Source organism: Neopsephotus bourkii, unplaced genomic scaffold, assembly GCF_033783945.1.
Source record: "Neopsephotus bourkii isolate Nb327-2 ecotype Australia unplaced genomic scaffold, CSIRO-AGI_Nbou_v1 NB_13, whole genome shotgun sequence".
Lineage (NCBI taxonomy): Eukaryota > Metazoa > Chordata > Aves > Psittaciformes > Psittacidae > Neopsephotus > Neopsephotus bourkii.
This window is the reverse complement of record NW_026900530.1, coordinates 149903-221622: the sequence shown is the minus strand read 5'-3', so window position 1 is coordinate 221622 and position 71720 is coordinate 149903. Positions and strand designations below refer to the sequence as shown.

At 39.5% G+C, this 71720-nt stretch overlaps 2 protein-coding genes and 1 long non-coding RNA gene across 7 annotated transcripts in view; 2 read left to right on the top strand and 1 right to left on the bottom strand.

The window, feature by feature from the left end:
- Positions 1 to 513, top strand: part of LOC133220454 (uncharacterized) — a 3117-nt gene extending 2604 nt beyond the window's left edge. Inside the window, exon 2 of the long non-coding RNA XR_009727738.1 lies at positions 240 to 513. This is a non-coding gene — a long non-coding RNA (uncharacterized LOC133220454). The remainder of the gene's footprint in view (positions 1 to 239) is intronic.
- A 12497-nt stretch (positions 514 to 13010) lies between these two features.
- SNX20 (sorting nexin 20) lies at positions 13011 to 21403 on the bottom strand. The gene is made up of 4 exons (XM_061369821.1): positions 21105 to 21403; positions 19014 to 19191; positions 17244 to 17395; positions 13011 to 14023 (listed from the first exon to the last, which is right to left on the bottom strand). The coding sequence occupies exons 2-4, from the start codon at positions 19177 to 19179 to the stop codon at positions 13355 to 13357; spliced, it is 987 nt and encodes a 328-aa protein (XP_061225805.1). The 5' UTR covers positions 19180 to 19191; positions 21105 to 21403; the 3' UTR covers positions 13011 to 13354.
- A 10863-nt stretch (positions 21404 to 32266) lies between these two features.
- Positions 32267 to 55877, top strand: CYLD (CYLD lysine 63 deubiquitinase). 5 transcript variants are annotated; one of them, XM_061369501.1, is made up of 16 exons: positions 32267 to 32927; positions 33967 to 34134; positions 35120 to 35225; positions 36232 to 36330; positions 37493 to 37609; positions 40196 to 40584; positions 42016 to 42181; positions 43012 to 43153; positions 43716 to 43838; positions 45060 to 45151; positions 46179 to 46245; positions 50305 to 50437; positions 51109 to 51217; positions 52372 to 52490; positions 53750 to 53966; positions 55430 to 55877. In XM_061369501.1, exons 1-16 carry the CDS (start codon positions 32421 to 32423, stop codon positions 55612 to 55614), a joined length of 2739 nt encoding a protein of 912 aa, XP_061225485.1. In that variant the 5' UTR covers positions 32267 to 32420; the 3' UTR covers positions 55615 to 55877. The 5 variants fall into 5 exon arrangements, with proteins under 5 accessions (XP_061225485.1, XP_061225318.1, XP_061225247.1 ...); XM_061369334.1 differs by having other exon boundaries at positions 33967 to 34269; positions 36232 to 36312; XM_061369263.1 differs by having other exon boundaries at positions 33967 to 34269.
- Positions 55878 to 71720: the final 15843 nt, after the last annotated feature.

Below are 71720 nucleotides of genomic sequence, written 5' to 3'. Positions count from 1 at the left end.
AATGATCTCCACATTTGCATATGCAGTTGTTTCAGGATTTACCCCATTTCAGATTATTGAGGGGACTAATATTTCTGTTTACTCATCAATACCCTCTTTTGTTTCTTTTGTAAAAGCTTTTTTCCCCTCCTCTTCCCCCACTCCTATCCCCCTGTTGTCTTTGTGCCTAGTATTTTTCCACACTTTATTTCCTAAAAGACTAGCGGGTTTGACGATGCATTGTGATTTCTTTTCTACAGGGCTTTATGAAGGAAGCTAGAGGCAGTTCTCATTAGTCTCACTGACATCTTTTATCACTTATCAGAGGAACAAGCAAACGGAGAGCAATTCCTTTGATCATGGCAAAAGTAGGAAGAGTATTAAAAACCCTATGAAGATTCACTAAGTAGAAAGTAGAAAAGACAGTCTGTGGTGTGTTTCAAAGAGGTAACATGATTTAAAGTTGCCAGATTTACTTGTATATATTAAAGAATTGTTAATGATGTTACATTTTACATGCATCCTTACGTCCTTGGTTGGGTTTTTTTGTTGCTCTGTTTTGTTTAAAAAAAAAAAAAAGAACAGGCAAAGATGTTCTTAGGTAGAATGGACAGATTAGATCAATTGGAAAATATCTCTAAAAGGTGAGCTGTGTCAGAAAGAAATTCTGTGATTCAATGAAAATTCTTGAAAATAAAAATAAGGCTGTAACAGTGGCATAATGGATTGAAAAAAGAAACCTATTCTCATGGGAAAATGTTAAGAAATCTGAAGAATTCCTTTTCTTTTGGAAGCATTCTGTGGTGAATCAATGTATGTTTGTGAAGACTGCATGTAGGAACTGCAGTGCTTGCAATTATCCAGGTATACCTGGCTGCCTAACTCTGACCTTAGAGTGCCACTGCTTCCTCGTTCTATGGAAAAATAAGATTTTTCTTGGTGGTTCTGAATATTGATTCAGTTAGCAAGATGTCCTGGTTTCATGCCTTGCATCATTACCAACAGGGCAGGGAGAAAAAGGGAAGCAAAGATATCCTTCTGCCTACAACTACTGAGCATTACACAGCCTAGATTCACCAGTGCTTTTCTGTATGGCTACAGCTCAGTTATCCACTGTTTATAAATCCCTTTCCAATTTCCGCATGTGATCAGCTCATATCTCAAAGCCCCAGATTTAAATTGCTCTTGAAGTCCCTTGTCTTAACCTGTGAAAATACAGAGATCACAATTATTTAAGCATTTTCTGTCAGCATAGACTCTGTGCCAGCTTTGTCCCTGTAGTGTTTTTTATTGCCATAGCTAGTTTTCAACTATGTTGAATTTGATTTGGAAAAGGTTGCAATGTAGTACATTTCTACCACACCTTTTATGCAAGCAAACCCAGAGCACTTTCTGATCAAGCTAAAATTAGCTCTGAACTACATACAAATTCCTAAAATAGTAATTTTAAAAAATGGTAAAAAGAAGGGTGAAATGTATGCACTCAGTTCAAAGTCAAAATAGGCAGAGGGGTAAGTTTTCTCTTACTCCAGAGTAAGAGAGGAGGACCTAATTCAGTGTATTGCTTTGTAACAGAGTTGGAGTGTGATACTCCAAGCAGTGCAGTGCACTGCTGTAACAGTACTGAGCAGAACTAATTGCATGACTGCTGTAAATGACCTGGAGGTTGCAGGTGAAGCAATATATAAGTGCGTTGTCAGAACTCCATCTATGTGCACATTGTTCTAACATTTGCTCCTTCTGATAAGAAGTGAGGAAGCCACGCAATTCTTTGTGATACAGGCCTCAGTCATCCTTGAGGAAGACAGTGAGAGGAATAAACAAATAGCTTTGAGGGATGTGACTCATGGATCCAAAATGATACAGATCTTCTTGCCAGAGCAAGGGCTTGGAGATAAAGCAAACTCCAGTTGGTTTCTCAGGATTAAAGAAGATTGTCGCCAGAAGTTGCAGGGAGGGACAGGCTGACAACAGGGTGACATGCTGAAGAAGGCTGAGAATTAGATCTCTTCCTAGACCTAGAGATCTTGATGAAAATCAGACTAGCATATGATTTATTTCATTGTTGTAAAACTTTCTTTTGAAAGTCTTTTCATTTAAATAGATGTTTCTTTAAGGCAGTAATTTGATCACTGGTGCTGCTCCTTCATGGAAGAGATCTATAGGGCCTGAAAATGCATTGAACCTGCTGAGAAAATTAGAAGAGAAACTGCTGCCTGGTGCTGGTCTGAACTAGCAAGGGAACTGAACATACTTAGCTCTGTGCATGCCTGTTAATTGCTCTGCCTGTACCAAAGGTGGTAGTCAGGCTGGTGAAAGTCCAGCTCTATGGCTTGTCCCTGCAGCTTGCAAAGTACTGAGACAAAGGGCATCAGTGGCAACCTGAAATCATGGCAACTGTGTGACCAGTGCATATGCTTTGAGGGTCAGCTGCAACAGGCAGGCAATCCTTCAATGGCAGGGAAAAAAAAAGGAAGAAAACTTTTATACCCACATGACTAGGAAAGACAGCAGTTGAAGTCTGGTATTTGTTACAAAGAAAATGAAATAAAAATCGTCAAAGTCAGATTTTTAAATGCAACTGTACAAGGAGACACTAACTCTTGTAACCATGGCTAATGCATTAACCAAGTCACACATTTTGTAGAGATTTGTTTTCTAACACCTCATGGCCCCCAGACTGTAGCTGAAAACTTACTATAGAGTGCAGCTAAGCTGTACTATACAACATGGCAGGAAGGGCTGGAAGTGTGTATGTCTGAAAACTTCAGTTTAGGCTGAGATTTTTAGGTGTCTTTGGCTATAAGTGCTCCTGTGAAATTATCAACTTTACTAAAACAGAAAGGCAACCTGTGGTGAGTATGTACATACAGGATACAGCATTCAGTGAATAAATCCCATTTGGGTGTGAGGAAAGAGCAACAGTGTAGCTCAATTAGGAAGTTAAGGGCACCTCTGGAGCCTGTCCTGCCTCAGCCAGTCTTTTATGCTGTGGTGAATCAATTGTCAAATATGGCAATAAAGATGATGTCTTAAGCACATTATTTATAATTTAGAGACCTTTCCATAGCTAATAAACTGACCTAATTTGCTTCAAATGTAATTGCAGAGAGAAGGTTTGTGGAGCCACATAGTGACATTGTGAAGCAGATGCAAAGTAGTAGCTATCAATACACCCGATGGAAAGACTGAAACTCTGGACTGACATGCAAATAATCTGCCCAGCTCTTCCGTGTGCTTCCTCTGACTGCAATTGCCTATGTAATTGTTCTTTGTCTCGGCATTCCACTTGTTTCTGTTTGTTGTGTTTACTGCTCCCTTACCCTCTTTGTTGTGAGCATCAGTGGCATGCTACAGTGTGGCAGCAATAGGGAAAACATGCTGAGATTAGATGAAGTGTCTCCCTCGCGCTGTCTTCATGCACTGCCTCGTGAGTATTGAAGAGCTTTGGGGTAGCAGCAGCAAACAAAGGCTGTTTCAGGGTGTTTTGCCTTCCCAAAGGGAAATGAATTCCTTTCCTATACAGGAGATTTATATTGCGAATTAAGTCAGTTATCATTAAGCTACTGCACAGCAGGACAAATCATAATTTTAAATACATTTAAAATATATCCTAATGCAGCACAAATCAAGCCTCTTACAGCTGCTATGTGGACCAGTCAGAGAAACATGGAGCATAATAATCGAGGAATAAGTGAGTTGGGTTTACTGCTGCTTGTCAAGATCATATAATTTATACCATTGTTTACTTGCAACCAAGTATCCTCACTGCTGTCTCCTCAGGATAATAAAAATATAAATGCATAAACCAAAATGAGTTCTTCCTGTCAGTCTGAGTTACTTTTTTTTACCTTAAAAATCTGCATGTCTCTTTGTTCTCCAGAGGAGATGAAATGAATGGAAACTTATAGCCAGAGTTTCCCAACATCAGCCCTAAAAATGCAGACATCTGTTATGCAATTAACCAACCGTTTCTTTGCTTCTTCCAAGATTTCTTCTGTCTCTTCAAAGAAATAGCAAACTCTTCTTCCTGGCTCTGCCTTTTTTGAGTCTTCTTTTTTTGATCATCACAATTTGGTTTCATGTCAGATTTAATAATCTCATGGGCACCAGAGCTCTATGCCAAGGTTTATGCAGATTTAAAGCCTGGATTAATCTGGCCTGGTATTTGTAAAATGTTCTGAACATGTAAAGCACTATAAAAGCACTGTATATTATTACCAAGTCCATGGAAGTCTGGCCTGCTAACTCAGCACACATATAAGCTGCTGTTCCTGGAGGTGAGGTGCAGTGACAGAAACAACTAAGTCCATGTCTCGTCTTCTAAGATTGTATCACTTTTCTTTCTTTTTGTCTCATTTTAATTTTCCTTACAGGATTTCTGGAAAAAGAATTAATAGGAAGCAGGGAGACCTTCAAAGATTTCATCTCCTGAGACTATTCTCTCAAAGACTTTAGCATAGTCGTCTTTGTTTTGCTGCCACTGGACTGCTCAGTTCCTGCATCCTGTTTCCTAAGCACTTAAAAGCTAGCAGTTTCTGCAGAAACCTTTTGGGGAAAAAAAAAAAAAAAAAAAAAAAACCCAAACCCCCCAAAACAAACTCACCCCATTTCCCCCCCCCCCAAAAAAAAACAAAACAAAGAAAAAAAAACCACCAAAACCAAAAACAAAACAAAGCAACAACAACAACAAAACAACAAAAAGAAACAAACAACCAAAAAAACCCAAACCAAAAAAACCCCAAAATTTCCATGCAGGAAAGCTGCTTTCAAACTCTGGGCTGCAGATAGCATGCAGTGGGGGAGAAGTGAGTCTTCAGATCTTGGCCATCCCAGCACCCTGATAAAAGTCACTAGCACAGCTCAGGGAACTGTAAGCCAATGTTAGCCAGACCTGCTGTGTTTTACAGGGCTGCTTCAAAAAACATTTCCATGTTTTGTTGCTTAAAGCACAGATGAAGGAGATGACTGACAGCTACAGTCCAGATTTAGCCATCATGTCTTCTTCTTCCATGTTATCAACAAGGGGACAAAGCTAAAAATCAATGTGTATATGTACGGTGTTTGCAGTATATTTGTACCTTTATATAATTAAGGTAATGGAGCTTTAGAATATTTTATAGTAGTTGGATTCAAAACAGGATCAGCCCTCGTTTTCACACTTGGGAGTGCCACTATCTAAAATGGAGTCCCTGGCACTGTTCAGAAGGCATTACGGGTCCATTTATTTTTACTTCCCTCCCCCCATTATTTGATAGTTCTTTTAAGAGTTGTGAGTTTACTTGGTTCCTTTTGATCAGAAGGAAAAGGTACTGCAGGAACTGAGACGTTGCAGTGACTCTGGCTTTGAACTCACCAGGTCTAAAAGCCTGCAAGAACATTTTCAGCTTTCTAGCCAGCTCAGAGAGCTGGCTGATAAAGGGCTATGTTAAATTGTACTGAAGGACAGCTGGAAATCCAGGCACTGCAGTTTGAACTAAAAATGGAACTTATATATATATATATATATATATATATATATATAAACATATATATATAAACCATATTAAAATTTAAGTATCAGACTTTGGAGTAATTTTTTTTTTTTTAATCAAGTCGTTAAAAATAAACAACTTTATGTTCCATTTATTCCAGCTTGCAGGGGTCCCGAGGTCCTGCAAGTGCTGCAGCTCCATCTAGTGACACTGCAACCAGTTGTCAAGGGGGAGGCAAGTGTTCTACGAACACTAACCAAAAAAAAAACATTGGGCTTTAAATTTTCTATTTTCCGTAAAATTCTTCAGGATTTTCTTTTGGATAGCTCAGTTAGAGTCTACACTAGTGCTGTATGGAATGAAACAATATTTAAATGTCACTAGTTTAGAGAGATTAGTATATCACAGTCCAACCAGTCTATTTCTCTTCAGTATTTTTCTTGGCTGAATAATTACAAACTTACAGATGTATTCCTATTTCTAATAAAAGAAGGTAGTATGTTTAAAACTATGTATGTATACAAAGCCATGTGGTATTTGTAAAAGTAGCTTTGATCAAAATTTCTTAAAATGCTTGGCAAACATTTATTAAGCATCAAACCATTCAAATTTCTTTGTTCTATCCACTCATCAGTCCATCTGTCCATCCACCCATCCATCACGTACAGAGATAGTGCACGTTTATACAGACAGTAGACCTTATTCTGCTCTTGATTACATTATAACTTAATTTATTTCAGTGTAATTGCCCTCAAGTCTCAGTGGTCTGACATGAAAATTAGTTTCTTGTTTATCTGTATGTGGAGCAAATATATACTCGGCAAAGTGTGATGAACATATGTTGTAATGTGATCTTAGTGTAAATTAGTTGGTTCTTTGGGGTTCTCACCTCATCCAGATGGGTATTGACATTCAGTATTTTACACAATTATAGCTGTGTTTAGTTTTTCAACACATCTTGCTCCTGCCTTTGATCTAATCAGAAGATAAACATTCTTCATTTGATTTGCTCAGCTGCTGTCTGAGCCACACAACCTAGGTTTCATCTTGTGCCCTGAACTCGACTCCCATGCTGCTTGTACAAATCTGTTGAATTCAATAAATGTATTTAGCCTTATTAAGATTCAGGAAAGCAAATATTATCCTCCAGTGATACGGCAGACAACAGGAGTTAATAACAAGTATGTGATAAAGATCACAGGATTCCCTGTAAACAAGATGCTGCATTGCACAGAGCACATCTTGTCTGCATATGTTTCATAAGTAACTAGGCATTCTCATGGGCTTCTTTAGTTATTTTAGAGAGTTGTGTAAACAGTATTATCTACTTAATGCCCCAAATGATATAATAATTGATATGGAAATGGGGCAAAGCTCAATAAATCATAATACAACTCTCTATGGAATCTTGGAGATGATTCTGACCAGATTTCATTTAAATTTTCTTCTAGCTTGTATGCATACAGACTGTGGTTTGTTAAGATATGCTAGGCAGCTGTTGGTTTGACAGTGTTTTCTTTTTTTGACATTTTTTTTCTGCAAAAATAATTAAATGTGAATTTATACTTGGCTTATTATCTGTTGTAAGTATACTTTAGAGATGTCAATATGAAGAGTAAGATGGAAAAGCTCTGTTGGATTGTGTGCTATTGTTCAGAAAACTGGATACTACCAGGTTGCTAACATATATGGTACTTTGTAGTGGGTGTGTAACTCTCCTTGTATAGGCTACAGGAGCAGTGAAAAGAAATACCAGAGCTCCAAGACATTATTAAAACTGAAAAATTGTATTTGAAAATATTTTTGTGTTCCTTCTTGTGGAAAATGATATTGAAGCCTGGAGGGTTTTTTTAAACATATTCTAAAAATCTCTTACACAAGACTTTCTGCTTGCTTTGGTTGTTTGTTTTTTGGATTATTATCTTTTTTTTCTTATAAGGTAGTGGTTAGTATATTTTCTCTCTTCAACCACTTACTAGGTATTCAAATTAGTCAGACTTACTAAATTGTTTTCTCTACCATATACAGGCTATAGTCTCAGGTGTATGATACCAGGCAAAATTAAGCTGTGCTGCGTTTCTCCATGCAAGATGTACTTAAGAACATGCAGCAGTGACATGTCTCTGTTTTCAAAGCTGTGATGCCAGTTGTGCTGAAATATTTCTTCACACAATTAGTGTGGTCTCCAGACCACTGTATTTGACTTTGTGAAAAATCACTTCTCTTGTTTGTACAATTCCCAATAATATTGGCATTTGAAAGAAATCTGAGATTTGATTAGACTTAATCAAGGTCACTCAGTGGGCTTGTGAGGTTGCCAGGAGCAGAGCTTGGGTAACCAGACACTGTTGACTTCAGCTGCTTTCCAGGTATGGAGAATGGCGGATGAATGTTAATAATGCACAGGACAAATGCCAGCAACTGCTTATTTCCATTTATTTTATTAAACTGAAGAAAATTTTTGTAAAAAGCACACATTGTTTTGGGAGACAGGAAAAGGATTTATTTATAAAACAGGTTTTTATCACTCAAATACTGTATGGCAATGAAGAGTGGAAGTAAAACAGCTGTCTGGAACAGGAACCACCTGCTTAATTTATGTTCTGTTCTTGCAGATGTGGTAGTGCTGGAGCTTTCTTCTTCCAAAATAGCTTCACTGCTGCAGTGCTATCCGCTTTTGCTGGCCCAGCATGTGCAGAGGTGGGATGTGTGCTCTGGAGACAGCATGCAAGCCCCATGGAGAGTGCACAAGGTTTTTAGTCATTGTTTCTCCAGTGACTTCTTAACACGAGTTAAGAGCAATGTTAGATAAGCAAGACAGGTAGATGTGGATGAAAATATCCATTTCCTTTTTAAGCCATTCTTAGAACATTATTCAGAGGAAAACCAAGACACAGTCATAGGTGGAATGCACCCATTTAACTTTTATACATTTTATGAAAAAGCCAGGACAGATTCAATTCATGGATGCAGGCTCTGCAGCCACTACTGTATTCCTGCACCAGGCAGTGTTAATAGGGAAAGAAACTAATCTCTGGTTCTCTGCAGAAAATCTCCCTTACCTGGCTATATGTTTTGAACTGTAAAAGGTAAAGTTGCATGTACAGGCAGAAGGAACTCATTCTTTGAAGGCTGTCATTCCAAGTGGAATATAGGAGTGTCAGTATGGGAGCAGGAATTCCATTACCTTTTATTTTAGTAACTGATTATTACTCACATTGCTGTACAAATTAAGTGAAAAAGAATTTGCCAAAGTTGACTTCTGAAATGTGAGTAAATGGAGGCAGAATTCTTCTGGCAGGTCCAATCAGCCTCTGAGAGAACACAGGTAAGAAATCAGAACTGGCCGATGGCTCATGGGGCTGATGAGCCAGCATGGTCTCACTACAGTCCTATGCAATAAATAGATAAATTTTGTAACTTCTCTGGTATGTGAGGAAAGTAAAGTCTGAGTCTAAAATAAAGACTGCATTAGTAAGAAACTATGCACACAGATTTGGCAACTTACTGCCTCTAAATTCTCTTCTATGTCAGGATACATTGAAGAAATGAAATAGGTTTGTATAAAATAAAATTGCTTCCATCTCAGTTCACATTTCTATGTTAAACATGGAGTTAACTTACTGGGTCAAGTTTCACAATTTTTCTGTTTAGTGACCACTGAAAACCTGAGTGAGGAAACTTTACTGAGGAAATACTGGATGAGGAAATAGGGCACAGAAGCTGTTATTTCTGCAAAGTTCAGACCAACTCTGGCAGAGCTTCAGGCAAAATCCAGGCCCATTGGTCCCCATTCAGTGCCATCACCATCCTAGCTTTCTCTTTCCAAGGATTTTCAATATCACCTCTGAAAAAAATAATAAATCCAAAGGTCATAGACTCTGAATTTGTAGGAAAGGAATGCATGCATGATTTGCTGGAGGGATCTTGAATTGTTGGGGATTTTAATTTTGTTGTATTCTAATAGTAATAAAATCACAAGCTGATTTTATGAACATTACGTTTGACCCTTTGATGACATGTGCTTTGGCTGTGCAGATTCCTACATGAAGTGGCTTGACTGGATGCTTCAATGCAACAGAAATTGAAATCAGCCCTCTGAGTGATGTAGATGATATGATATGCTCTTCCTGGGTACCTCTGAGATGTTGTGTCTGACTGACGGCCACAGATATCCCACTGAAACGGCTTTCCATTAAAGAAGTTCACTGTGGTGGAATTAGCCAAGAGACACATTGGTCTTTCTTCACAGCATTCCAGTATTTATCTATTTCCATTTCTCCCATAATACAAGGAAACTGACCTCTGCCTTCTAGTGATAAAGTGATTCTAGAGCTATTTTGCTGACAAAATTCTGCTATACGGAAAAGCACTCTCAGAAATTTGACTTATGCCAGCAAAACGGTAGGGGGTTTTGGCATTGCTTATTTTAGTGCCTTTTGAATTATGTCAATTTTTCTCTTAGCCAAATTGCATCTCCTCATATTCCCAATGTGTGCTGCCATGCCAACAAAAATTGGTTAGTTTTGGATCAGTTAATCCTTTGGAGATGAAAAATTATAGAATTACCACAAGTAGAGGTTAGGTAAGATCTCTGAGGTGCCATTTTCCAGGTATTTGTCTTTGCTAGACAGCATATAGACCCTCTAATCTTGTAGTCAGCTGTAAGGTGAGAGACTGTGGACACAATTAGCTTTCATGTACAGTCCCATACGAAGCTGAGGAGAACCCAATGCATTTCTTTGGTGTTTCACCACAAACTACAGTGGAAACACAGCAGTGTGATGGCCATGCTTCCCTTCTGCCTTAACTTCAAGTTGCCTGAATGTAACGCAGACCCCAGACATACTTTCTTTTTTGTCACGTTACTGATTCAGACATCCTCTAAGAAGGTGATACTTTTAATCCCTTTTAACTGACCTGCAATATGGTAGAATCATAGAATAGTTGGGGTTGGAAAGGACCTTAAGATCATCAAGACCCAAACCCCCTGCCATGGGCAGGGACACCACACACTACACCATGCCACTCAAGGCTTCGTCCAACCTGCCCTTGAACACTGCCAGGAATGGAGCATTCACAACCTCCCTGGGCAACCCATTCCAGTGCCTCACCACCCTAACATTGAAGAATTTCCTCCTTATATCCAATCTAAACTTCCCCTGTTTAAGTTTTAACTCATTCCCCCTTGTCCTGTCACTACAGTCCCTAATGAAGAGTCCCTCCGCAGCATCCCTATACGCCTGCTTCGGATACTGGAAGGCTGCTATGACATCTCCATGCAGCCTTTTTTTCTCCAGGCTGAACAGCCCCAACCTTCTCAGCCTGTCTTCATATGAGAGGTGCTCCAGTCCCCTGATCATCCTCATGGCCTCCTCTGGATTTGTTCCAACAGTTCCATGTCCTTTTTATGTTGAGGACACCAGAACTGCACACAATACTCCAGGTGAGGTCTCATGAGAGCAGAGTAGAGGGGCAGGATCACCTCCTTCGACCTGCTGGTCACGCTCCTTTTGACGCAGCCCAGGATACGGCTGGCTTTCTGGGTTGCAAGTGCACACTGAAGCTGGCTCATGTTTATTTTCTCATCGACCAACACCCCCAAGTCCTTCTCCACAGGGTTGCTCTAAATCTCTTCTCTGCCCAACCTGTAGCTGTGCCTGGGATTGCTCTCACCCAGGTGGAGGACCTTGCACTTGGCATGGTTACACTTCATAAGGTTGGCATCAGCCCACCTCACAAGCGTGTCAAGGTCTCTCTGGATGGCATTCCTTCCCTCCAGCGTATCAACCGAACCACACAGCTTGGTGTCATCGGCAAACTTGCTGAGGGCGCACTCAATCCCACTGTCCATGTCAGCGACGAAGATGTTGAACAAGACCGGTCCCAACACCGATCCCTGAGGGACACCACTTGTTACTGGTCTCCAGCTGGACATTGAGCCACTGACCACAACTCTTTGTGTGTGGCCATCCAGCCAGTTCTTTATCCACCGAGTAGTCCATCCATCAAATTGATGTCTCTCCAATTTAGAGACAATGATGTCATTTGGGACAGTGTCGAACACCTTGCACATGTCCAGGTAGATGACATCAACTGCTCTACCCCTGTCCATCGGTTCCGTAGCCCCATCATAGAAGGCCACCAAATTGGTCAGGCAGGATTTCCCCTTTTTGAAGCCATGCTGGCTGTCACCAAGCACCTTGTTGATTTTCATGTGCCTTAGCATGCCTTCCAGGAGAATCCACTCCAAGATTTTGCCAGGCACGGAGGTGAGACTGACTGGTCTGTAATTCCCCGGGTCATGGTATGTTGTGGGAAGATTAGTCCATAAGTTTCTTGGTTAATTACTCTTACTTCTCTAACTTCCAACTGGAAAAAATAATAATTGTCAAATAACAAATAATCTGTAATAACAAATAAACCATGACCAGTGTTTTGACACTTAGCTGTTAATAGCTACTTAAAATGTTAACTTTCCAACCTAGATACTCTCATCATTCTGTGTTTTTTCCACGCCATCCTTTTTGTAACAATGTAAAGCAATGTTTCTGAGGCTCAGCGCATTTTCAATTAACTGATTCTTTCATGTCTGGGAGATAAGTTAATACAGTTATTCCTAACTTATAGACAGTGTCCTTGTGGTGTGTGTGTACCATCTGTACCTGAGGTACAGGCCTGAAAGTACTCAGTGGACTACATTCAGCAGGGAATAATGACCCATGATAGCATGACATTTAATTACAATATTTATGAGAATTAATTTACCAGATTACTGAAAAAAAAGTATATGGGAGAGACAATAGACCTGAGGGAAAATACAGAAGCAGGTATAAGAGATATTTTTTCAGCTCTTAGGAAGCTTTCACAGGAGCGTTAGGTCTAAGACAAGCTTAGAATTTGTACATGTGGTTTGGATCTCTGAAAGAATTAGCTATGATATTGCAGTGCCACCAAGATGATACTTGCATGGTGTACCAGTCTGTAAAACTAAGGCAATACACCCAGTTTACATAAACCTCTGAAATGCAACAGGGAAGCACATGCTTAACACAGACTGCCTTACAGTACAATTAAATGCTAACATTATATTAGCTAGATGCTTTCCCCAACAGCACTCCTCTGTGGTTTTTTTGCATTATGTATATAGCACACGTGGCAGGAATTTTCTATCCTGGACAGATAGAAAATCTTACTTAAAGATCACCCCAAACAATAATGTGCCTTCAATGAAAGTTATAAAACTGCATTAGCTACAAAAGGGAAATGAAGCATACTCCCTCATCTCTTACAGAATGATTGTTGCTTGTATATCATGCTCCTATCAAATTTGATTGTAAACCTTACCCCTAGGTCCTCCTGCCCTCAGCAATTGACTTCAGTGGGAACAGGACCAATCCCAACATTCTCAGAAAAGGCAAAGTGCTGTTTGACAAGGCTTCAGCTGGAGGACTAAAAAACCAGTGTATTGAAGATGGATCCTCTAGATTGCATTGCCTGAGAAGGTGTTTGTTTCTCTTCTTGAAAAGTTTCCACATAAGCAAGAAATGCCTCTGATTCTGCAGATTCTTAAGGGCTTTCTTAATTTTATTTCCCTATTCTGACTTTTCACATGAAATAGGCTACTTTCAAAATAAGCAAATCATAAATGATTTTTTGTTGCAAATTTGTTTCCAAAAACCTTAATAAGCTCAAGTGCTCTTCATATTTGTAGAGTAAGTATACTACTTTCCAACATACCTGTAAATGTCCCTTCTGAACATGAAAAATATATATTTTTTTTCTATTAATGCAATATTATGTTACCCAAACAGGTAATTTCCAGTTCTTATTCTTTCAAAAGCTTGTGTTCAGGAAAAGAAGTTGACAGCTTTGCTCTTTAAAGAAATTGTTTCGTGTGTTCATTGTACATACTCGCGAACTGCAAGTTCTTTCAGGGTAAAAATACGAATAGGATCCTTTTTTGCCTTCCATTCTTCCAGTTTTTCTTGAAAAGACAGAAAATCCTTGCCAAGTTCATATGCCAGAGTGATCATTGTTTCTAACAATGGAATGTAATACCTGTGGCTAGTATGTACACAAAGGTGCGACAGAGCTTTTTCTCCATATTCAAAGGCACTTGCTGGGTTTTCCAGGTCCTTATGGCACACCACTATGGCACAGAGAGTAGGGACAATTGAGACAGGGTTGCCTCTTGTCAGCCTTGCCTGCAGACCAATGACTTCTAACAGGATTTCCAAAGCTTTGGTGTACTGGCCACCCCGCAGGCACCCATATGCTTCCTGAAGCTCTGGCCTTGTTAAAAAATCAATAAATTTTTTTGATCTTCTGATATATTTCATAGAATATAGAAGTCTCAGGTAGTCCTTGAAGGCTAATTTTCTCTCATTGATTATTTCTTCTGTGAAGTTCCCTGTCAGAGCTTTTTTGGGAAAGGTCACATCTTCCATTTCTTCACTAAACTCGTTCAGCAGATTTCTGTGTAGTTTCTCGAAATCTGAGTAACGGCGTTCAATTACAGACTTGTTGTTGTCAAAACTCCCTGTTTGCAGAATGATGATTTTATACATCTAAACGCAATGAAACAGAAAAACAAGCATAAGAAGGACCACTCTTGCCTAAGTGCACTCAGATTTTGTCTGCTTTAAAATCTGCAGCCATCAAATTAATAATTCCCACCTCCTGTTGTGCTATACTTTTGTCACCAAATTTAGCCTTAGCATGTAAGTAAGTTGTAATGCACTAACAGATCCCATCTGGCAAGGTGCTGGGAACGGTAAATTAGCAGCAGGCTGACACAAGTAAAGCCACTTACAAAGCATTTCTGTAGCTGAATTTTGTTTATAACAGCCATAGCTGCTGCAATCAATCATCTACAGTGGACTGAATGTATTTCCCAGACTTAAAATTGAATATAATCTATTTTACATTGGTTGTAATACTCAGAAATGCAGTTTGTATCAGACATTTCTAGGGATCTGGGGTTATTATTAATTCTGTGGAAGAAGAGGGAGTATTTGGCAGTAATGTTTGGTGTGTGCAAAAATAAGATGGAGCAACTCCAAAGCCTTTTCTCCCTTTTAAATCATTGTCCTGTTATTCAAAACTTACTTGGCATATAAATAATGAAAAAGAGTGACATTTCTACAGCAATCTGTTTGCCATCCAAAACCCTTCACTAACAGAAAAGCTGTCCCACATTAACAGTACTCAATAGTATGTCTCCTCAGCTCTTCACTACCCTCAAAATGACAATAATAAATGTGATATTAGAAAAATTGATGCAAAATAAATTTGTGTGTTATGTGATGTACAAATAGAGTCTCTTCTGGTTCTGATGCAAGTACAATGATGCTGAGGATTTGCCAAATCCATGATGTGTGTAAACCAGTGGAGCTCCACTGAGGGCCACTTAACTGCATCACTGCACACCAGCTAAGGACATGGACAGTTGACCTTGCTAGCTTCAACACAATGACCAGGTTCATATTCAACTCAACCCTTTTCTCATTAAATTATACAAAAACTGGAGCCATTGTACTCATGCCAGTTGTTTCCTTTGCTGCTGTTGAAGAGTGCAAACCAATATCAACATTATTCTCTGTCTGATTCCCTTCCTTGTTTTTCCTTAAAAAGAAATTATCTCTTTTAATCTTCATAAATGATCTTTACAGGTGCTCTTTGAAAGGTTTCTAAATTTGAGCTGACTTCCCTGAGCTCTTTTAACTTGTAAGCACTGTGACATTTTCCTATACTTTTTTCCTACTCCCTGCTGAAAAGTATATATATGCCTGATGCGTATCCAAAACAATGATAAGAGCAATTTTTTAAGCTATCATTTTATCAAGGGCAGCTAAGTGAATAATTTACAAGTACTTGTTCTTTGTGGAGTATGCATGAAAGAGGGCTGAAATACCATTTAGTTAGATAATCATTCAAATTGGCTCAATTTTGTTGTAATGTACATATCTTTGCCTAGGCATGTAACTTATGGCTAAGCCTAACTACTTGCACATATACTGAATCATACTCTTGTTCTCATACAGTTATACTAAAATAATTTTTAACTAATCACCAAACTAGATACTACTGAGTGTATGCAAGTATGGCAGCACCTAAACAGGTGTGTATAGCATGCAACAAGGTCATAGGACAGTCTCCCAAACTTTTACCTGCTCCATATTCTACCAAGCTGCACCACCCCGTATCAGGAACTAGTATGATTCTTAGCATTTTTCATCTACAGATCTCAGGGGTCCTTGCAAACAAGGAAAACATCTCTATTTCACAAGAATACTGAAAGAGACTTGCTGTAGTCTCTTCAGTCCCCCTGAAGGACAGAAGCAGAACCAGAAATAAAAAACAAGTGTCAGTACTGTGAGTAAAGATACAAAAATCCAGCTTGTTCTGTCCCTCATACTCATGCTTCACCTTAAAAATATGACAGAAATGTGCCATCTAATGGAGCTCTATATAGGTAAGGGGACTGATCCCAAGCAACCTAGCTGGAGGGTGTCTTAGACTTTGTCAACATCAAAGAATTTTGCACTTGTGCTAACATAAATCTCTGATGATGAAATTATACAAATGCAATACAGCTGCTACGGCAGGCTAGCTCAGTGGAAGTCCAACAATATAGAGAGTGACCTTGACAACCTTGTGAGGTGGGCTGATGCCAGCCTCATGAAGCTTAACCATGACAAGTGCAAGGTCCTACACCTGGGTCAGAGCAATCCCAGACACAGCTACAGGCTGGGCAGAGAAGAGATTCAGAGCAGCCCTGCGGAGAAGGACTTGGGGGTGTTGGTCGATGAGAAAATGAGCATGAGCCGGTTTCAGTGTGTGCTTGCAGCCCAGAAAGCCAACCGTATCCTGGGATGCATCAAAAGCAGCGTGACCAGCAGGTCGAAGGAGGTGATCCTGCCCCTCTACTCTGCTCTCGTGAGACCTCACCTGGAGTATTGTGTGCAGTTCTGGTGTCCTCAACATAAAAAGGACGTGGAACTGTTGGAACAAGTCCAGAGGAGGCCACGAGGATGATCAGGGGACTTGAGCTCCTCCCATATGAAGATAGGCTAAGAAAGTTGGGGCTGTTCAGCCTGGAGAAGGATGCGTGGAGACCTCATAGAAGCCTTCCATTATCTGAAGGGGGCCTACAGGGATGCTGCGGAGGGACTCTTCATTAGGGACTGTAGTGATAAGACAAGGGGTAATGGGTTAAAACTTAAACAGGGGAAGTTTAGGTTGGATATAAGGACGAAATTCTTTCCTGTTAGGGTGGTGAGGCACTGGAATGGGTTGTCCAGGGAGGTTGTGAATGCTCCATCCCTTGCAGTGTTCAAAGCCAGGTTGGACGAAGCCTTGGGTGATATGGTTTAGTGCGAAGTGTCCCTGCCCATGGCAGGGGGGTTGGAGCTAGATGACCTTAAGGTCCTTTCCAACCCTAACTATTCTATGATTCTATGATATTTTTATACTAGTGTGAATTTCCTCTAGGTTGGCAAGCCTCCAGGTGTTAAGGACACTCAAGTGACTAATTCACATGATATCATGTTTCCATTGCTGCAGATGTTGTGAACTGATTGTCAGAGGGGTATTTTAGAGGTAGATTCCATCAGTTATGCCCATAAGATCAGTGATAACAAGTTCTTTCTACTCAGTATGATCACAGCTTGCAAAACTTGGCCCTCAGTAAGGCTTTCATGTAGTGAAGCATGCTGTGTGCTGCACAGACCCCTGTGGAGTGAATAAAAACTAATGATCTTCTTACATATTCATTTTTTAGCTTACCACATATTTAGATAAGTGATGCTCTACAGTTCTGGTTGATGGGATTTCAAAAACAAGTTTGACTTGTTTGCACTGGCGTTTTTCATTCCTCCAATATTCCTGAAGCTCCTTAGTGGTCATTGAAGAGTTGGGACTTAGGGATGCACTGGAATCTAAAAACAATAAATTTAGTATTTCAGATTATAACATTTGCATTTGGAAACAAAACTTATGCATTTATTGTGAAAGGAAACGCTAGAATTTCTGCTGCTGCAAGACCTAAAGACATAAAATAAGTGATTTCACTGCTAATAAAGGCAGGTCCAGATTCTTTGAGGAAAGCTATTGTGGTCTGACATTTTGAAAGACACCAAATAGTCTGCATAACACAAAGTAATAGAAAAATTACTGACAAAAATTATTGAATGCCTAGGTTTCAAGCTTGGGCACAGTCTGAGCAGGAGGTAGGCTTCACCTTCCCAGAAGTAGCCTTAAGAAATGCTGACTCAGTCTTCTGAATCAGATGTTTCTCCGGGATACTTTGCTGCTAAAAGCAGGAGATAATACAGTGCATACATTCAGACACTGAGTGAGTCTATTCAAATATTGGGCTTGTGCAGTAACGGGTGAAAGCTGAGAACACACAAATGTCCTAACCTGACAGGAGAAACTTGGGTATCCAGCTCAGCCAAAGGAAGAATTATCATTTCTTCTTATTTTGTAGCTAAGCTGATGCCACAGTTCAGCCGCAAATATTTTATATACCTCCTTTCCTTCCTCTCTCTCTCCCCTCACAGACACACACACAAACATATAGACACATGCACATATAAAAATGTAGGACAGCTGGTTGGAGACTTTGCTTACGGGGGAATTTGTTGCAGTTTTTCAAAAGGGTGATTTTCTGTCTTTGAAATCTACTGACAACAGTTTTCAACAGGCGGTGTATGGGCTAGGAAAGTGGATAAAAAAATGGAATGTTCGTATTTCAGTGGGTACACCAGTCCCAATTTCAAATTAATAATGTCTCTGTCAATGCAGTCAGCTGAAGTCACTCTGGAATATATTTAACATTCAGTCAATGGATCTGAATGACCACAAATGAATGGGAAGATAACAGTTTGATGCAGCAACAGAACTGTAAAGGCACCACAGTATTCCTTTACTGGCCCCAACTTTACATGTTCTTAATCATTTGGTCATACAGTTTCAATTATCAAGGCCTTTGGGGTTTGGCTCAATCTCTATGAAACATATATTTTCCTGAAGAAGGGGGTGTTTATGACATCTTTGCAGGCTGAAAATCTTGATGATATATATTTTGGATTATACATAATATTTTATTTAATAACAGATGTCTGCAATCTTAGGCATAGTGAATGTTCAATGCTGCCTCTCCATGGGGTATGTGAGAGACTACTGCTTGAGATTAGCTTCAGTCTTGGTATCCTTGCTCATACTGTCAAGAAGTTCAGATTTTGTGATATGAAGAAAGTTCACTCCTGAGACACACCATCTGATAATAACCATTTTGATCCCTGGTATGTAAATTAAATCTGGTATACATTTTACATGTAAGAGATAGAAAAGGAAAGTTCTGTGTGTGTATATATACACCAGGATGTGCATCTGTTTCACTACTGCCACATTATTAGTCCAAGTTTAATTAAGGCTTATTTTCAATGAAGTATAGCAGTGTAAATCTGGACTACAGATAAATAAAGCAAAGGTTTTAATAGAAAAGATTAATGGCATAAATAGCTACATGAAAAATAAAAGGGTAGCATCAACCTTGCAGGTCATCTTTTTCTGGGTTTTCTTTTTTCACTTGACATGAAATTTCAGCTTGGGGTTGATTTTGCTCTTTATCAGGTGGACTTGTGGTAGAAAACATAGTAATCCTGTTTACAGCTTCCAACAGCTCCCTTTCTGCTGCGCAGTGCGAACCTTGGTCCATCGCAAGCAATCACTGAAAGATTACAAAAATGACATTTCTCAGTAGCCTGCCTTTAGAGCATCCAGACTGGTAATCTTTTTTACTGACTTACTCACCGGTCTCTGTGAACTTGTAGGAGGGCAACTGCACTTTCATAAAAACTAAAGTAATAAATAGAAATATCTAGATAGGTACCATTGAAAGTGTTTAGATATCTTCTTGACAGATTAAAATTAAACATGAAAACCATAAGAAGTTATGTTGAATAAGATAAGGTGTGGAACTCCATTCTTATCTATGAGAATTCTGGCATACCCTTCAGTGGGGGCTGATTTTTTCCTACCTGTATTTTGCCCTTAAGCTTGCAAGTATGAGTTCAGATGAACTAAAATCTTGGAGATAATTAGTATAGCTAGCAGCCTGGTCCCTTTACACTGCTAGGATTCACTGTTTTTAAACACTCCAAAACTTGCCATCTGTTCTTAATCACAACTTGTAGGACAAAAAAGGCAATATCTACTACAGGATATTTTTTTTTTCATATTTCACAGCTTCAAGTTCTCTCCAGAGTTTTGTCTCTGTGCTATGAGAACAAAACAACTGAATCTGACAATGGCTATAGATGGAAGGAGAACTGAGTTTTCTAATCATTGTACAGAAGCATTTTCCCATTACTTGACCTTTTAACTTATATACTGTGCTTGTAATAAATCTATATTCCTGTTCTGATATGATAGGACTACTATTTTACCACATGCTGATATAATACTTAACACAGTATACTCTTTCCTGGGGTACTGTTTTCCATTAGCATGTTGCTCACAATTCAGCCAAGGGGTGAAAATCAAATGACAAAACAAACTACTTTTTTAAAAAACAAGTCTCCCTGCTATAGATGTAAAATTAATGCCCAAGCAGAGGCTATTGAGTAATGAGAGGGTTTAGTACAGGGATGTTGCTACATAGCATTTTGCCTGCGCTTTTCTACCACACAGTTATGCAATGCTGGATACAAAGGTGAGGAAACCTCTTCAGCAAGCATATTGATTTCTGGCAAACTGCAAGGCCATACGATGAAAAGCAATTACTTTCCCTACTGGAAATAACGGAAATGCAAACCACTTTCCTCTAACAGAAACCCTTCTTCCTTTGCCCAACTTGGATAAGCAAGTACAGACATGTCATCCTCGTTAAGAGCATCATGAAAGCCCTTAATTTTGGACTTTATACTAGAAGGTAAAAGTTCTCACTGTTCTTCTAGTCCTTCTTAAGATCTTCTTTCTGAACATGAAGAGTAGCACTTATTGTCTAACTGCTTAGCCTTTGGAAAACCATGACAGTTTATCCCAAGAGCATAAACTTGCAAATATTCATATTTTATGTAAAGATAATATTAGATATAGTAGATTAAATAAGAATTCTGAAAATGGTCAATTTTAAATGACAACGCTTTGTCTGAAGGTGGTATAACCTCATAAGCACAATAGTATTTATTCTGAAAATAAGTATCATTTTATATATGCATAACTTTATATACATAAAATATGTATTCATGTCTCTCTATATAAACACCTCTTTAAAACATGATTTACCAGAGAAACACAACACACTTGTAAACAGAAGAATGCAGAAGTGAACATTACGATATACAAGTCTTCTACCTTGAATATGTCTTGAAAACTACCTGTACTTCATAGAAACACTCCCAGTTTTACAACTAAAAATCACTGTAATCTCTTTTAACTAAGTTGCAATTTATTTTTACGTATATATATATATATATATACACTAAAAAAAAAGTTGAAACAATTTAAAACCCCTGCAACAAATTACACAGTTTTACTCTGAACAGAAACTCATCCTGTTCCGTTTCAGGGTAGATGCCAGTCCAACTGCTCCATTGAGTCATAGGTAACACCAGAAACCAAAGTGCACAGTGTACCCACCTGAATACTGCTGAAGACCTTTCAGTTGTGGTGCCTGCATAATGTGTCCAAAGTCACAACAAGCCTGCTTTGCGTTTTCAAAGCGCAGAAAAATATGTCTGTGCTTTCTTCTAACAGGCACATTCTGTGTTTCACAAAAAGGAAGGAAGAAGCCTTGATTAAATCAGACTTCCTCATCCAATTGGCTCACTGGTTCAGTGCTGACTGATTACGCATGAGGTTTCCTATTTGCGTCGGACAGCTCCTGCGCTGTCTGTGAATGAGGCACGGCCTGTTGCCCACAGTGCAGCTCCAGCAGCAAGGGCAGGTTTGCAAACCCAAGCCTCAGGACTACACCTGCAAACACAAGGTCTGGCAGAGGAAAGAGTTTTAACAGTAAACACAAGTACGAAATCAGTAAGAACTTCTCTGCCTGGATTTCTGAAACCAGAAAAGCACACTTAACAAAAGAGAGGTTAGAAAAAAAGAGCCAAATGCGTGAATGTACTTATGCGGAAAAAATATGCCCCTTGGGACATCTTTAAACTACAGACTTAGCATCCAGTTCAGAATAGAAAATGCAGATGGGACCACAATAAATAGCCTCACTCTATCTAAACTTGCAGTTCTGACAGAAATCCTGACTCTGCACAGTGATTAAAAATTATTAATTTCAAATATCTCCTTAATTAAAGTTCAAAAAGAAGCATTATCATAGAATCACAGAATCATAGAATAGTTAGGGTTGGAAAGGACCTTAAGATCATCAAGTTCCAACAACCCTGCCATGGGCAGGGATACCTCACACTAAACCACCTCACTCAAGGCTTCGTCCAACCTGGCTTTGAACACTGCCAGGGATGGAGCATTCACAACCTCCCTGGGCAACCCATTCCAGTGCCTCACCACCCTAACAGAAAAGAATTTCGTCCTTACATCCAACCTAAACTTCCCCTGTTTAAGTTTGAACCCTTTACCCCTTGTCCTATCACTACAGTCCCTAATGAAGAGTCCCTCCGCAGCATCCCTGTAGGCCCCCTTCAGATAATAGAAGGTTGCTATGAGGTCTCCATGCAGCTTTCTCTTCTCCAGGCTGAGCAGCCTCAACTTTCTCAGTCTATCTTCATATGGGAGGTGCTCCAGTCCCCTGATCATTCTCGTGGCCCTCCTCTGGACTTGTTCCAACACATCCATGTCCTTTTTATGTTGAGGACACCAGAACTGCACTCAATACTCCAGGTGAGGTCTCACAAGAGCAGAGTAGAGGGCCAGGATCACCTCCTTCGACCTGCTGGTCACGCTTCTTTTGATGCATCCCAGGATACGGTTGGCTTTCTGGGCTCAAAATCATACCTGACATGACTACTGAATTTGAATGGGCTTATGTGTGTGCCTAAAATGAATCCTATGCTTAAACTCTGTGTTGAAGTGGGCAAAATGAAGAAGAATGATGCATTAATCCACGGGTCCTTTACCCCAGATGCTTCTTTTTGCCGTTCACTTTGGAATTTTGCTATGAAACATTGGAATAGCTATTTCTGGGGTGAATAATACAGACACTATCTTGTTTTAGTAATGTAAGTTTCCCATTGCCAAAGCTTACTCATTGAAAAACTAAGTGATTTTAATGCAACACAAATGTGGGAGGCAAACATCCAAAGGACCACATGGATCCTGCCCTACACATTCCTTCAGAACAAACAATTTAAAATAATGTAAAACCAGGGCCATAAACTGGTAATGCTTCTCTTCTGCTTTATTTGCAATGTAAAACAATGCCAACTTTAACTTGGATACAGTCTGAATATAGAAGTTTTGCCAAAATAGCTGTCAGAAGGATGAAAAATCACTCCCATGCAGCTACAGCCACACTGGCAAAAGCCCTAGTGTAGATGCTGTTGTATTGGCAGAGTCCTTTATCCAGTTTAGTGTGTTCCATGCAGAAAATGATTTAAGTTAGACCAGAAAAGAAATCTGTGCTTGCCAATAGAGCTCTAAGGTGTAGCTATACCAGCCAGCCCTTTTAAGTGTAGACAAAGCATGGGTTTCTGGCTTAAGGCTCACTCCTTTAAAGTTAGATTTATGGGTTTGGTTACAATTGTAAGCAAAAACTAAGGGGGATTTCAGTGCGTTTTCCACTTATGCTGACAGTTCACAGATGTATCTGAACTTTGAATTCTGAATCTGTTGATTTATGTGTTGCCAAAAAGCAATGTATTATTTTGTGATGCTTAGTGCTATTGTCCTGCCTTTGATAAAGCTAAAAGAGGATTGTATATTTTTGAGTACATCAAGTGTGATCTCTAAATTATTTCAGAATGAGCAAGTCCTAGTCAAATGAACCTGGATAATTAAAAAAAAAAAAAAAAAAGGTGAAAGCCGTTATTATGAGCATGGCTGACTAATATGAAATAACTTACAAATTAGCGGTGTTCTGCAAGAATTCTGCCTGCCTAAATCAAGCCAGTTGTTATGGTCACAGGTGGTTCCTGACTGTGTTTTTCATGCCCAGTAGCTATGACATCCACAGGTTGCTCCTCCTCACCCTGCTCCCACAAGCTTGGGTTTGGTCCAAACAGCTGTTCACTGGGACCCAGTGCCTGTAGTCCGGCAGCATTTTACTTCCTAAATGTCTACTTGATTAGCACATTCAAAAAACCTATACAGTATACAATGGTGTTTGCTAGCAGTATGTTTGCTAGCAGTATGAGTAACTAGTACCTTTTTAATATTCTCAGTTCCACTTCCAATAGTCAAACACCATGTAAAGAGCTAAGAAGTGGAAAAGGGGAATTTTCACAATGGCAGCATACCCTTCTGGGAAATGGGCAAGTGCACTGACACCATCAAGTTATCTGACTATTCATAAAACTGTGGTAAATTTTAGTGCAAAACCATGTCATAGTGATGAAAAAGGGATCCTCATGCACTGACTTACTAAGAGTGGTTATTCTGTGAAAGTACTGATTTTGGCATACATAAAGAACAGTGCTAAAATGAATCTGGCAAAGAATATGGAAAAAGAGGGCTCTGCAATAACATCGGAGCAAGGCAAGGTCAAGATCTTAATGCTTGATACATAGAAGTTGTTGTCATAGAAGTTAAGTCCTACCCACCGATTTAAGATGAAAGTACCCATTTTAGGAAGACTAACCTTAAAGTCTGTGTCCGAAACTTGTTAAGCAGCCACCAGATGAGATAGCCTTGCAATGCCGTGTATTGAAAACCCATGTTTGTGCTTAGACTGTTAAAGAATCAGCTGCAGTAGTGTAAAACTGCCTTGAGTTATATCCTGATTTGGGCAGTTCCATGTTCCCAGTCAGACAGATTACATAAATGCAGACAGGAACGATATTTAACCATATAAAACAAAGCTGGTATCAGCTTGAAAAATTGTGAGATAAACCAATGTTACACACAAACTGCAGTTTACTGCCAGATTTTACTGGCATTTTATTATAGGCACAGCAGGGTCTTATTCTTGTTCAAGAATGTGGCTATAATACCCCTATTACAAAATACTCTTCAGCTTCTGTCCTCAGAAATACAGCTTCGGGCAGCTTCAGAGTTTGTGCTGCTCTTCCCTCTCAGGCCCCAAACTATGTCAGTAAGCCTTATTTCTTTTACCACATCATTCATTAGTGCTGTAGGTGATGAGAAACAACAGGAGACAGAAATACCTAATGTATTTACTCAAGTCCCATTTTATCACATAACTAATATTTAGAAAGTGCTGTAATGTTGTCTTTGATGCTTCTACAAGAACCTTTCTTCTCTTCTATTAATGCAGCTGGATAAATACCTACCATTTCCATATTTGAAGCAGCAGAGAAATTTGGCTGTTCTGCATGAATAGTCTGCACTTTTGGGGTGATGCTGTGATAAATGAATACCATATTTCTATCCTGGCATAGTACAAAAATCTGCTCCATGCTATTTATATACTCTTTAATTGTATAGTGTCATTTGAAGTGAAACTTGTTTACCAAACTTTATTATTACAAAACATGTCTCCTTTAACCCGAGTGTGGTTTGAACTAGTTCACTGTTTAATGCAAGTATCTCAAGCTGGTGTTACTGACAGGGTTTTCAACATGAAAGAACTATTAGCAAGCCATTTTATGCTGCCAAAGCCCTGTTATCACTCTAAAACTCCTTTATACTTCTACAGGAGTACGAAGGAGCTTTAGAGTAAACAAAAGTCTTGGCCAGGCTTTCAGCTGGGGTCTGCTGGTGACATAGAGCTGTCACACGAGCCTTATGAGTCAGTGGGGTATGAACTTGGTCTGTGTTTCACAAGCACTTTCTAAATGGTCTGTGATAATTTTCCTGTTGAAATCCTAGAGAGTTAAGTACATAATCACGTGGACTAGAGAAATGTTTTTAAATAGTTGGTTTTGAATAATTAGGTATTCCACATAGCCATTCCTATCTAGTATTTTGATATTTTAGTCTTCTAAAGTCTCTGTCCCCTTTTCTTCTCAAATGTAATTACGGTGTACTCAGGCTTAGAGTTGCATTCTATGTAATTTATTTATACCCCAAATGTAAACATAATGATAGGACAAGGGGTAGCAGGTTAAAACTTAAACAGGGGAAGTTTAGATTGGATATAAGGAAGAAGTTCTTTACTGTAAGGGTGGTAAGGCACTGGGATGGATTGCCCAGGGAAGTTCTCAATGCTCCATCCCTGGCAAGTGTTCAAGGCCCCGTTGGACAGAGCCTTGGGGGACATAGCTTAGTGTGAGGTGTCCCTGCCCATGGCAGGGCTGCTGGAACTGGATGATCTTAAGGTCCTTTCCAACCCTAAAGATTCTATGATTCAGGATTTACAGCAGACATGCTAATGCATTCTGCAGTAGGATAAAAGGCAGCGCTACGAGGAGCGGGAAATGCAGCTGCTATGTGTAGACAGCCACCTCGAGGATCATCAGAGCATAGCCGCGGATAACTCGGTGCCCTTCTGCAGAGAGAAGAAACGCCACGTTCTTACCTTACTGGCTTTCCACTACTCCTTATTCTTCAAAACCAAAATGAGCCTTTAAAACTCACTCCCGCTTTAAGTGACTAAACAAAATGAGTAGTGTCAGTACTGACTCCATAACAGATAGTATCTCAGTTTCCTCAGGAGTTTCCAAAGAACTCCCACTGGTTCCTGACACTCAGGCCACATCCTTTCCATCCTGCTCATGTCTGCACCAGCCAAAGTCTGTGTTGTGCCTTCCCAGCTGCCTGCCAAGACCTGTGGCAGTGATACACATTGCTTCCCAGCCCAGAGAGGGGCATCCAGACCTGAGCTGGGGTGCGTTGGACCTGTTTACCAACTGCCTCTAGATCCTGGGTATCTGTAAGGAATAGCATTGACTGGAACACTTTTCATTTTGGGATGTTGAACTGCACATATTCCTAAATCACACAGAAACGCATATTAAGGGAATGTTAAAGATACTAAGAAATGATGGAAGTGTTTATTCGTATGTCAGCATTATAGTAGCCACCTTAGGTACACGGGGTAGCTTTCCCAAGGATGGTTCTTTGAAGGAAGCCCACTTCTAGCAGCACATCATTTCAGAGTGTATTTAAAATAGAATGGTGCTTTAAAAGCACCAATTTAGAAGACTGCGTGTTGAAAAAAATCATCTCTAAAAATAAACGTTATCTTTTGGAAATGCTGCAAGCATGAACAGAGCACTTAAACATAGCCGTCCTGCTGAACAACACTCTGTTCCAGCGTTTGTCCTCTCATTCGTCGCTCAGGAAGAGCTCTCCACGCGTAAACGCCACCGCTGCCAACCGCTTAAACGACGAGCGCTCCCACTCCCCCCACCGCCGCTGGCCGCTGGCCGCACAGAACCAGCCTCAGCAGCACGGAGACCAGACATGCGCAGGCGCTGTCGCAGTCAAATCAGGCCCGCCATAGCTCCCGACGTCCCGCCCTCGCTCTCTGGTTGACCAATCAGCGCCCTGACAGGGAAGCGTTCCGCCAACCGTGCCTTGCAGACCCCCTTCCTCCCTCCCCCTTCCTCCCTCCCCTCTCCCGCCCTCCCCCCCCCCTCTCCCCCCCTCCCACCGCGGCTCATACAATCCTGATGCGGTGGAAATCCCCGAATCGCCCTGTAACCTGGCACCACTCTTAGCCAATAGTGCTACGACGCCGCGGCGGCAGCGCGCTTTGATTGGTTCTGAGAGAGGCCGAGGGGGCGCGGGGGAGGGTCCTCTGAGGTTGCAGGGGGCGTTCGTTGGGTGTTGAGGATAGGTATACGAGGCGGGGGACGGATCGGTGTGGGGCTGTGAGCCGGCGGCGGGAGAGGCTCGTGGGCTGGCGTATGCGTGTGGAGCTGGGATGAAAAGGTGAGTGACGGACGGAACACGGGGCCGGGCGCTGCTCAGGGACGCTGCTCGGCGCGCCAGGTGTGAGGCCTCGCCGTGCCAGGCCGCTCTCCCTCCTGTTCCTGTGCCCGTTGACCCCCCGCCTAACGTGCGGCAGTCGCTGCGGGTCAGGGGCGCGGTGACGCCCAGCGGCGGGGCCAGGCTGGGCGCGCTAGGCGGTGGCGTGGGTAGTCGGGCCTGGCCCCGCTGTGCGTTCTCGATAGCTCTTCGCTAAGGGCCCGATCGCTTTCTGCTCCGACTTAATAAGTGCTTCGGGGCTGTCCGGTTCTCTCTGCTCATCGCCGCCCAGAGAGGCGTGGAAAATCATCTAGATAGGGGGTGGGGAATAATTACTCTCAAAAAAATTAGCTTTGCGTTGAGCCTTGTGACTTGCACGTTATATATCGCATCTTGTCTTGCTAGGCTATAAACGGGTATATCAGTCTTGCCATTAAGTGTTCCATTACTGAGCAAATGTAAATGTCATTTGGTTTTAAGTTCAAAACCTGAGCACAGGTCTTTCATTTTATTGAGGGTACTTGCGTATCACGTTGCCAGAGGGGTTGCCTGCACAACAGTGAGGATTGGGCGTTGGTGTGTATTTGCCCAATAGAGTAATGCCAGAGGATGCCGATGGTTGATAGTGACTTTTGTTCTTCCTCTGAAGTGGTATATTTGTATCAAATTTAGAACAGCAAACAGTAGAGTTTTCCAGTTGCATTTCTTTTAGTAATCATCTTGCCAGTATGAACTTATTTGTATCGGGCAATATCTCACCTCCTATTTTGAAGAAACAGTTTCTGTTTTTTCCACTCGTGGCTTGTATTGCAGTTACGTAATTTTATGCACATTAAGCTGCAGCTAAATTTATTGACTCCTAGTTTTAACCTTCCCTTGAAAATTAATTTTGGACTGTGAAGAAGATAACTTTGTGTCTCGGCTTTTTAAAGCTTGGTATTTAAAGTTCTGTAAGAAACTACAACTTATTTTAGCCTCCTCATTTTATATTCTGAATCAGAGCTACAGAATTGTGTGTTCATGCTGAAACCTGATAGCAGATTCAGACATGTCTGTGTAGTAGTTCATCTAAGGTTACTCCAGGGTAGACGCAAAGTTCTCATTTCACTGCAAACTGTTTTTATGATGAGATGACTGTAGTGACAGCAGTGACTCAAGACTAGAAAGAAAGGAAGTTAGGGAAGCTTTGCAGTTAGGTGGGTTATTATGCCTAGTTCTGACATTTTTAAAATATCTTTTTTTCCTGAAGTATGTAGTGTTGCAGTCATAACTGTGTTTTTTCTGTTGCTCCCTAAAATCCTTGTGCACGAAAATAATTCAGGTAGTAGGTGGAGTTAAACACAATTGAACGGGCTCTGACACTTAGACAGTCGTGGTGATGATGAAGTACTCTCTGGTATGCACAAAAATCTATGGTTGCTGGTATGTTATGGAGTGTAAAGATGACTTATTGCTAAGCATAATTTGGTTCCCAAGTTAATTTATACTGAGGTCTAATAGTTCATTCTGGTCTTAACTTGGTACAGGTGTGGTGTTTGTTCAGCCAGTATATTTTTCTTGCAGGATAATCAATTCCATGGAAAATGGCTGTAAAAGAAAAAAAAAAAATCTTAAAATTAGTGGCTTATGGGCATATATTTCTGGTCTTTGCCAGAACTTAATATCCTTTTTAGCAAGCTTTTCTATGCTAAATACTAATTTAGCACTTTCGTTATTCTAAAAGAGGATTTGGGGTTTAGTGCTGTATATTTTCTTTGGTAGGGGATAGTGGTGTTAGATAAGTTTCTAACGGAAGACATTTTCTGTAGTGATGATGAACTTCTTCATACTGGAAGACCTTTTGGTACTGTAGTCAGTAGCTTAATAACATTTGTGTGGATGACTAGAACTTTGAAAGGCTGCCCATGCCATGTGAAGTTATCATTGTGTAATCTAAACGCAGCTGTTAACATATTTTCACACAAAATTCTTCTAAACGTGAAGATTGTGTGATATTGAAGCAGTTGACTTTCAAGCAGAGTATGCTTATTAAAAAATAGATAAAATAATATCTTTTTAATAAAATAAAATTTATTATTTAAGCTCTTGAACAGACTTCTATTAGTATTTTGTTTCCGTACATACTTATTAAAATGAATTATTTCTGTAAGTGAAATAGGAAAGATCATGAACCTTATAATGTCAGAGATTCTTGTTTGCAGTGGATTGGAGGTTGATTAACTTTGTGGAGTAACTCACAAAGAGGAAGGTTAAGTAAGTGCACCAGTCTTTGCAAGCTCAGAACGTAAAATGGAGCTGTGAAGAGCAAGACAGTATCTATTTTTTCCCAGTGCCTGGAAAAAGTAAGGGGAGGAAACAGGACAGGACTTGGATAGAACTCTATTTTACTATCTGAGTAGACTTACAAAAACTAGTGGTCATTTAATTTTGTTTCCTTTGTCTGGGGGGTGGGGGTGGAGAGATCTGTTCCTTATCAATATCTACATAAAACATTGCTATTTCAATCCAATATTGATATCAGACTTTCTTGTTAATCACCAACAAGCATTAAAGCCCATTTATGTGAATGAAAGGAAAACGAAATATTTCTTAACTTGAAAACAGATTGACAGTCTGCCAGACTTCATCTCAGTGAGGCCTGAAACTGTCCAGGTTTTGTCCCTTAGATGTTAATTACTTTGCAGATGGAAACATTATAAACAACATAATTACTGTGAGCTGCTGCAGCAGCAGTGTCCAAATATGGTGATGACACTGACCGCCCCGTAGCACCTGTGAGAAGTGGCCTGTCTCCAATTTGAATGGCTATGGGGTTTCAATGGCCTCACAGGAGGCTTGGCAAGTCGGCACAGATGAGTAGATTCCTAGCGAAAGATGCTACTTTGCGTATATTTCAGGTCCTCTCTGGTTGTCGCTGCTTTTCTTTGGGGGAAGGAGTTTTGTTAAATACTCTTTTGTTTAAAAACAGATGATGAATACAATTACAGTACTACTAAATTCCATTGTTTTCTGTTAGTTTCTGAAGCTCAGATCAAACTGAGTAGGATGCATAGCAATAGATATTGTGATATTTGAATTCCATCAGAGAAAAGATACGGAGGAACAGGGTAGAAAGAGGAGGCAGGAGGACAAAAAGTATATGCTTTTTATTTACTGAAGTTAAATGCATAAATAATTGAGAATCTCCTTTAACTGAATGCGAACTCTGATGTCACGGGTTACTAACAGAAAAAAATCACATGACAAATATATTCTTAACTTGTATGCTACCCTTTTCTGTCATCTTTAGAAGTAAACAAGTCCTGTTAAGGTACTGTGGATCTTCTTCATTTGTCCAGAAGGATCTAAACTATAGACATACATAGAATCATAGAATAGTTAGGGTTGGAAAGGACCTTAAGATCATCTAGTTCCACCCCCCTGCCATGGGCAGGGACACTTCACACTAAATCATCACACCCAAGGCTTCGTCCAACCTGGCCTTGAACACTGCCAGGGATGGAGCATTCACAACCTCCCTGGGCAGCCCATTCCAGTGCCTCACCACCCTAACAGGAAAGAATTTCCTCCTTATATCCAATCTAAACTTCCCCTGTTTAAGTTTTAACCCATTCCCCCTTGTCCTATCACTACAGTCCCTAATGAAGAGTCCCTCCCCATCATCCCTGTAGGCCCCCTTCAGATACTGGAAAGCTGCTATGAGGTCTCCACGCAGCCTTCTCTTCTCCAGGCTGAACAGCCTTGACTTTCTCAGCCTGTCTTCATACGAGAGGTGCTCCAGTCCCCTGATCATCCTCGTGGCTCTTCTCTGGACTTGTTCCAACAGTTCCATGTCCTTTTTATGTTGAGGACACCAGAACTGCACACAATACTCCAGGTGAGGTCTCACGAGAGCAGAGTAGAGGGGCAGGATCACCTCCTTCGACCTGCTGGTCACTCTTCTTTTGATGCAGCCCAGGATACAGTTGGCTTTCTGGGCTGCGAGTGCACGCTGAATCCAGCTCATGTTCATTTTCTCATCAACCAGCACATATTTTATTAACTGATATATTTCCTTCTACTTCGTTAAAGCGACTTATCATTCTAAAATGACCTAAAGAAAAGTCTTCAGGTTTTTCTTCAAAATTACATGTTGCAATACTGGTGCAATTTTTTATTGTCATACTTTTTTTTATTACTTTATTGCTTATTGGAACACTCAATTTATTTTATCTAAAGAAATGGCTGTTATGGAGTACTGAAGTGTCCATTTTCTGTTGTTCTGCTACATTGACACAATTTTGTACTTTACTGAATCAAAATTTTACCTGTGATGACAGATGCAGTACACTTTGTCAAAAAAAGGTTGTCAGTAATCACTGGAAAAGATCTTCATAGAAGAAAGCTTCCATAAAGTATTGTTTGTAAACTCAAGCAGGCTATTTCTTCCTGCTCATCTGAAATTAAGTTTTCATTTCCCTTTTACTTACATGTGTTCTCTACGTCTCATTATGCTTTTCCTCTAGTTTGAGGAACTAAAGGAGGAAAGGAAATACACAGCAATTACAAGTAGAAATGTGTCTGTGATCAAAAGTGCTATGGCTGTTTCGAGGCTGTTCAGTGTCTTTAAGATTTTGCTGAACTATTTTTATCTGTAGAGTGAGTGGGGGCTGGTCATAGATTTAAGGGCTTTTCTGATTGGTGGTGGTTTTTTGTTGGTTTGTTTGTTTTTTTTTTCCTTCTTTTTCTTTTACTTAAGAGTATGTAGTTCCTCAGTTTCATGTTGCCTTTTTTCTTTTACTTTTTTTCCTCTCTAGGCTTTCTGCTCTGAATTTCGTTCCTTGCAAAATGAATATTGCATTATTTCACAAAGGCTGGACCCTCCAGTAGGATTTGTGAAGATACGTGCACGTAAATCAACAGCTTATTTTTCTTGAAGACTTCTATGCAGCTTACAAAGTTTTAATCACAATGAATTCTGGCTTATGGAGTCAAGAAAAAGGCAGTTCATCCTATTGGGAAGAGCGGATCTTTTACTTGCTTCTCCAGGAATGCAGTGTCTTGGACAAGCAGACGCAGAAGCTCTTGAAAGTACCCAAAGGTAGCATTGGGCAGTTTTTTCAAGACCGTTCTTCTGTGGGACACTCCAGAAATATTCCTTGTAAAGGCAAGAAACTGCAGATTGGATTAAAGATTCTGGAACAACCTCATGCAGTCCTGTTTGTGGACGAGAAAGATATTATAGAAATAAATGAAAAACTAGCTGAGTTGCTTTTGGCTATTACTAACTGTGAGGAAAGATACAGTCTGTTTAAAAGCAAAAGCAGGTTAACTAAAGGCATCCAAATAGATATTGGCTCACCTGTTAGAGTACAGCTGAGATCGGGAGATGAGAAATTCCCTGGAGTTGTTCGTTTCAGAGGACCCTTGATGCAAGAAAGGTCCCTAACGGGGATATACTTTGGAGTAGAATTACTGGTAAGTTCCTTACTAAGGGGAAGCATCATACATATTTTATAAGATGAGCTAAAACTCTTCTATTTAAAGAGGCAGTAATAACAATTTTCTTTCTGGAAGCATCACTACCCCTAAAAATTCTGTAATCTTCAGTCTTTTCATAAGTATTGTTATTAAATACCTGTGAACACACCCTGTCACACCTGCTGTGTATTCCACACTTTAAGTAAATCTTGATGAAGTGCATGGGCTGGCAAAAAGAATGCACTCAGATTCTTCCAGCCTAGGAAAATTAAATTACTTACATCCCTACTGTGGCAAATATCTGTCAGATTTCTCTTGAGTACTTTGTTTTTCCCTGCGCATGGCAGGATACAGTCCATAAATGCAGGCTTGGATTTCAGGGTTGCCAGTTCTGTAGAGCTCTAAAAGTCAAATGGCAGCTAGTTAAGATAGAGGATGTTGCTGTTGTGTGCCTAGTGAGATAAATCTACAAAATTGATGTTGGCCAAAAGCTTTTGAAGGGTTAGATTCAAGAGGGTGCCCTTCTGGCATTAGAAGTATGTTTTTCAAAGTCCTCTTTAAACTTCCCGCAGATTCTTTGCATTTCCCACTAAACCTGTGGGAATATCAGGGCCAAGTGCCTCTGAAAATTATCTCTCTTTATTTGGCGTCTAAGTAGAACTTTTGAATGCTTAGCATTATGTCAAATGCAAATTAGTCTTGTCTTGATGTGGCAAAAATTTGAAGATGGAAGCAAGATTTGCACCTGAAGAAAACATGCTTCTCCAAATAAAAAGGCTTTGCTGGCAGCTACTCTCCAGTCAAACATCTTACTGTTTATTCTCCTAAGGTAGAGCATATGTTTGCCACAAATTCCAGCAACACATTTCTCCGAATATAATGGTAGTTCACCAGGCCAATTCTAATTGCAGTTTCTTCAGAGCACTGCATTATATTACAGCTTTTGTAGTAATCTGTTTCTGCACAAAATACACTGCCTTTTTTTTTTTTTTTTCTGCCTTCCTTTCCCATCCCTATCTCCTCCTCTAACACTTAGGAAGAAGGTCGTGGTCAGGGTTTTACTGATGGACAATACCAAGGCAAGCAACTTTTCAGATGCGATGAGGATTGTGGGGTTTTTGTTGCTTTGGACAAACTGGAGCTGGTGGAAGATGATGACAATGAACTGGAAAGTGACTATGCAGCTCCTGTTGAAGCAATGCAGGTAGAACTTCCTCCTCTGGAGATCAACTCCAGGGTTTCTCTGAAGATAGGAGAGAGTATAGAGTATGGGACAGTTATATTCTGTGATGTCTTACCAGGAAACGAGAGTTTAGGATACGTTGTTGGAGTGGACATGGTAAGAAAATAATCTGAATTTAATAACTTCTGCATGTGTGTTAGCAAGTAAATTACATGCAGTATAGAAGAAACATTATCCACAAGCTACTTCAGCGGAGGCTGACCTAAAATGGGAAATAAACACTTGTGTTCAAATATGCCCCTTGGCGGTCGTTGTTTTTTGTTATCAGGTAGATGATATCCTGTTTGATTCTAAACAGTTCAGGAGAAATACTCTGATTACTCTGAGGAGCCTCCACTGAGCTACTTGTAATGTTAAATGTCAGTCTTGCTGTAATGGAGTTGAGTGTTTGTCTTTTGAAACAGTAAGATGAATGCCTTTGTGAGCTGTTTCCAAGAGCTTGTTTTTCAAGTAACCTTGGTTTGTTTGATTTTTGTCCTGTCTTAAAAGTATTGAGTTTTGAGTACAGAAGTTGATCTTTCAAGAAAATGTGAATCTTGCCATTAAGAGTTATTTCTAGCAATTTGATTTTTTTAAAATGAACAGCTTTCAAATTTTTGATAGTTAAAGGGTGTTTTGTTTTTCGAAATCATCAGGTGCTTCCATTGTCTTGACTGCAGTAGCCATTGCTTAACAATGCCCAGGAGTTCTAACTTGTTTACAAATAATGAATTTTAGTAGAAGAATGCTCGTTAAAATAAGAAGTATTTTTCAAAAGAACAGTTTTTAAGTTCAGGTTCATCTTTGAAGGCCGTAATGTTTGAATGTTCCAAATACAAAGTTTGTTACAGGAAAAAGCAGGTGTTGTAAAACATTTTCTTTTCACTTTTTACATTTTTAAAGAAGTATATTTTGTATGGTGTAAATCTTCTCTTGGGGTACGTGTAACATGTCTTTCTACTTTTAGGATAATCCTATTGGAAACTGGGATGGAAGATATAATGGAATACAGCTCTGCAGTTTTGCAAGTGTTGAAAGTACACTTCTTTTGCATATCAATGATGTTATTCCAGGTATGCTTTACTTTCTTAACCAGAAGGCAAGCTTTGATAACATCTCAACCCACGCAAAGTTACATGATTAAAACAGTACGGTGGAATTAATATCCTAAATTTACTCAAATTAGCTTCACCTTCTGTGTTGCACTTCTTTTTAGTTTCCTCCTTCTTTTTGTTTCACTCTCAGTATTAGAAAAGGTTTAATATTGAACAAAATTAATGTCAAATTGTATGGTATTTAGAGTTATGTAAAATTAATGAATATGTGTCTGTAGCAGGAATCTATTTTTTTAATGTTGTTCGGTTTACTCCAGGAGTTTAAGTATCCTGGATCAGAAAGCTGTTCTTTCTGCACATGAAATATATTGATAGTATTATCTATTATTGATAGAATTATTGATAGTATTACTTATGCATTCTGTGAATAAATACTTGAAAATTCCTAGCAAAACCGTGGAAAGTTTCACTATCCACAATAACTCGCTCAATAATGTAACCACCACAGTCCCCTGATTCCTTGTCAGAGTTGTGTGGTCTTGTACAGTCTGTACTCTTTAACTGTTTCCCCTTCTCTTGAATTTGACTGATTTCTCCTATGTTCACTTCCTACTTGTTGGTTTAGTTGAGATGCATGAGGCACTCCCCTTCTTTGGAGAATTCATGGGAACTTCTCTATTTTGGGAAAGAGCATTTGTTGCAGATGTGTTGGTAGAAAACAAAGATTAGGAATTCATGCATCTGTTCCCATAAAGGAAGCACACACATAGATTGATTTCACATTCTTCAATGTATTTGGTGTGTTCAAGAAATAGTGGAAGACTTCAGAGTAAAGTAATTGCTGATGTGGTAGTAGCAAGTCATATATATACATGGGTTATGAGCCAAACAAGGTTTGGCTCCATTCAGTTTTAAAACTTACGATGCTTGACCTTGGGTCAGTTACATTTGAAGTTGAACTTCTCTCTAACATAGTGAAAGCATAGAAAAGGGAATCTAATTTTCTTTTCATACTGTGTTGTAGAGACTGTGTCACAGGACAGGAGACCTCCAAAGCTTGCTTATACCTCCAGAGGTGGTGGTGACAAAAGCTTGTTCAATCATAGTAAGCCAAAGTCTACTGGTATGTATGGGAAGTAATTTTCTTTACAGATTTCTGTTGTTTGGGGAAGAGCGTTGCCTTATATTTTTCATCATTTATTCACTTACATATCAAGGTAAATTTCTCTGAAGCAGAATATTATTGTGAATTTACTTTATCATAATAATGTAGGTGGTTTAATTTAAGCCTGCTCAAAACACCTTCATTTTCATGAAAAACAGCTTGAGGTTTAGCCAGACTTCAGGAGCATATTAGCTTGTTGTCTGTTATAACCATTTCAGAGCTGTATTCTGTTTTCTGAAAGTGTGGCTGTTTGTTTTGGTTTTTTTTATATTTTTTAATAAATATAAGTCTCCCTTCTGCAGGACTAGAAATGGCCAAATTTTTAGCCCAGGAGCAGATCTACTCAATAGTAAATAGTTAATTTTGCTGCAATTCAAAACTGAGATTGAATTCTTAAGTAAACTTCTTCTTACTCTGGTTTTGGCCAGCTCTTCCAGGGAAAATCTGTCAGGGGAAAAAAACCAAAACAAAACAAACAAAAAAATCCAACCAACCAACCAAAAAACCCCAAACCAAAACCTGTAAGGGAAACTGTTTAATTTAGAAAAAGGCAGAAATCAAAATTCAGTGTTTTGAGTTTACTAGTGTCTGGTTTGGGTTGTAGAATACTAATGACAGTATATCCTGTAGCTTTAATTCTGCCTGGCATTGGATGCTGATGGAAATGGTTTTCAGTGAAGTAACTGTGGTTTGATGTTGGCCCAAGTCATAGCTGCGTGGAATTGGATCCGTAATTCATCTGCCTACTCTGATTTCTTTTTTTTTAATTTGATTTTTTTTTTTTTTGCTTTAAAACCCAAACATACATGCTCTACGCTGTATCTCAAATACTTTCTTATATCCGTAACTTACAGCAATGAAAAACTGGCACTTGCGGCGTGTATTCTGCTGCCATCAGATTGGTGACTTAAAATTTTAGTTTGGAGGATTAAGTTGGTTTGGGATAAACTGTTACCTTGTTTCAAACTTAGATCTATGTTAGCTTTGATGGGGGAGTTTGCTGCTTTGTGCAAAGTCTGTTTTGTCCTCCTGAACGTATAGTAACAAATTTATATTATGAAATAAAGAGTGTAGCTAACCTTTTATAGATGGAGATTAATCTCCTTATGTTGTTTTCCAGGATCTACCTCTGAAACTGGAAAAAGAAACAGATCTGAAGCCTTCTACACATTAAATGGCTCATCGGTTGACTCTCAGCCTCAAACAAAAGCAAAACCCCCATGGTATATTGATGAAGGTAAAGAGAGATTATAGTCTTTCAAGTTGTCATGCAGTTTATTTTAAAAAAAACCAAACAAAACTAGAGTGTGCTGGTGTTTTTCAAATAAAACAAGCATGAGTTTCAATTTAAAGCAGTTGGAATATATTTTCTTAGTGGAAGATATACTGTATCCTGAAAAGCATCTTGGAACCCCCACGGAAACATACTCTTGTCTTAATTGGTAGACCTGTGGTTTTATCCTGCACGTAGGAGACTGCATTCTTGGCAGTGTGTGCGCAGCTCTGTGGGAATACACATCTTGCAGGCAAAATAAAAGCTGAGGCTTGGAAGGAAGATACAAAGATATTCCTTGCAGCCAAGTTTATAGAGTAATTTTATTTTGTCTGTTTTTTTGTAGCTAATATCATAGACCTAAAGGAACTCTAATATTCTGCCATGCCAGTTAATCAGTCGGGGGTTGGGGGTGTAATTAATCTGAATCACAGAATCACAGAATCCCAAGGGTTGGAAGGGACCTCAAGAGATCATCTAGTCCAACCCCCCTGCAAGAGCAGGGTAACCTAGAGTACATCACACAGGAACTTGTCCAGGCGGGCCTTGAATATCTCCAATGTGGGAGACTCCACAACCCCCCTGGGCAACCTGTTCCAGTGCTCTGTCACTCTCACAGTAAAGAAGTTCTTCCTGATGTTAACGTGGAACCTTCTATGCTCCAGTTTACACCCATTGCCCCTTGTCGTATCACTGGATATCACTGAAAAAAGCCTAGCTCCATCATCATGACACCCACCCGTTACATATTTGTAAACACTGATGAGGTCACCCCTCAGTCTCCTCTTCTCCAAGCTGAAGAGACCCAGCTCCTTCAGCCTCTCCTCATAAGGGAGGTGTTCCACTCCCTTAATCATCTTTGTGGCTCTGCGCTGGACTCTTTCAAGCAATTCCCTGTCCTTCTTGAACTGAGGGGCCCAGAACTGGATGCAATATTCCAGATGCGGCCTAACCAAGGCAGAATAGAGGGGGAGGAGAACCTCTCTTGACCTACTAACCACACCCTTTCTAATGCACCCCAGGATGCCATTTGCCTTCTTGGCCACAAGGGCACATTGCTGGCTCATGGTCATCCTCCTATCCACCAGGACCTGCAGGTCCCTTTCCCCTTCGCTACTTTCCAGCAGGTCAGTCTCCAATCTGTACTGGTACATGGGGTTGTTCTTCCCCAGATGCAAGACTCTACACTTGCCCTTGTTGAATTTCATCAGATTTCTCCCCACCCAACTCTCCAGCCTGTCCAGGTCTTGCTGAATGGCAGCACAGCCTTCTGGTGTGTCAGCCACTCCTCCCAGTTTAGTGTCAACAACGAACTTGCTGAGAGTACACTCAGTTCCCTCATCCAGGTCGTTGATGAAAATATTAAATAGCACTGGTCCCAGCACTGACCCCTGAGGCACTCCACTAGTCACAGACCTAACAAGCATATAAATTTTTTACAGTATTTTTTGAGGTTATGTTGTAAAATCTCTCCCTGAATTCTTCCAAGTATGGGTGCACATACCTAAAGGATCAGTAATCTGAAGTGTGGCTGGCTGGGTAGTGACTGAAGGGGTAAATACTAGACTAATGTTATTTTACAATAGAAGCCTATAGCAGGAGTAGTCCCAGAATTCCATGAACTGTAAAAGGAAGCAAATTCAAATTGTTCTTTGAAGATGTTGTTCCAACAGTTTGTAACTCTGTTTAAAATTAGTTTATTATAATATTTAAAATAAACAAGGAAAATATCCTATATAGAAAGGACTGTGGAAGTAAAGGATTAAAATTTTGGACATTAACTTAAGTTAATAAAACAGCGTGGGGAGAAGAGATGTGAAGAAGAAGCTTTTGCTCTGTGGATACCAGTTGTATATTGAGGCCATGTAGAGAGATGAGAGAAGATACAGAACACTTGTGCTATTACATCTAGTTGTGATCTTATTTATCATGCTCTGCATTAATCATTACTTATTGAAATCCTTAATTCTTTATAGATACCTATAGATTGTTTATGTTAGAACCAAAGCATATTGTGATGGAGCAAGGGCAGTAAACGTTTTTGCGTTTGCAGATCATGCTTAAAAGCAATTACACATCTCTGTGTGAGCTGAGAACCACATCTTTTCCTCAGTCATGCTGACCAATGAGTTCTCCCTAGTTTTGTCCATTACAGTCATAATCCTTGGGGCTGTTAACTTGAATTCAGAGGAAAAAATCTGATGTGGGACTAAAGGGCTTAAAAAAACACAATGTTTCCAGTCTAAACCTTCTTGTAGTTTCTGGCTAACATCTCCTTCCTCTCTGTTATTTGTTTCTGTTGTTTGTGGTAAAAGTGGTGGTATTGCAGCAGTGTCTGCTCAGCCAATTCTGTCTCCTCAGTGTTGCCAAGTGACAAACATCTTCCTACATGTTCCCACCTGTTAGTGCTTCCTACACAGGACGCCCATTAAATCTGATGTGCTTGCAGATGCACTTCATTGATTTGATAGCTAAGTATTTCCTTTCGTAAGATGGGAAGAAAAAGACCCATACCAACATTAACTGATATCCTGGTTTTGATTTTAACAGCTGCTGAAGACCCAGCAAAATCACTTAGTGATTCATCTCCTGGATTTGGGCATTCTTCACCACCACTGCAGCCACCTTTAACGAACTCTGTGTCTACAGAAAACAGATTTCACTCCCTCCCTTTCAGCTTGACAAAAACATCAAGTACTAATGGTACTGGTACTACTATTGGACATAGTCCTCTCTCTTTATCTGTTCAGTCTGTCATTGGTGATGTAAATACTACAGCAAACCAGGAGAGTCCATCATCAACAGGCCCAGCTGGGAACTCGCATGGTCTTGAAGCAGGTTCCTTGGCTGAAGTTAAAGAAAATCCTCCTTTCTATGGAGTAATCCGATGGATTGGCCAGCCCCCTGGAGTAAATGAAGTATTAGCTGGACTGGAACTGGTAAATACAAATTGTAGTTCATATTAATGTTAGCTTTGTTTCTGAGAGTTGGTGCCTGTATGCTTTGCAAAGCAGTCAGTCTGGAGGAATTTGGTCAGACAGGTTGCCATGTGATCTCTTTATGGAGCAGCTAAGTTCTTAGATGAGTTCTGACTTCTGTGGCTGGCCTAGACCTTACTCCTTTGGTAGGCCCTGAGATGTCTTTGTGTCACAACGGGTAATGGGATTTCTAGGTCTTTTCACTTAAATGAGTGCCTTTTTTATGTTATGGAGATACTAATTGAGAAAAGTTAAAATGCAGATTTACATAAAATGCCCTGGCTGTAAGAGTCTTCATTGAATATCAATTGTGTGCTTATTTTTTGCAAAGCAGCAAATGGGCAGTGGTCAGAGAGAGAACACTAGTTCTGATCAATTGCTAGTAGTGATGCTGTTAATTTGACGGCCATGTGCTTGGTGTGTTTTGTGGGCACTTTGTAAATTCACAGTTGCTGCAACCATGAATTGCTGCTATGTGCTGACATTTGCTCTTTGGCAGCTGCTGCCAAGGTTGTAAGTGGCTATCAGCTAAATAAATGTGTATGTAGTTAGGGAGATAACGGTTCTTTATTTTGGGATCATGTTCAGTAACATTTCAGAGCAGGGTACAATTATGTAAAACAACAGACATGTTTAGCGAAGTAGGTGAGAATGTGACAGGAATTTCAGCTTGGGGTGTTTTTTTTTTGGTGAAGCTCAAGCTACCATTTGCCACAGGTGTTCTGAGGCTGCATCTTGGGGTTCCTTGTGTTGAACTAGAGTCTCAGACTTGCCCGTCAGGCATTTCTTTATTAAAACCTAGCAGTTGTTAGGAAGCAGACAGTATACCTTAAATCTTCTTGTCAAAGATCACTAATGATAACTTGTTATTTTTCATACCTGGTTTGTGTTGTCTTTCCTTGATTACATTTTGTGTGTTTGCACACAGAAGTTATTTTTTTTTGTGCAGGTGACAGTCACCCTGGAAGTATTCACGCTATCCAGTGCTTAGTGATTTTAATTCTGTTTTAAAATATGCTTGGTAGTGGATGTGTGTTGTTTCTAGCTACAGAAGGTATCTGGAGTTAGTGGCTAGCTTAATTAAGTTCCTAATGTTGACAGGTTTAATTCTTGCTCTCCTCTTCCACCTCCCCCAAGCTGCTTCTGATGGAATTTTTATTTTGGATGGAGTGAAAGTTTAAGCATGAAGGAAAAAAAATGAGACTCTTAATTTTCTCAGTAAATCCAGTTAAAAACTACCTCAGCTGGAGCTTTTTATGCTAAAATGCAAGAACATTGTATATCAAGTGTCAGAGTATCTGAAGGGTGATCTATGGGTAGAGATACTGTCGGATGTTTTACTCCGGAATTCTAGAAATAAGAAACATAGTGAATTCTCACTTGACTTTTCAGGAAGATGAATGTGCCGGTTGTACGGATGGCACATTTAAGGGAACTCGATACTTCACGTGTGCTCCGAAGAAAGCTCTTTTTGTTAAACTCAAAAGCTGCAGGCCAGATTCCAGGTTTGCCTCACTACAGCCAGTTTCCAACCAGATTGAACGCTGCAACTCTCTAGGTACTGAGCTTCTGCTTACTTACCAGCTGGGAGCTGACCTGGGGTTTGGTTTAATTTATTTCTGCAATATGTTATTTATGGAACACTTGAAAATCTGTACAGGTATTACATAAATGAGATAAATAATTAGAATATCAGTCTGTACAGAACGCAACCCTTCTATGCATTATCTTCTAAAACAAGAAAATGTTCATCTATTTAAAGAAATCCATAAAATTAAGTTGGGTTTTTTTTCTGTTACGCTGTAAATCTTTAGCAGTTTCAAAGCAGTCTTGTTGAAAATGGTATTTGAAACACTAGCAATAGTTGACTGCGTTATCAGAAATTAAGATGGTTATTTTTCTGTAATGTCAGATTAGTGTTTTCCTAAATCTTAACATAGAAAAGCATGTATTTGAATGGTAGACGTTAGTAGCAAAAAACTCAGTTTTTTTCCTGACTTCAAGTATTTGAGATTTCTTGGGTCATGCTGTATAGCCTGAGACAAAAGCAAAGAAACAAGTGTCTGATACTTGTAAGATAGAGGGGCATGTAAGGGGCATGTAAGATGAGGGCATGTATAATAAGAAAAGAACTTCATTCCTACTGGGTAAAATTAATTCAGTGCTCCAGGCTTTCTGAAGCACTCTAATGTGCATTGTCAGTGGAATGTAAAGCCTTGTTCAATGTCTGGAAGCAGTGAGTCTTAGCTATAATAAAATGCTATACTAGTCCAGAGAAGGAATGCTTACACACTAAGGCAGCAACTTAGCTATAAAACATTAATAGGAAAATCTCGAGGAGGATAAAATTTGAGGCTTTAAAGTGTTTTTTGAAAAAAAAACTTTCAGCCTTTGGAGGTTACTTAAGTGAAGTGGTAGAAGAAAACACTCCTCCAAAAATGGAAAAAGAAGGTTTAGAGACAATGATTGGAAAGAAGAAAGGTATCCAGGGTCATTACAACTCCTGTTACTTAGACTCCACCTTATTCTGGTAAGTTCATAATTTGTACAGTGGCATCCCATGCTACAAATGCACAATGTGTGATCTGTGTTGTAATTACTGTCTGTCTGTATTGCTGCGCAGCCTACAAAGTCTTGCACTGCAACCTTTGACACATGACTGTGCTCTTCCAATCTGAACAGCTTCTGCAGCATTTGCATCAGAACACAAGTGTGCTAATCATGTCCAAATTGTGCTGGCCCTTATGTATCCATACTCTTTTTGACTGAGTCCCTGGCCTGATATTTTTTGAAGGATGAGCGTGCACAGGCTGGGTGGTGGAGGGAGGGAAATAATCTCTTAAAATTTATATTTGCAGAATGCTGGGCAACTGGTTTTGTACTCTGCTGTAGAAAGGACACAGGGTTAGAGTGGTCTTTTCCTATTTAGTACAGCTGTATTGTCCTCTGTCCTTAATTATATCTTTCTGAGTTTATTTAGTTCTATTAATTCTTCCTGTGGCTTTGCTTAGAGTGTCTTATGTTGCTCAGGCATCTAAATGGTTGTATCTTCCAGAATCAAAACAACCTTCCTTTTCTTTTTTTCTTCCTAGCCTGTTTTCTTTTAGCTCTGTTTTGGACACTGTGTTACTCAGACCTAAAGAAAAGAATGATGTAGAATATTATAGTGAGACCCAAGAGCTGTTGAGGACAGAGATAGTGAATCCTCTGAGAATGTAAGTGAAGGCATTAATTGGTCTCTGGTCTAATACAAAATTTTACACCAGATTCTTCTTTGTACGCATTCCTATTGCAAATCTAAAAAGTTTAGCTAGCTGCTGCTGCCAGTCTTTTCCGTTGGTTGGACTGAGTATTTTTACTTAGTCAGCATGGTAAATTTAAGCAGTGCTAGCTGGAAATAGTTATTCATTGTTTGCTGATAAAATATTTTCACTGGTCTCTATTTGGAAATTGATCAGCATAAAGCTATTGTAAAATTTGCACTGATAAATGCAAAATATGTTTATTCATAGTGTTCATATTTACACGTTTTTAATGCTGTTGCTGACAAGAAAAGTATTTTAATTATGTGGAGTTTCACAATTTGATAGATTTGTTGGGGCTTTAAAAGTTTTGTTAGTTTCTATATGTAGTCTGCAAGAGGTCAAAAAACATTTAAACTTAACATGAGCTTTGTAATTTCTTAGGCACAATGAACAAAGGAAATATGGCAAAATTCTGGATGAAAAGTTATTTGTGTATAACTTTATTTTTTAAACATGTATCTCTGAAATTCTGTGGGCTGTCACTGAACAATTTATTACAAAATTTTTCTTTGGATTCCTGGAATAAAAGGACTGCTTCTGAATCCTTGTTGTTATACAGGTGTGTGTACTTTGCCTGTTGTGTTCCAGGGTTTTCTGGTATAGAGGGTAGGATATACCCTGGCCAGCAGAAAAAGTGGCTAAGAAGACTGAAAGTGTTACTTCTCCTCCCTTTCTACCATGCTCAAGTCTTTATTTGCACTTCTTGTAAAGTTTTAGAGGAAAAGATTGAATGCTCAGAACTTCAGCTTCTGTATCTTTTTTCTCAAATACTGAAATATTTTTTTTGTTAACAATGCCCACAGTGCTGTTACGTGACATTCTGAAAATGTATTAACTGATCTAAAGTAGAGTGAAAACAAATCAAAAGTAACTGACTGACAGATCAGAAAAGAGTTACCCTGGTAAGTTAATGTTTAAAAAGAGGTCTTAAAGGTTATGTAAGGACATTAAGCCCTTCACTGAAATTATACTGAATTGAAAAAAACGGGAGTCAGTCATAGTTCTGAAGCAACATTGTACACAGGTAAAGAGGGATCTGAGAGCCTGTATTTCAGCATTTAAGAGGTTTTTTTCTCCTTCTTTGACTTGATCACAAACTAGCTAATAGCTTATTAAACTGATTTATCTTAGATACGGATATGTATGTGCTACAAAAATAATGAAACTGAGGAAAATACTTGAAAAAGTTGAAGCTGCATCAGGATTCACTTCAGAGGAAAAAGGTAAATAGGGTAGTTTTTCTTTCTTTGAACCACACATATATGTCTCTGTAGCAGTATTATCTCCACCAGAGATCTGAGTGACCATTGGGTGGTAAAAAGGACTCTTCTGTTCCCTTAATATGTGAGGAGCCCTAGCTGAATAGTTTCTGCTGTAAGTCAGCAAAAGACTGGATTTCTTTCTCTGCCTTCTAGCAGTGAGGGGAAATCTAAGGCTTTTCCTCAGAAATGAAGATTGTAATAAAGCTGAGGTCTTTCTCCTCTTTCTAAATGTTCCTTTGGTCCCTGAGGAATAATCTTTACAACATCTTGTTGTCACAATGGTTATGTAGTATATTAAGAAATAAAAAGTGTAAATCATGTTAGAAAAATAAATTCTCAACCTTTTGATCTTTGCTGCATATAATGATTAGCTAGTGTTGTATTATATAGCTGTTTCATTTTTCGGGGGGGTGGGGGGGGAACACTACTTTCTTTGTAAATACTGAATGCTGAAAACCAGTATTTATTAGTTAGTGGCAGGAAGAGAAATACATCAGAAAACTCTCAGTGTTTTGGGAGAATAAATCTCTGGGAAGCCACTGTTTGCTGCATTCTTGATTGGAGAATTCAGTTTCTAGTTTAGAGGAACTTTGTGCTGTTTTGTGATTTTTGTGTGTTACTGTCACCCCTCCTCACCGCTTCACTGCAGTTTCATTGTTTTCTTTAAAAGGTTTTATTTCTCCTGGAACAGTTGTGTGATGCGAAATGATTCCCCTGAAGTTTCTGATCTTTACTGGAAAGGATTTTTTTTACCCTGTTGAGCCTGTGTCTTTTATTAGGACTGTTTGACACCAAAAGATTAAATAGTTTTGTGTCATGAAAGTCTTCATAGGTTGTCATGTTACTAGTGTTAATAAAGCTGTAAAAATGAACCTTTACTTCTGTTCCTATTAAAATTTTGGAAACACTTATTTAAAATCAGTCTTCAATAATGTATCTGGTTTTGTGTACTAACAGGATTATTTTTTTTTTCTCCCTCTTCCTGCAGATCCAGAAGAATTTTTGAATATTTTATTTCACCATATTTTAAGAGTTGAGCCACTGTTGAAAATAAGGTGAGTGTTTTTCTGTTTGTTGAACTTGTCTATTTGTAGAGGCTGGTGAGAGACTATCCATCGGCTGCCTTTCCAGTTGAGCTCTTAGAGGACCTTTGAGTTATGATTCATATTTCTAATAGGTTTCAATATAATAAAGTTCTATTGACAAATTTGACATCTACCTTTTTTGGTAGGTGGGGTTTGCCCCAGTGTCCATAGTTTTTCGGTCCTTTCCTCATGACAGGAATCGTATTAGTTTATATGCTGCTTTAGCTCAGCAGTGTGAGGTAAGTGCCCACTGCCTGTTGTAGTGTGCAGAGATATGGGAGCTGTGGCACTGGCTACAGGATCAGTATGCAGTGTGCTGTAGTTCACTGTGTAGTTGACACGTGAGAGTACTGAGGCTACCTTCTGTGGTGGTTCTGTAGGCAGATCTTAAGAATTGGAAAGGATGAGTGATCAAGGCATATAGATGTGAGTTTGGAACTGTGTTCCTGTTTCTGCCTAGACAAAGGCCTACTGTTAGGTTAAAAAAAAAAAAAGGCAACACAAAAAACCCCACCACAAACCACAAAAAGGAGTAACTTCAAATATGTATTTGGTTTATATAATGAAGTGTTCAGAGAGCAGCTTGCCATCTTAAGACCCTCACAGTTACTACTGCGTCTTTCAGTTGTATGAAATACATTCTGAGAAACCCCTGTGGCTTATGTATTATTCCAGTGAAACAGCTGAGGTAGCATAGTATAATAATGGTCTTTATTATTAATATAATTAGAATAATAGATCTTCATGTGAGAATGTATTTCTAGTTTTTGGTAGTTAACAGGTGTGCTGCTGTGGATTTGGAGAAGGCTGAGGTTCTTAATGACTTCTTTGCCTCAGTCTTCACTGGCAAATGCTCAGATCACACCACCCAAGTCTTGGAAGGCAGATGCAGGGACTGTGAGAACGATGACCCTAGACCCACTGTAGGAGAGGATCTGGTTCGAGATCATCTGAAATACCTGAATGTACACAAGTCCATGGGACCTGATGAAATCCATCCGTGGGTCCTGAAGGAGCTGGCAAATGAAGCTGCTAAGCCACTGTCCATCATATTTGAAAACTCATGGCAGTGAGGTGAAGTTCCTGAAGACTGGAAAAAGGGAAATATAACCCCCATTTTCAAAAAGGGGAAAATGTATGACCTGGGGAATTACAGACCAGTCAGTCTCACCTCTGTGCCTGGCAAAATCTTGACGCAGAATCTCCTGGAAGGCATGCTAAGGCACATGAAAATCAACAAGGTGCTTGGTGACAGCCAGCATGGCTTCACTAAGGGCAAATCCTGCCTGACCAATTTGGTGGCCTTCTATGATGGGGCTACAGAACTGATGGACAGGGGTAGAGCAGTTGATGTCATCTACCTGGACATGTGCAAGGTGTTCGACACTGTCCCAAACGACATCCTTGTCTCTAAATTGGAGAGACATCAATTTGATAGGTGGACCACTTGGTGGATAAAGAACTGGCTGGATGGCCGCACACAAAGAGTTGTGGTCAATGGCTCAATGTCCAGCTGGAGACCAGTAACGAGTGGTGTCCCTCAGGGATCGGTGTTGGAACCGGTCTTGTTTAACATCTTCGTCGCTGACAGGGACTGTGGGATTGAGTGCACCCTCAGCAAGTTTGCCGATGACACCAAGGGAGGGAAGGAATGCCATCCAGAGGGACCTCGACATGCCTGTGAGGTGGGCTGATGCTAACCTCATGAAGTTTAACCATGCCAAGTGCAAGGTCCTCCACCTGGGTTGGAGCAATCCCAGGCACAGCTACAGGCTGGGCAGAGAAGAGATTCAGAGGAACCCTGTGGAGAAGGACTTGGGGGTGCCGGTCGATAAGAAAATGAAGATGAGCCGGCTTCAGTGTGCGCTTGCAGCCCAGAAAGCCAACCGTATCCTGGGCTGCATCAAAAGGAGCATGACCAGCAGGTCAAAGGAGGTGATCCTGCCCCTCTACTCTGCTCTCGTGAGACCTCACCTGGAGTAATTTGCGCAGTTTTGGTGTCCTCAACATAAAAAGGACATGGAACTGTTGAAGCAAGTCCAGAGAAGGGCCACGAGAATGATCAGGGGACTGGAGCACCTCTCGTATGAAGACAGGCTGAGAAAGTTGGGGCTGTTCAGCCTGGAGAAAAAAAGGCTGCATGGAGATGTCATAGCAGCCTTGCAGTATCTGAAGCAGGCGTATAGGGATGCTGGGGAGGGACTCTTCATTAGGGACTGTAGTGACAGGACAAGGGGGAATGAGTTAAAACTTAAACAGGGGAAGTTTAGATTGGATTTAAGGAGGAAATTCTTTCCTGTTAGGGTGGTGAGGCACTGGAATGGGTTGCCCAGGGAGGTTGTGAATGCTCCATCCCTGGCAGTGTTCAAGGGCAGGTTGGACGAAGCCTTGGGTGGCATGGTTTAGTGTGTGGTGTCCCTGCCCATGGCAGGGGGGTTGGAACTTGATGATCTTAAGGTCCTTTCCAACCCTAACTATTCTATGATTCTACCATATTGCAGGTCAGTTAAGAGGGATCAAAAGTATCACCTTCTTAGAGGATGTCTGAATCAGTAACAACGTGTCAAAAAAGAAAGTATGTCTGGGGTCTGTGTTACATTCAGGCAAGTTGAAGTTTAAGGCAGAAGGGAAGCATGGCCATCACACTGCTCTGTTTGTATGAAGACAGGTTGAGAAATTTGGGGCTGCTCAGCCTGGAGAAGAGAAGGCTGCGTGGAGACCTCATAACAGCCTTCCAGTATCTGGAGGGGGCCTATAAGGATGCTGGGGAGGGACTCTTTCTTAGGGACTGTAGTGACAGCACAGGGGGCAGTGGGTTAAAACTTAAACAGGGAAAGTTTAGATTGGATATAAGAAGAAGTTCTTAACTGTAAGGGTGGTGAGGCACTGGAATGGGTTGCCCAAGGAAGTTGTGAATGATCTCTGGCGGTTTTCAAGGCTAGGTTGGACAAAGCCTTGGGTGGTATGGTTTAGTGTGTGGTGTCCCTGCCCATGGCAGGGGAGTTGGAATTAGATGATCTTAAGGTACTTTCCAAGCCTAACTATTCTATCATTCTAGTCAGAGATGAAATGACTAAAGTAAAAGCAAATGCCTCCTACTCCACTTGTACATTTCCTCAATGTTTCTTTAACCCTCTTTTGTAAACCTTGGCTTTTGAGATTTTTGCCATGTCTGTGCTAGACAGAGGGGAACAGAAGTTAGGTTCCACCATTCAGCTTTTAGCACTGAAAATTGTGTGTTGTACACTTACCTTAACTCTGAAATGGTAATTCAGAAGTCTCCTTTCTTCTTAAAAGTAGGTTTAAAATTAATAATAGCTACTCTGAGTGCATCATACTGCTAGAATCCTCTCAACACCTGAGTACTCTCAAAATCAGTGTTGTCTTAAATGTTAGCTGGGATGGGAGGAGGTTACCGTTTATAGCAAATGTGAGGAATGTTCCCAGGAACATTGACAGTGGGGTGAAACAGCTCCTACCTAACTTTTTTCTTTTGCTATTGGTTTCTCCTGTGTGCTTTTTGTCCATGATAGCAAAATCCATTTCTTCAATGTGAGCACAGTCTTCCGTGTACTTTCTTATGCCCTTCCAGAGTGGGTTGTATTACTCATTTGAATCTCTCTTCCCAAGTGTTGAAGATTTACATTTATGTTAGAGAAAAATAACCTGAAAATATAAGTACTGGATTTCTACTTTGTTTTGAAATATCTGACCTGGAAGCTTACTTAAATTGGTGACTTAATCTTTTGCCCCTGTGGTTCTTGGTTTTTCTTTTTTTTTTTTTTTTTTTTTTTTGTTCTTTTTTTTATTTTATTTTTATTTGTTTTTTTTTTGGGGGAAGGAGGGCTGTGAGGGGTGGTGTATTTGCTTGGGGTTTTTTATGTATTGGGATTGGTTTTGAAAACACAATCTATTTCAATGCAGAAAGGATGTTGTATAGACTATTTTCTGGTAGATGTTATTTTACTAGGAAAACAGTCATTGTTGCAGTAAAGCTTCTAAATCTGCTTTCTTTTAATCTGTTTTTAGATCAGCAGGTCAGAAAGTACAGGACTGTTACTTCTATCAAATTTTTATGGACAAAAATGAGAAAGTCGGAGTTCCAACAATTCAGCAGTTACTAGAGTGGTCATTCATCAACAGCAACTTGAAGTTTGCAGAGGTGAGGGATAGCTGTTGGTCAGTTAGTGATGATACTTGGATGTTTGCTCATTCAGCAATGGAACAAGAGTGGGATTTTAGTGTGAAAACAAAATGCAGGCATATTTGCAAAGGGAGTGCTGTGTCAGTGGTAAAGGTTGCCTATGTTACAGAAATATTTTAAGATTGCCTTAATGACATGTATCCTTTGGCTGAAAAGACCAAAGTAATTTAGGTAAAGAATTACTAAAGAAAACTTAGTTACCGCCAGTAAGTTGCTTTAAGAACTAGTATTTTGAGACACCTCTGTAAAAAGCTTTATAAAGCAAGATTTCCCCATGTCATGGGGGAGTGTAGTCCCATGCATTTACTATCCTATTTGAGTATGCCTGGGACTTACGATATTTGACAGTGGTTTAGATGCCGCTTTCCTGTTGTTTGTTTAGGTTTGGATTTTAGCTATAAGCTAAAAAGCTATATTTTATATAAGCTTTATATAAGCTTTTATGTAACCTATATTTAATTTTTTTTTCTCTCAAAGACTTCTCTTTTGCTTACCCTCTTGTTAATTTTGAAGTCAACAGGCTGCAAGTTTTAAATAGCATGAATGCTTATTGCATTAGATGTATCTCTCTAAATTTAGATAATTGTCTATCTCAAGCTTGTTACATTATACTCTGTCAATTTACCTAGGCACCCTCTTGCCTGATCATCCAGATGCCTCGGTTTGGAAAAGACTTCAAAATGTTCAACAAAATTTTTCCATCCTTGGAATTAAATATAACAGACTTACTTGAAGACAGTAAGTATATTGTGTTTGTGTAATGAAAGATCTGTTGAGAGTGACTTGACACAGTCAAAGTAAGTACACCTGGTAGTTTTGGGGATTTGTTTGGTTTTTAATAAAATATTTAACCAGGTAGTGCGAGATGCTCAGGCTGAGGGGAAAGGGACAATTATTAGCTAGAATGCTGAATGCTGTTTTTTTTCTTACGTCAATTAAAAGCTGTAATTCAGAACAGAGAATATAACTTGCTTATATGTTGCTTATAACTATACAAAATATAACTTGCTTATGTTTAATTCTTGAGTATCTCTACAACTGAACTTTCTATTTCAAGACAGTGTTGTTAAAATTGAGTTATTAGCGGCAAAACAATTTGTTAATATGCAGGCAGGAAATCTTAAAAGCTAAGTAAGTGTAGCATTGAGATCGGTTAACAGGTATTTACAATGTTGACTATGTTTCATTAGTCTTCATCAGTCCGTGTTGCTTGTTCCTAAGCTTTTTGTCATCAGTTCATCAAACCAGAAGAAGAGGAGCTGAGATTAGTGTGTAAATATGCAGCATCTAGTGATGATGCATTTTTAAACTATAAATTGGATCACTTTTTTGTGACTGAATTTTTTCATTGCATCACCTAAGACACCCGTTTTTAAATGTGAGACAAGAATTCATAAAACCACTAACATTTTAGAAAAATAATCTCTAAATAAAATTATAATCTCTAAAATAATAAAGAGAATTATAATTCTAAAATAATATTTTTTATTATTTAGAATAATAATCTCTGTCGTGGCCATCATCTTACGATATTTTTATTTTATTTTTCTTCCCTGGTGTTGACAGACCTAGGGGCTAAGCTGGACCAGTACGATGAAAGAGAGCTAATTTTATGTAAAAGCCTGCTTTCACTTGTTCATGCAGTTGATAGAACTTACTGTTTTGCAGTTTCCAACTCTCACTGTTTTTCCCTTATTCCACATTATGTCAAAGTTAAATCCCGTGGTACATTTTTGCTTTGATTTGCAGTCTGGTTCTACCTTTTTTTTAATGTAGTGGGCTTTTTTTAATTTAAAGTCATAATTCCCACTCCTTTCTATACCCCTGGTCTTAAAAAAAACCCAAAAAAAGTCTCCCCGAACTGGGGACTAATACCTTCTTTTAAAATGCAGCTCCCAGGCAGTGCCGCATATGTGGAGGACTTGCTATGTATGAGTGCAGAGAATGTTACGAAGATACTGATATTTCTGCTGGGAAAATCAAACAGTTCTGCAAAACGTGCAATACCCAAGTAAGTTGTTGTCTTTGTTACTCTACACAGGTTTAACCCGAATGGTATATGCTGTAATAATTAAAAGAAAGGCATAAGAGCGGAGTGAGATTTTTCTTACCAGCGCTAGTGTGACTGTGCTCACCAGGTGACAAAATTAGGGCCTCCACTTGACCCTGCAATGTATTCACTGATGATTTCTTATTAAAAACATGGCAACTGCCAAATCCAGGATGGGATGCAGTGAAGAGGTAATCATAAGCAAATTGGAATCTGTTTAATGTTGCCTGCTCTAAATCATCATTTTACATAAATTGTTACTGTAAAAGTTGGTTGGAGAAACTCTCTAAGACTCAATTTAAAGTTTTGGAAAGCAACATTCTTTATCGCGGCACTGGGCGCACACACGAATCATTTCGCAAAGGGGAGCGCACCTGAAACTTGCCAACAACAGCTATATATTTAGCATACTTGTGCATATTTACAGCTTTCCCAGGAAACTATTGACATATTCATGAGCTTTCCTGGAACTAATTATAATATTTGCATCCTAATTACGCATGTGCTTTCTTGCTGAGTGGGGTCTCTGGTGGTCCCTGATAGTCTTCCTCATTGTGTTTACTGAATGACCTCAGTGCTTGTGCATGTTTGCAAGGTCCTAGCACTGAGTTGGCAGTTGGTTATGTCCTTGCTTCTTTCCTGTTCCAGTCTCGCTCCATGTTGGGTGCCACTCTGTTACCTTGAAGTCCATCATCCTTGGTCTTACTTACTGTCACCTTAGTTGTTACCAGTCCTGTGGTGTTTCTTTCCCCATCAGCTGAACGTTGCTTTCTCTCTACATGTTAAGAAGTTAGAGAAGTGTGGTATAGTCTGCTATGTTAAAGGCACACACACTATTGTTGGTTTAGAATTTAAGCCTATAATACGGTACCTTGTTTGAATTGATAAATTCATGACAGAATCACTTAATTTTGAACTGTTTGGTAACTTGCATGAAGCTGTCATAGCTGTAGCTTGTTTTCAAGTCTGAGCAGAATAGAAAATTGTTGCATTAAATCTGCCTCCTTTCTAACTTTACATTTGAATTTTCTGGGCAATACTGAACTACAGTAGTGGGGAGAAGTAGAAGAAATGTTTAGTCTGCTACTGTTACTGCAGCTCCTTCTGTAATGCCACTAATCTTCAGTTCAGCAGTAATGTTCTTTTTAGCTTTGTCTGCCACTGAAACAAATAACCTTATGGGGTAGTTTCTCTCTTCTAAAATATCACTTCAATTGTAGGTTCATCTTCATCCCAAGAGACAGAGTCATAAATTCAATCCATTATCACTACCTAAAGACCTGCCAGACTGGGACTGGCGACACGGCTGCATCCCGTACCAGAAGATGGAGTTGTTTGCTGTTCTCTGCATAGAAACAAGCCACTATGTAGCTTTTGTTAAATATGGGAGGGATGATTCCGCCTGGCTCTTCTTTGACAGCATGGCAGATCGGGATGGTAGACCTTTTATTTATTCTTACCACTTTTCTCTTTCTATTATTAGTTTGAATTTCAGTGCCTCTTTCTTAAAGTGTTGGGGATATTAATATTGTTTAATTTGACGCTGGGACACTAATCTCGACCCAGCCTTACCCCAGTGCATTGATTTTATAGCAGCCACTGATTTTCATGATCTGAATTTCATCTAAATTGGATGGATAATCCAGTTGGTAAGTAGCTGGTATAGCAGTAACTGCATGGGTTTTCTGGTGGGGCTTTCAGACGCTTTTCTATACTTCGTAAGTTTGACAAAGGGAATTAATTTTAACTGCAGGAATATTTTTTCAGGCTATATTTAAGTGGATGTGCAGAGTTTTTGGATAGCATGCAAATATTTTTATTGCTTTTGCTTAAATGACTTAGCCTAGGTGTCTTTAGAATAAAAGAAATAGTCACATGTTACAACATCTCTGCCTTTCCTTTGAATCTCTTTAGAGTTATCAGTGGAAAACTGTTACTCTATAATAAAACAAATGTCAGTAAAACAAGTGTTCTCTTAGATACTGCTGCATTAAATACTGTTTAATTATGTTGCCTGAGAGAAAAGGTAATAGATGACATGTCAGACTCATAGTAACAGCTCTTTGCATGAAGAATTATTGAACCCTCATGTTACAGTGTGATTTGGTGGGGGGGCAGAAGAATCTGGCCTCCTGTTGAAAGTGAAGCTGCTGCAGGATTAAAGTCTCTTTCTTGTAACAACCAGAAGGCAATCAAGCTTTGTTTCAGAGTGCTTGAAAACATGTAAGACTCAAGTGTGTAGACAACCAGTTTATTTCAGCAGTGTAGATCATACGAGATAGATCCTCACTGGTTATATGTCCTGCTGATATTAGAGTTTTCTCTATCACAGATACTGTGTTTTTCAGCTGGGTTGTGATTCTTTTTTTAGCTATAAGCTAAAAATATCCACTGGGGAACAGTGTCATGGATGTTCACAGTTGTGTTGGCTGAGTGTGCTTATTTTTACATGGAAAATGGCCAGGAGCAAACCCTGACTTAGTCTGACAAGTCAGGTACAGACAAACGTGGTTTATAAATTCATCAGCCATTATCAGTTGTCGTATCATTAACCAGTTCAATAGCATTCAAAGTGAGGTATGTATTCAGGTCACCTTCCCACAGTCACATAGAACTTTTAGTGTTAATGAACCTAAAGTTCTTGCTCTGGTGGGGTGTTTGTGTGGGTGTTTTGTTAGTAAACACTACAAGATAGTCTGTCAGCAAAGGTGATATTTTTCTTGACCAATACACTTCTCTTAGACATTTACCCTGCAGTAGACCAGAAAGGCATGTTTAGGTTTCTTTAGAAGGCATTTTCAGGAACTGGTGATGCTGTCATAATTAAAGTACATTTCAAAGAGCAAATGCATGTAGCTGCTATTCTAATCTGTTCCTTTTTCTTTACTTATGGTTAAAAGGAGGTCAGAATGGCTTTAACATTCCACAAGTTACCCCATGTCCAGAAGTTGGTGAATATTTGAAGATGTCTCTAGAAGAATTACATTCGTTAGATTCCAGAAAAATTCAAGGTTGTGCAAGAAGACTACTTTGTGATGCGTACATGTGCATGTATCAAAGTCCAACGATGAGTTTATACAAATGAGCAACAGCCTCTGGAATACTGAAGAAACAGTACGGAGTTATTGACTGCTGCATTTGCTGCACGTTTTGGTTAGTTTTAATGCAACTCTGGCTGGCAATGGAAGAAATCGACTATGAGAGCAAAAGGAGCCCTCTTCCAAAATCTACATGTGGAGTTCTGTAATTGAAGTATTTAAGCATTTTGCACTCTGGGAAGTGTGCTTGTGTGTTTGTTTTTTAAACAAAGTCGTAAGTGAAGTTACTAAAAATTAAAAGCTTTAAGTGTGCTGATTACAGACGGGCTTTTTTTTTTTAATGTTAAAGGTGGAGTTATATCAGGATAAGCCTCCTTAGGCCATTGAGCGTGTGAGGATACACTGGGCTCTTGCTCAGTGTGTTTCTGTGGACCAGGGGTGGTGATTCTCTTCTGTTTCTCTACCCTCCACCCCACCACTTCTCTGCAGCCTTGGTCTTTTTAGCACCACAGATTCTGTCTTCAATAGAGAGAACAATTTCAGTTTTAGCAAGATAAATTTTAGACTGTTCATTGCATATTAATTCTATTCTTTTTCTGTCTACTACATTCTTTTCAGTTCACACATTTCTTCTTCAAAAATTAACGTTTATTTAAAGATCTGAACTCCTATCTTGTGCAAAAATATTTTTGGAGGGGAAAAGGAGGAGGGGAAGAGGGTATTAAAGGGAAGCACAGTTGCTGAAATACAAAATTAGCAATGAAAGTCAACAGATGTCTTTTTCTGACTGTCTATTTTTAATGAAACAAAGCAGTCTAGAGCAGAAGAGCAGCTTTATACAAGTGATTGGAGAATCAAACAATAAAATAGTGGGTTGCCTCAGGGAATGCTACTGAAGTGGATTCTAGACCTTGGTAAACAAAACTGACTTTTCTACAAAGCTGCTACCCCAGAATCTGTTGTACATCTGGTTCTTCATTTCAGGATTACTGGTGGTGAATATTAGAAATCTGCTTGGAAAGCTGAAACTATATATCAAAGTAGATGAGAATTTTACTGTATACCGTCTAATGAAAACTGACTTGAAAAGCTGCAAAACCTGTGAACCTGTGTTGATGTAAAATATTAATCTCTGAAGTCTGTTGCTTCCTGTTTGCAGTGAAATACTGTTTTAGTTACTTTTTAGCTACTTCTGTCTACACTGACTAGCAAACTTGCAACTATATGTATACAGTAAAATCTGGTTGTACAAATTGCATATATATATGAACTGTACAGTTTCGATTAAGATGTTTTATATGGAGAACTTCCTCTTAGGGATCAAGTCTATAGAAGAAGTCACAAAATACAACTTGAAAAAGCCACTGTTTCTAAAGACAATGGAGACTGATCCCCTGTTGTAGAAAATGGTGTTACTTTGTTCTTGGAAAACCTAGACTCTTTCTTTGGGACACACTCTACCACAGAAGAGTATTGGAGATCTGAAAGCTGTTTGAAGGACTGACCTGGAAAGCAAGGAGTGATGAGGGAGTTGATCTGTTCTGTTAGCAGCTGCATGAAGTGTGCTCTAATTTTTCATTGTCAAGCAAGAAAGTTATTAGAAATGTCGCTATTGCTTTTGCCTTTACTAGTTCCACGCTCCCTTGCTTTACTTACCTAGTCTGTCCCCCCTGAAAAACCTCTTCCCTTAGTTTCAGTACTACTGCTGTCTCTTGAGCTCTTTTCTCAACTGTTTCTCTCCCGAAAAATTTCAGGGAGGGTTTAGGTGACGGATTCTATAATCATCTGTCAGCGAGTGGGTTACTGTCTGTTGGCTTTTCCTTGGCTACATACCATTCTGCTCTGCTGCAGGTGCTCAGATGTATTGACAAAGATGCCATAGAAGCATCTCAAGGTAAGTGTAGGGCTTTACAAGCACAAACCTATGTACCAGTGAGACCAATCTGAGTGTCTGCAGTCTCTCTTCCCTATCTTCTCATTTTCCCAGTGCATTATCTTTTGTGTCTCCCACGTGTTTCACTTTTCCCTCCTTCCCCCCTAGCTCCCCACCCTGCCATTACATACTGCCTAAAATTATTTTACATTACCTCTTCCTGAGGCCTTGGAAGTGCTATAGCCAGATGGGAGACTGGGACTTGGCAACCACATGTAGTTTTCTAGCTAAATAATCTTATAGCAAAATATCTATTATTTTCTGCAAGTGCAAGTACCCAAAAATCCCATTTTTTCAGGATGCATATTTGATTAGCATAAGTGACTTAAAATAGATGGGTGTAAACGAGCTGCTTGGCTTCTTGCTGCCAGTTGTCTGGCCTCAGGCTGGAAATGGAAAAGAAGTTGCGTGAATTCTTCCTGTGGTACGTGTAGAGAATGTGCAGAAAACTGGAGTTTAAGTACATTATTGTGCATGCTGCTTGGTGACAAATACTGTTTTTGGAAATGCTGGCAGTACTCTACAGCCTGCGCCTTTGAACCACTTTATGTTACTGCAAAACAGTAGTTTTGCAAACGGCATATGATTACATGGTTAGTCTATTGCTTATCAGTGAAGAGGGTAGAGATGTCTTCTATAGCTAAAAAAACCCAGCATTGGTTTTGACAACTGAGTCTTCTAATCCAAAAAGTATTGCTTTATGGTGTACTGCACTGGCTTGAAGATAATCTAGCAGTGTAAATGAAGTGTTGTGGAAACTGACCCCAATTTTTATTTCTGGTCTCAGAAAGGAGTATACAGACAGAAAAGTGATTTCACTGTGAAAGGAAACTTATAAAATAGCTTCTATACAAGGGTAAGAAACTGTTTTTAGCCTTCAACATTTATTGTAGGGGATCTGAATAAGCTATTTTGAAGCAGCAGCCTTTATTTTAAAGCATCTACTGCTGGTAAATGTAATGCCCAAAGATTCCAGGGGTTGCACCCAACCCTTTATGTCTTTAATGAACTTGGGAACCTCCCAATCAGTTGTTCTTTATATGGTGAATGTGCCCATAAATTAATAATAGCACTTAGATCATTGTTTCAGGGTTTGGCTCCTAAGTATTGCTAACAATGGCCTTAACCTGTGAATAGAAAAACGGAAAATGTGGTTCCTGGCAGCCTGTAATAAGTTTAAAGTTTGGTAATACTGAAACTTTGATACTTGGGGATAAATACTGCACTGATAAAACTCTGAGCTCCTACTCTGCTAATTGTTTTTAGAAATAGGGGATCAAATCAGTAGTAGATGGGAAGACTCACTGCACCACTAACTGCTTATTTTGAACACAGGGTGAAGAGAGGTGTTAGTTACAGGTGATGTCTTACACATCACTAAAAAAAAAAAAAACCCAACTGAGCGTACCCTAGAGCCACAATAAGCTGCATGAGAATGCTTGTCTTGGCTTCGGAGATAATTAAAGGAAAAATACTGAAATACCTATGTTCAGTACAAGTCTTTCTGATGCCTGTGATACTGATTCTGTGCTCTTGCAAATGTAGTACAGTGTTTCATTACACAGCCTGTGCCAGTTCCACTTCAAGCAAGTATTGCGTGTAAGAGGAATTGCTTTTTATCACAGATGGTTTTTTTTCAATGCACTTATTTTTCTTGTGCACTTTACACTCCATGGAATAGGTGAACTTGGTCCCCAGGCTCCCCAGTGATAGCTGCTCAACACGAGGCTGAGGCAGAACACGCTGCAAACTGCAGTTTTATGGTTTCAGAACTGAGTTGGTGTAGAAAGCAGCTTGAAAGCATCGTGTATTTTTATCACTGTAACAAAGCATGTTTTTCTCTGTTCTTGGTATTTTGCTAAATCCCATGTTTTGTGCACAAGTAGTCAAATTTACAAAGGCTGTCTTCAAAAATGAGTTTGGGAAAGAAACCATTGTATCAAGTTGTGTTCAACTAGCCTTAACTTTTTTTTTTTCTTCTCCTAGTGGAAGAGTGGAATTAGCTGCTGCTGGAAAGGAATGTACCATGTGCTTTCTGTATTAATTAAATTAAAATTATTGTTCTTATGGTTATGTTCCTTTCTTTGGGGCTTGGGAGTTTTGTGAGCATCACAAACAGTAATGAATATAGTGTTGAATTAGTACCTGTAGAAGAATTTATTTTTATATATTTTTGATAGTCTCTTAATATCAGCATTTCTAGGAAACTGTATCATTACTGTTACCAAATCAGGTCTAAGTCTGCTACTTGCGTCTTACCCATTAGTTCCAGATACTGAATGGAAACCTAACACAAAGCTGCTGCATCAGCTAACTGTAGTTTGCCTGTGGGGAAAAATTAATGTATTTTTAAATGCTTAATATGTTGCTTACCTTATGAACGCTGAAGATCAGCTCCTCCTGGGCTCTTGCTGTAGCTTCAAGCCTGCTTCCATTTAAAAGGCTTGCACACCATATTTGCATGCATTTTCTAGCTAGAAATACATGTTGTTTTTTTTTTTTTTTTTCATTTCCTCAGTATTGTAGTAGTAATAATAAATAATGAAGAAAAAGTCCCACCTGGGTCTGTAAAAGGAATACTGTCAATGTAAGTATTTTTAAAATCTTGAAAATATTTAACCACTTATAAAAACACTTGCGAATGTTGTTTTCAGGGAAATACCTTAATTCTTCAGTGTAAAGGGTAAGTTGGTTGGTTTGGGTTTTTTTAAACTGAGTTTTGTATCTGCAGTAAGGTTATCATTTGACTTCTTTGAAGCTAAAGCTGAACCCTGCAGTAACTCGCTGTGGGAAGGGTGCTTGGAACATCTCCCTCCGTTTTTACAGCGGTGACATCCCTCTTTGCTCCGCGAAGCCTAGCTCTGCCTGCATTTCGCGTGTTCAGTCACAAGAGGGCACTGCCTGTACCCGTTGCAAATGCCTTGCCTAGTCGTGTACACAAAGATTTATATTGTGCTGTGTCTATACAGCTATTGTAATCCCATTTTTATAGTGCCGCTCTTGAAACTACTTTTGGGCTAACGTAATTAGGTACATATAAAACTTTCATAGGTTTGTAAATTTCAAACACACACCAAATGCAATGCAGCAGGTCTTTAGCACAGAGCTGGCAGTATGTGTGGTTCCTGCAAAGATCCAGCTCGCAGAGGTCCCCGCTGAGCGCTGGTGCTACCCAAGGCTGGGCTGGCACTAATATCACAGCCTGAAATGGGCAGTGCAGCTTAGGTCCTGCGGCACCAGAATTGCGTGGCGCAAAGCTCAGGTGATGCATACACTGAAACCTTTGTTTCAGCAACTAAAACAGATACAGCTGGGATGTAAAACACCTAGGAAAACTGGGGGCATTTGTAGACCTGAGTGGGCGCTAATGAAAACTGCAAACAAACAACTTGAACACAGTAGTAATTTTTCAAACCAAAAACTCATACAAAACGCCAAGGAAGAAATCACAGCCTTCAGTCATATCATTAGGAGACAGCCCAGCCATGGACCCAACAGAAAGGCAGCCGTAGCTTAAATGCTTTGCACACTTCTTACTTTTAGGATTCTAATTTTTGAGGACTTGCCATCTTATTTATCCTTCATTTTCAGCTTAATTCCTGTTCCATGAAGAAAATAGACACCAGGGAATGTAAAGATAAGTTCATCTAAGTTACTTAGGAATTTCTTTTTAAGTGGTCTTATGAATTGGCTGGATTCACTTTCACTTTCTAACACACTTGTGTGTGTTCAGATGCTGTTGACTAGGCAGCATCTCATACTCCACGCTGCATGTTGGGTTTTTTGACCGTACAAACTTCCCACCTATCGAAGTAATTTGCAAAGGTGTTTTTTTTTCTACTCATCTAGTAAAATAATTCAATGAATAAATAAATTATAATGCAGCAATTAAATGTATAATGAGATGGGCAAAAACTATTAATAAATGCAGAGCTGGTCGCCCAAAGGTGAACAGACTTCCCCTCTCTTCTTACAAGTCAGGTAATGATCTTTCTATGACTGAGAAACAAGCAGCTGCTAAACATGTAAATGAAACCAAGGGATAGATGTGTTCACACTATAATATGCTGTTCTTCAGCCTCATTACTGTCACATTATCAGTCCTTCTGTTACTTCTCCTCTGAATATTTGAAGACAGGGATGGGCTATGCAATTATTTTTAAACATCCTTCTGCCAAATGACTGTCTGAATGAATACAACAATATTGCTGAGGTGTTGGCTCCCTTTGGTAACCTAACTGGTACAGCACGACTGAGTTTTATCCCTGTAGAGCTATTCTAAACCTAGTGTTGATCTGCAGCTATTCCAAAAGATAATGCTGAAATTCCATGAGCAACAGAAGTCCCTTAAAAAAAAAACACATCAGCATTATTAAACATCAAATCTGAACACAACACAAGCAGGGTGCATCTTCTAATTTAAAATATGGCTGAAAATTGTGGTGTCAGTACTGCAGAATGAACTTAATACATTTTTTGCTCCTGAGTTCTTCCTGCTGCTCATGCTTGAGGATGCTCCATGTTTCTTCAGTTCCCATCTATTTCAGTATTTATTTCCCTAAGTGCCAGAGAGTTACCATTTCATGAGAACATCCTTATTTCTCTCTTCAATAGCCACAAGTAGCAGATTCCTTGTCATTTTACTCCCACTCTTCCCTGAAAGTGCTCTCTCTCACTGTTTCACACTCTTTCTGTGTCTCACTTCTCTATGTTCGCACTTACCCACATGTATGCTCCACCACCTGAGATTACATTATTCAGAAAATTTGTTTTTTAAAGGAATGATTAATACATTTACTGTTTTTTGCCCCAGTCTGAGCTGACTCTGGCAAGAATTATCCATTAACATGGGCTTAGGAGGCACAGTGTTGCCCAGAACATCAAGTTGTTCATCTAAAACTTTATTATATTTAGAAGAATAAGGGTTTTCTCCCTCCCTGCATATGCTTTGAGAATTTCAAGGGCAGCTCATTAGTTAGCAGAGACTTCAATGAAGCTACAGTGGTTGATTTATTGTAATAGATGGCAGGAAACAGAATTATCTTAGCAAATTACTTTGACTGATAGGAAGGCTGGCCAGCAGATAAGCCGCAGTACTGATGTCTGACCTGACCTGCACATGCTCCTGATGGTGTAATGCTCATTCACAGTTGAGGATGAGTTGCTGCACTTAACAGAAAGCACTCAGGAAGAACAAACAAGCCAGCCATGAAGGTGGCTCGAGAGCTGCATGCACTATGCTGACTGGAAGCACTGTCCTTGAGCCTGTCAGCTGATCTGCAGTTTCTGGATGAGGTGAGAAGTATTACCTGGTCGCTCAGAGTCTTTGCATAATTAAAACACGCAGCAGGACACAGTTTCACAGAGGGAGCTGGAGAAGCTTTTTTTTTCAACTGTATTCATCACCTCTAATGAAGCAATTCCTTTGGCTTTCCATTGCTGCACGTATGTGGGACTTTAAGACAGAGCAGCAGCTGGTGTGAGAGGAACCTATGGCAGTCAATTGACATGTGCAGCTTTTACTGAAGATACATGGTATAATATGGATCTTTCATGCAGGTAAAACCAAGAGCATTGAACTCTCCCCAAACTCTTTACTGACTATTCCCACTTTTCCTGTTTAGACAGGAGAAAAAAAAAAAAAACCCAAAGCCTCTGATAAGTTCACATTATATGTATGTTACTTAACACTGAATGTAGTTGTCTCTGCATTAGTGCGCAGAAACTGTTTAAAACTGTTTAGAACCAGGCAGAAAAAAAAGATAGGTGTAGATACAAAAAAGCTCATATTTGAGAAGAATTTAGGTTTGGAATTGCCTGCATGCAGGTACATGTGCATAGGTATATGTGTGTGCACATGTGGTTGTGAAGAGGCCACAGTGGTTATGAACAATGCAAGAGCTCACCTGCCACACTTAATCTTGCCATTGCTCCCTGGAGCATGATGGCCTGAGTGGGAACTCTAGGACGAAAGCCTTTCATGTAGAAAGTGGGAACTGTAGGACGAAAGCCAAGACGAAAGGTCACATTGTTGGCGCATTGTACAAAGTGCTCAGGAAACATTAAACGAATGCAACGTTTTCTAAGCAAGCATTGGATGTGCCTCAAACTTTATGTTGGGCTCCTGCAGGTGGCACGAAGAACTTTTCAGTGTACACTCTGACCTTGCCAGCAGGCTCCAGAAGATCCCTGTTCTGGACAAATAACAGTTTTAATACTTTTTATCCTTAAATACTTTCATCTGAGTAATTGCCTCCCATGACCTGGGACACTCACAATTCGGTCAGGGGTGCTGATTCTGACCTCACAAAGATTTTGGAGCTTGGTGGGGCAATTGATTTTTATGCACTAAGTCAAGTCACTCATAGGCTCAAAGCTGCTGAGTTCTGTCAGACTTCATCACAACAGAAGGCTGAGAAGTACACAGGAAAGTCTTTTTCCCTGCAGCTGCTGGAACTACTGGGTGGTCAAAGCCCTGCCACTTGTGGGACACCTGGATGAACATATTTATCAATAGTATGTAGAAATGAGTGAGTAACAGGAGCTGTGCACTGATAGTTAGTTGGTAGCATTCATCCTGTCTGCAAAGGCTGGGAAACCTGCTAGACCTCCTACAGCCAGAACAAACGGCCACCTCTCTTAGTTCTTATGACAAGTGTGGGGAAATGAAATGATAAACATGAAGAGAAATACAGTGGTAAACATAGAGAAAGAGGGCAAAAAATGAACTCTTTCAGCAAGGTAAGAACTCAAGTGATAAATAGATCTGTGCATATTTCCCAGCCTCATTCCTCACTTGCCAAATCTGATGCTATTTTCATTAGGCCATGTTACCATACATGTCATTTTATACAAAGGTGCAGTATATCACAACTGGAGGTTGAGGTGCTTGTAGTGAACACAAATGAGCTTGTAATGGTCCATCTGCTTTGATTTTATTTAGTGATCCCTCAAGGGCTGGAAGCTAGAGTGAGAATAACAATGCTTCAACCCATCTGCTATTGTAGTACCAGCTCCAGTTGAATTATCACATGTTCTGAGTGGCTGGCATATGCTGTGACATAAAGCTACAAGAAAGTGTTGCTCTCCAGCTGTTGTGTTGACAAATACTTTTCAGCCAGTCATTAAGTTCAGCTCAATAACCAGGGGGAAACTGCAGCTAAAAGTTGATTATTGTTTTATTTTATTTTAAGCATTAGAAATCACTAGTACAGTATATTTTATTTTAAAATGTGTCACTAAGGGCACACATTGTATATGAGCTCTAACAATAAAAATTTCTCTGTGATGCCCATAAATTTTTGTGTTATAGGATTGGATGTGCCTCTCTGTAACTGACAGTGTAAATCTTAGTAATGAAACTGTGGCTAACCTTGTTTAAGAAGCAGCACATCTGAGGCTGTGTATGTATAAACTTGCTGGCTTAGTACTGCTATGGGCCATGAGTGTGCCTGACCACAGAAGTAGCGACTCAGAAAGAAACTGTGATCTGAGGCCATATTCAGTGCCAGGTAACTAGGCTGCGTTTAAATGGAGGAGGAAAGCAAGTAAAGACCCATGAACAGATATTCACTTGGTGAATGCAACAGGTTCATAGGGCTTACCTGGCATCACACCTCAATGGTGCTGCAGGGCATGATTACTAAAAAATGGCCACTAATTTTGCCTTTACTTCACTATTGGTAGCCTCCTAAAGAACTCAGGGAACTCTGAAGACAACCTAATTTGTGCCCACATGGGACACTTGTTTCAGAGCAAGTCCTGGGAGAGTGTTTATGGATCTCTGCTGACAATGCTCAGATTCTCCCTTTCTCTTTGCTCTCTCCAGCCTGTTCTCTCAAGGCTGCTGTGGGTATGGAACCTGACACTGTGTCTGGGAGCAAAATAAAAGGAATTTCCTCCAGGTTCAAAGGTTGATACACAGTCAGATGTATGTAGGAAATGCTCACAGTCTATTGTCCCGCTGTGGATAACGTATCCAGCAAGACACATGCCTTTTGGTCACTGTTCACCTTTCAGCAGGCTCATGTTCAATGAATAATAAAACATTGAACAATAAAATCTGTTCTTGATACTCAGAAACACTCTACCGAACTCTCATCCCTAATCTGAGAACCCACAGTGCTGCTGCTACCCCAGAAGGCAGGGTGGGCTACCTGGAGCATGGCTTTTGTGCATTTCTGTTAACCATTGCAATAGGGATTCAGTTCTTAAATATGACTTCTGCTTGTATTTTGTCTCGGAAAACCAATAGGCACTGCTCATACTGAAACTTTTCAGTTCTAGAGGTTTATATTTCCTATTGTATCCAAAGACCTGTGGGTGCCAGCTGTCACTAGTGCTGCCATTGTATTATGATCCCCTGGCTAGTGCAGGAATTGTTGATTACATTGCCTTTTGAATCAGTTGATTACCATGAATAATAGGCCAAAAAGGCTGTCAGCATTTTGACTTTAACTATAACTGTTACAATTAATTATGGGCTTAATTAGCATATATGCCTAGCAGTAGAGAATATAATACTTCATGGGTAACAGATGATCCTGCAGCTGTAATATAAAGCGTTATACAGGTTGGGATACAGATAGTTATTAATAAATGGCTTCTACTGTTTGAGGTCTTTATTTATACAAATTAGCATGCACGACATAATCAACCCAAACTGTATAATTTATAATAATTGATTTCATTTTGACTGACCACCAGTCTGCCTACTACATGCCCCCAGAAGAAAAATAGCCCTATTAGGATAAGTTTAATCCTAAACATAGCTAATGAATCCTATTACTTTAAGGTCATATTTGAAGCTTTTGTTAATTGTCAGAACCATTTTAAATTGATTAGAGTTAAATTAAATCAATGTAATGTTTAGAAAAACAATATTTCTAATGGATGAGGCCAAGCTGACCTCGAATAAACATATTTATCAACCGATTTCAGTGAATGAGAAGGCTAGCAGCTGGGCTCATAATTCATGATTGTCTATAATATGGGAAATGTCACTATCTAGGCCATTAATTATGTCAGGTAATAAATCTGTTGCTCACAGTTGAGCATTTGCCAGGTGGGGTAACAATCTCCTCAGCAAGGTTATGATGTTTAGAGACTCTCTCCTCTCCCAGATCCACACTTTACAGTAGGAGAACAGCTACATCAAGTTTAAGGAATGAATGTGGTGTTTTCAGAACTGCCAATTACCTGACAACATGCCAGGCTGTGATAACTTAGTACAGAAACATTTCTCTACCAGATCATTTCAAATAACAAGGGTGTTCTAAGCAGAAAAAATTTGGCAAGCTCTATAATGACTTTTACCAGGCCAGAGAAGTCAGCACCGTTAAGAGTTCCTTACAGACCACTATTAAGTAAGTGATCGGTTTGGGGTAAATATTTTGAGTAGCAAAATATATAACAACCAGAGAAAGAATTGTTTTGCACCAGCTTGAAAGCGTGAGAAATTCAGAATGGGTTAATGTGAACTATGCTACATGATATTTCACATGTAATGGTGAATACAGTTTAATACAACAGGACAGAGGAAAAATGATACACAGAAGAAGGATCAGTTTAAAGTTAATCATGCATTCAGCAGCTTAGCAAAATGTCTGGCATTATTGCAGACAAATGGCACAAGACATATGTCCTCTGTTCAATATTTTGTCAAAACAAGAGCAAAGGTAAACTTAATTTTTATAAAGAAAGGGTGACAAAATATATAAAAATGGCACAGCAGTAACGAGAGATAGATATATTCTCATTTGTGTAGTATTATATGCGCAGCATGAGCTGTCTCATGTTGAACAGATCAGAGACTTTGTGAGTACAAGTAAAGTAAAACAATATTTCTGTTGAAAAAGAGTAGGATAAGTGATGAAAAGTTCACTAAACTAAAAAGAATCTGGAGCAGCCCAAAAAGATTCTTACCAATTTTGGGGCTGCTTTACACATTCTTTAGAATTAGACTTTCCATCCTGCATGTCTATACAAGGTGATGGGTTCTGGTCAGCATGCTGAAGCAACTCTGTGTTAGCAATGGGGGAACCATCCTCCTGCTGGAGACTCCTTCTTTTGGAGCACCAGCTGGTTTTATATTTCAGGTTTGGTCCTAAGCTTCAACACTGAATTTGGCTATTAACCCTGAACAGTACTAATAAATAGTCATATCCTGACAATCACAATAAAAAGTTAATATACCCTACGCAGTCTTAGATTTTGCACATGAAATGCACAATGCACTAGCAGGTTCACACTGCGTTTGCATGTATGTGATCAACATTTTGGAACCAAAGTGCTGGCTTCATAAATTAGATGTGTCTTCAGTGAACCACATCAAATGGCTATTAACAGCCACAAATATGTTGTGAATTGGCCTTTTTTTGCCTGAAGTATATCAACAGCTTCATAAAAAGTAGTTGTGAAAATAAGTACTCAAACACAAGTCATAAGCTTACATACATTATGAACAACAGATGCATTGAAAGGCCTTTAAGTCATAATATAAAAATAGCCTCCTGTGAGAAAAAGAAAATACAGATGCTTTCTAGGTGCCCAAACAAGGCAGAGCATGTTCAGCAGAAGTCCTTCCAGCAGGTTTTTTTCATTGTTCTATGGACAGACACTTATGTCAGGAAATGAGAAAAGTAGAGGTCATCTGGCAGGATTAGACCTTTCATATGAGATATCCAGAACTCTACCTCCATGGACAGGTTCCCTTGATCTATGCTGCTCCTCTTACAGAGGCTGCAGGCAAGTCCCACATTCACTCTCCGGTGATGGAAAGTGTTTTGGTTCACACAGTTCTGCTTCCCTCATGCTTTGCCCTGAGTCTGCTTTGAGGGCTGGCCTGGCTATGTTTATGCTGTGAAAAGCATTTGCTCAGCCACGACTCCTGATATGGCAGAGCAAGACCCATCACAGTGAAATAAAATCCAGCTTTGCTTTCTGTTTGGGCTAGACTCTTACATTAGGCTATTTGCCTTACTGAGCATATGACTAGCCATGGTGAAATTAAAATTTGCCTTAACACACAGCCATTTCATTTACAGTGGGCTGAAGCTGCCATTTGACTTCAAACCTCTGGCAGATACTTTGGAAATACTACTTGCATTTAGGCATTTAAATAGGAATTGGTTGCATCTATATATAACTTATCAGCAGATTAGGAAGAATATGAGAAAATCAAACCATTGGCTGTGAAACACTACACTGGAGAGCTGCTTTAGGATATTAAGAAAATCTAAGTGTTTGTCTGTGATGTGTGAGAAAGAATGAGACATGGTGCTTGTATGTGTGTATATAATTACTATTTCATTTCTTGGGTAAAAGTGCCCCCCTTCCTTTCCTTTATGGCAAGGAAAATTGCTCTTCTAACCTGTCTTCAAAATGTAATAACTTTACTTGCAACCAACCACTGCAGACCCTGACTGGACTCTGAATTATTACTGTGCGATGAAACATTTCTTTAACAAAACTGAGTCCTTTAATATCCCCCATCTCTGTTATTAGATGGACGAATGAATTTTACTTTGAACATAACATGTGGCATTGTCTGAAAATTGCCGGTATGAACTGAAGTTGGCAGGTATTTTCTTGCTCTTCTCGTCAGTGATTGCCATTTATTATATGTTGCACCTTTATCTGTCAAATACTGCAGAGCGCTATATTGATTTGTGTCTGCCGCAAAGCAAAGGTCACTTTGATCAACATACTACAAAACCAGAAAAAGTAGGGTTCTGACATTTCATTACCTGGGAAAAAAAGGACTAAAATAAATAAGAATATGTTTGAGAACAGAGCACTTCAATATCACAGTGTGCAGTAACTGTAATTAACAAAAGAACTGCTCTATTGAGGTTAAAGAGAAAAAAGAGAAGGCAGGTTTTCTTGCAGGGACTATTCTTTACATGACTGATTCTGTAACATTACAGCTGTGATCTTACTGAAGGGTTACATTCATTACAAATCAAATACATTGGCTTCTCAGATTCAGACTTTTAATGAGCAATAAAACTCAAGAACTCTGTAGGAACTGGAGAAGATTTTATAAAACTTTTAATTTTGTCTAAGAAGTCCTAATGAGATTGGGGACTTTCTGTGCTGTATCCAGGTGAAAAGTTGGTCCCTACCTTAGGAATATAAGTCTAAAGATATAAAACAAAGCACGGGAGAAAGAACCAGACCCACTGTTATATGCAGTTTGGCCAAGGTCCACAAGGAGTGAAGGGCAGAGCCAAAAATTAAGCCCATATCTCTAATTCTAGTTCCTAAGAGCTTGGTCGTCTTTCAGAAGTAACACATAATGTAAGGAAAGTGGTTTCTCAGGCGACCTAGTCTTGTTATTTTTCTTCATGCCCAGTGCCTTTCAGGCAGCCCCTACATGCTGCTTCACTGGGATCATTGACACTTCTTTGCCTTGTGTAAATAAAATAGTCTACATATTTATATGGAAATTTATAACTTCCAGAAGCTTCTGTTTTACGTTTTGGAATTTGCTTTTAAAATTAGGGTAGTTCCCCATCCCTTTCTCAGTAGTTTCTAGCTTGTTTCTGCAAGAAAAGCGGGCAATTTTCGTAAAGCATCTATTTTCTGCTATCAAAGGTGATAATGATTTGGGGGGGGTGGAGGGGTGTGGTTTGGTTTGTTTTTGTTTTTTTAGGGCACACAGATGCCCTCACCCAGGAGCTCAGTTGCTAGACTGGACTTTTCCTGGAGTAGCATCTGGTAATGCACATCTCTAGTCTTTCTACACAGAAAAATTAACGTGTAGTCTCACAGGTATTACAGCTCTACCTGACACAGGCAGCAGTGGCCAAACTGCTTTCCCATCATTACTGCTGTGAAGTTTTCCTCTTTCTGGTTTTATATATAGTGGTTAGTGCTTCACCTGAAGTTACATTTGTGTTGAAATACAGAAGCAGTTATACTTAAGATCTTTTGTTATACCTATGCTCACTAGGGTGAATATCACAGCTTGCATGGCATATGGCAGTGCTTATCATGTCAATAACAAAGTTTGAATAATGCAATTCTTGGTTGTAATTATCTTTTATTATTACCAAGGGTCATTCCTGGGCTCTTCATCCTTTTATCTCATGTGGAATTTCGGGCTTCCTTATTAATTAAACAGCCAGTGTGATTGAATTAGCCAATTAGCTCTGCCTGAAGGGATAAACACAGATCTAAATAAAGGGCCTGATTCTACAGACTTGTTGCTCTGAGGGAGAGTCCTGCAGGGAGTTGGCTGGCAAGAGTGGGCTTGTAAGACTGGGCAAACTATCCCAGTTAATTTGCAATTACTAGAGAATGTAAAAAAAATATTTAGATACTTTTCTATTTAGAAAGCACCTGTTATCAAATGTCAAGCCTGCCTTAAGGATGTTTGATTTTATTAAAAAAATAAATAAAAAATTAAATCTGACACTCCATATAGTGTTCTGATAGTAACTTTTTTTCGTGAGCGATTTTAAATACTTGTATCATAATTTACAATATTTAAAGTTTAAATTGAAAATGGAAACAAAACATTTTAGCATTAAGAGAGGAGGTCTAACTGTTGCTTGGTACTGGAGCATGTGAAATCCTATATTACATAAAATATCCCAAGCAAAAAAATATCTTAAATAAAAAATTAGATTCTGTCTTCAATAGTTACTGCTACCAGACAATGTATGTTCCCTAACCCTAAAGCACAGTTTACAATCCCACATGGCAACAGGGCTATGCATCTCTCAGTATCTGTGCCTAAAAGGCACACTGGATAGTGATGCAAATGCAGCTCCTCTCTCTCATGCTCCACCACGCTCATTCTCTTTTTTCCTCTCTTTATCTTGACATGTTTACTGTTTCTTCTACACTGTGCTCCACTGAATAGCAGATCAAACTTCAAAGCAACTTTTAGTTTGAAATTTGTTTCCAAGCTCCTAAGCTATTCTTTTTCTGACAGCAGTGGATAAGAAATTGTCACTACCACTGGTGACATGTCATCAGGAGATATGGGAATAACAGATGGGCAGCAGTGAGATAGCAGGAAGTAACTTCTTTAAACCCTGTGTTGACATCACCAACTATGAGAGCAGAGGTAGAATGACCCCCAGAAGGGAATCCAATCTGCTCAGCTCTTTCTGATTCACAGGTGTTTTGTCTTCTTTTTTTTTTTTTTTTTTTACATAGATCATACTGGATTTAAGATTGGAGTTTAAAAGCAGCTAGAATTTAAAACAG

Coding starts and splice junctions, on each gene's coding strand:
- SNX20 (XM_061369821.1), bottom strand. CDS start 19,179: ATGGACCAAGGTTCGCACTGCGCAGCAGAAAGGGAGCTGTTGGAAGCT. Junction 17,396..19,013: donor AGAAAAAGATGACCTGCAAG/GTTGATGCTACC, acceptor TATTGTTTTTAG/ATTCCAGTGCATCCCTAAGT. Junction 14,024..17,243: donor ATCACTTATCTAAATATGTG/GTAAGCTAAAAA, acceptor CATTGCGTTTAG/ATGTATAAAATCATCATTCT.
- CYLD (XM_061369263.1), top strand. CDS start 32,421: ATGAATTCTGGCTTATGGAGTCAAGAAAAAGGCAGTTCATCCTATTGG. Junction 43,154..43,715: donor TTAGACTCCACCTTATTCTG/GTAAGTTCATAA, acceptor TTTTCTTCCTAG/CCTGTTTTCTTTTAGCTCTG. Junction 52,491..53,749: donor GCAAAACGTGCAATACCCAA/GTAAGTTGTTGT, acceptor CTTCAATTGTAG/GTTCATCTTCATCCCAAGAG.